Raw genomic sequence first — 50,755 nt, 5'->3', positions numbered from 1 at the left:
CAATGAAAATATGTTAATTTTATCATTTAATACATTTATCTTTATAAATAAAAGAAGATGAATGATTGCCATGAGACAACCCTCAAACAGAGAAATAATGACAAAGGTGCCTATCTGAAAATTTTCAGTTTGTCCTATCCTAGCTCAATTAACTTTAAAGTGCAATACCATATATAGTATAGGGATAAATTATTCAACTTTTAAAAACGTTCTTCTCACTGATTGTAATTCAAATATTTTACTCTGCTTACTACATGTACTAATTGTTTTTATGATATTTACTAAATATTAAATATTACTGTTGATAAACATTTGCTGTGTTGTATAATTGATTGAATTAAAAGAAGCAAGTCACCCAATCCTGACTTCACAGATCGATTTTCATTCAGTATAAGTGATAAGTTGTGACTATTTGGTTATAAGAGGTTTAGAGTAGTCACAAAGGTGTTACCTGACCATGTCTTAATATTTAATTGATTCTTTAAAAAAATGAGATTGACAATCGTCAATGAGACAACTTTTTATTAGAGTCCAAATGACATGGATGTAAATTGCTTTAGGTCACCATACGACTTTCAACAATGAGCAAAACCCATACCATGCTGTCAGCTATAAACTAGAGGCTCTAAAGAGCCTGTGTCACTCACCTTGGTCTTTGTGAATATTAAACAAAGGAAGCAGATGGATTCATGACAAAATTGTGTTTTGGTGATGGTGATGTGTTTAATTTGTACATCTTACTTTACTAAACAGTTTTGCTGCTTACAATTATCTCTATCTATAATGAACTTGGCCCAGTAGTTTCAGTGGAAAATGTTAATAAAAATTTACAAATTTTATGAAAATTGTTAAAAATTGACTATAAAGGACAATAACTCCTTAGGGGTCAATTGACCATTTCGGTCATGTTTGACTTATTTGTAAATCTTACTTTGCTGAACATTATTGCTGTTTACAGTTTATCTATCTATAATAATATTCAAGATAATAACCAAAAACAGCAAAATTTCCTCTAAATTACCGATTCAGGGGCAGCAACCCAACAACGGGTTGTCCGATTCATCTGAAAATTTCAGGGCAGATAGATCTTGACCTGATGAACAATTTTATCACAGTCAGATTTGCTCTAAATGCTTTGGTTTTTGAGTTATAAGCCAAAAACTGAATTTTACCCCTATGTTCTATTTTAAGCCGTGGCGGCCATCTTCATTTGATTGCCGGGTCATCGGACACATTTTTAAAACTAGATACCCTAAAGATGATTGTGGCCAAGTTTGGATTAATTTGGCCAAGTAGTTTCAGAGGAGAAGATTTTTGTAAAAGTTAACGACGGACGGAGGACGACGACGGACGCCGGACGCCAAGTGATGGGAAAAGCTCACTTGGCCCTGTGGGCTAGGTGAGCTAAAAAGGTAACATGACAAAACATATAACTATAACCAATGAAAAAACCGACAGGTTGATATATGACAAAACAATAAAAGAAATCAAATACAATGAACAGCAACCAAGGACAACCACTCAATTACAGGCTTTTAACTTGGGACTGGTCCATAAATAATGTAGAAGGTAAAAATATGACAATAGGTTTGTGAGTTCTAAATCCTCTCTTAACCTGTCACAGTAGTGTAACTGCACAAAATAAGAATAAACTAAGAATTTTTTGGAGTTAGCTTGACTCATCAGATTGGCACATGCACGAAGCAGCAAAAAAAAAAAAAAAAACCCAATGATTACGAAAGAAACCTTTCCCCAGATTAAGTTCCTCTCCTACTGTATAGATACAATAGCTATTTTTCACTGTGAAGTTTATTCAATGTAACCATTTTTCCTTTGAAAACAAATCATTCATTAATATAGCTGAAATTTTTATTTCATGAGTAGAGAAATTATATCATAACCATTTTTTAGCTCACCTGGCCCAAAGGGCCAAGTGAGCTTTTCCAATCACTTTGCGTCCGTCGTCCGTCGTCGTCCGTCGTCGTTAACTTTTACAAAAATCTTCTCCTCTGAAACTACTAGGCCAAATTAAAGCAAACTAGGCCACAATCATCATTGGGGTATCTAGTTTAAAAAATGTGTGGCGTGACTCGGCCAACCAACCAAGATGGCCGCCACAGCTAAAAATAGAACATAAGGGTAAAATTCAGTTTTAGGCTTATAACTCAAAAACCAAAGCATTTAGAGCAAATCTGACAGAAGTAAAATTGATTATTAGGTCAAGATCTATCTGCCCTGAAATTTTCAGATGAATCGGACAACCCGTTGTTGGGTTGCTGCCCCTGAATTGGTAATTTTAAGGAAATTTTGCTGTTTTTTGTTATTACCTTGAATATTATTATAGATAGAGATAAACTGTAAAAAGCAATAAATGTCGGCAAAGTAAGATCTACAAATAAGTCAACATAACCGAAATGGTCAGTTGACCCCTTTAGGAGTTATTGCCCTTTATAGTCAATTTTTAACCATTTTTCGTAAATCTTAGTTATCTTTTACAAAAATCTTCTCCTCTGAAACTACTGGGCCAAGTTCATTATAGATAGAGATAATTGTAAGCAGCAAGAATGTTCAGTAAAGTAAGATAGTAAGATGTACAAACACATCACCATCACCAAAACACAATTTTGTCATGAATCCATCTGCGTCCTTTGTTTAATATTCACATAGACCAAGGTGAGCGACACAGGCTCTTTAGAGCCTCTAGTTTAAGCTTTACATTGAAGTGCTGGGTGTTGGCTATGTTTGGCACGAAGTGATCATGGCTTTTAAAACAAGAGTGAACACACAGAAATGTCTATAGCTAGCCATTTTTACTAACCATTGACATTATATAGACAGTTCTAAATATAAAGCTTTACTACAACTATCACATTAACTTAACATGATCCAAGAAAAAGATGTCAAAGGTCAGATAAACCAAACTGGAAATACATGTACACCTTACAATCATTCCGTACACCAAATATGCCTTACACAGAGTTGACCTATTGCACATCTAAGAAACAAACGTAACCGCGAAAACTTACTATTGGTCTATTAACTATCATGGGAACATGAGGTCAAGGTCAGATGAACCACGTGAGATATACATATATACACCTTGCAATCATTTATACATCATAATGCTTTAAATATAGTTGACCTTTTGCATATAGTATCTAAGAAACAAGCTTAACCAGGAAAACTTAATACAGTGTAAGCAATAGTTGAATTAAATTTTGTGTGTGAAAATCAGACCAAAATAATAAAAAAACAAACCAAAAAAAACCTCAATTTTATCCACTGAACACTAAAAATATTAGGTCAAGGTCAGATTACACCTGCCTGTTGGACATGTACAATCTACAATCATTCCATTGATAGTAGATCTATTGTATAAAGTATTAGAAAAACAGACGAAAACACAAAAACTTAACTATAACAACTAAACCATGAAAATGAGGTCAAAGTCAGAAGACACCTGCCATTTGGACATGTACAACTTACAATCATCCCATACACCAAATATTGCATTGTATCTGAGATATGGACTTGACCACGCGAAACTTAATCTTGTTTACTGATCCGTGAAATTATGTCCTTGCAAGGTATATATGCACATGCTAAATATAGTTATCCTGTTGCTCCTAATAAAAGAGAAATAGACATTTCAAAAGATATTTACTTTTTTTCCAGTAATCCCTAAATCATGAAAATGAGGCCATGGAAAATGGACATATATGACATACGGAAACTTCATAACATAAGGCATCTATATACAAAGTATGAAGGATCCAGGTATTCTATCTTCTGAAATATTTAGCTTTTAAAAAAGTGAGTTAACGCAGCTGACGACGTCGGTTCACTATCCCGATGTCGAGCTTTCTGCGACAGAAGTTGCAAGAAGTCGAAGGCTCGACAGGGCCGTAACTAGCCTCTTTTAATAGTGAGGCAAAAAATTTTGGGCGAGGGGTCTGGGGGCCGCTTAAGGCTCTGAGAAAAATAACGCAAAATCGTGCATTCTGAGTGTTTCCCAGACTCTTTCTTGCATTGAAACGGCATAATTAATTTTTAAATATTTTTTTCGACAATCAGGTCTCAAAGCAAAAACAAAGATTCATTGTAATTTAAGACTTTTAGGTATTAAAGACAACATTAAAAGACCGATTTGTAGAATAAAGCAAAAATCGTAATTCTCATAATTATTAATACCGTATCTGTCTGTCTGTTCTTGTCTTGTATTGTGATTAGGCTTTGGTGATTTTTTATGACTTGATTTAAATATAGTGACATTGCAGTATTATACTTTAAGTCCGATAGTTCAGAGGACGAGTTTGAGGGATTTTCGGTGGGAGAAGTAGAACTTCTTGGTCAACGGTATGAAATGCATAAAGCCATTGACCTCAAAAATGATTTCATGATCACTTCTGAAGTGATGTTGAAAGAGAAAGGGTCAGCGAACTTTCAGACGAAAATAATGACAGCTGGCAGATATAAATAATGCCCCTGATGCCCCCCAACAATGACTGATGGCACCAAGAATTTTATATATATATTGAAATTTGAAAGAGGTCTTCCCCATTTATCCCAACCAAGAAGTGTTATACTGGTCCACAAAACTTATGAGGCCCAAAGAACGATATTTTTTCTAAATGTTTCTATCTGATAACCAAATAATTAATAGTTATAATTAGATAAGATAAGACATTTTTATTCCAGAGGTAAGATATTTTTATTCTAATTAAAGGGCCCATGAAGAGCAAAGTAATATTGCAATGATTTGATAATTGACATAAAACCGCTAATGTTTTTATAAATCATATATAAATGTGAATATAATCTCAATTCTAAGATGTTAAACCGCAGCCAGATCAGAGCCACACACATATAAAAAAGCCATAACAATTATATGTTTATATTAACAGGCAATTATTCTCATATTCAATATATATGTACATTGACGGAAAAAATAAAAATATATTTGTATGAGCTTTAGAAATTATACAAAATTTTTATATTTTCTGACAATGTACATTATATTGTTTTTATCCTGAAATTTAATCCCAACACTTGAAGGTTTTATCATGTTTATAGTTATTAAAAATATAAGTCATGGTCTCTAATTTTTCAAAGTAATGGACGAATTATGCAGATAATAAGGTATCTACACTTCACTGATACGCACCAGCGAGGTGAGCAAAGATGGGAGGCTAATTATGATGTATCTTACAAACTCAGATAAATTAAAGACCCCCTTAACAGACAAAAATGAGAGACCAACATGTCCCCAAACGATAGGTGACGATTCATGATACCTTACAAAGGGAGGGATGCATTCAAGCAATTCATGCCTCCTAAAACAAAGAAATGGGCCATCAAACTTTGGGTATTGGCAGCGTCTGACACGGTGTATGTCATATTGTGAAATCTACCAAGTCAAGACAGATCAAACACATGTAGGTTAACTCTGTTTGCCAGCAGACTTTGGGAAACAAGATATGTCACATATGCTGGGCTAGGGAAGCTATTAAAGGTGCACAGAAAAAAAGGCTTCAAAATATGGTTGTGTTGAATGTAGAAAACCCCTTTGCCTACCCCATTGCTTCACTGTCTCCCACTCAGTCAAAAATTACACTTCTTAAATTAAGTTACTTTGTTACAATTTAAGTTGAAAGGATATTATATACATAATTTGTTGAAAAGGTTTTCACAGATAAGTTGTTGAAAGGATATTCATAATTTATATTTGTTGTTACAGTTGACATTTTCATTTATTAATTTCTGTCATTTTTTTTTAATAAGGAACATTAAATTATCTTCATCATTGAACAATACAAAACCAAAGACAGTGGAAATTCTAGCATCCCATGGACACTTATAAAGATAATTTTTTAAATAAATTATAGACTTTTTCAAAGTAATTAAGTTCATGATTGTCTTTCAAGATTTAATTATGTCTCTCTTAATTTATCAATACATTATTAAAGTGTTAAATGTACATGGATTAGTGTGTCAGGTCATCTTCGATTTAATTAATATTTCCATGCAGTCAGTGGTTTGATACAAAAAAAAAAAACAGAAAGAAATATATTTGCACATTAAAAAAAAAGCACATATTAATCTCAAAAGTATTGATTTTACCAGAAAAAAATATCATAAGATATCTCCATTAAAATATTAAAAAATCCACAAAAGATCCCAATAGTCAATTTATATCTACATCAATGCAAAAATACAAAGAAAACATTGGACTAAGAAAGACAACTCCAACTTATCCAGGGCCACAACTTCCTATCTGGTGATTGCATTGTACAGGTAAAAAAAATGGCCGCCGCGGAATTTGACCTACCATTTTCATTCGTGTTTATTCAGACTAATAAGCTAGAATTTTGACTCTGGAGTTATTTTTTCCATAAAACTTTGATAAAGGAACACTCGAAATTGTTAATTTCCATTTGTATTGTTAATTTAGAAGATGGGAGGCAAAAATATAAACCGGTCACAAAAAAAAATAGATTTCGCAAATCAAACGTCATTTTCTTTCCACAAAAGGTTGAAAAATATCAAAAGAAGGTATTGTCATGTATTTTTTTTTACATTGCAACACTCCTTTCATACTTAAATGTAACAATATCGAGTTTGAAACCGATTTGATGAGAAACAACAAAGATACAAACGTTTTTTCTAAAACGTCATTTTTTCCCCATTCACACGTTAAATTAATTCAGGCCAGGCAAACTGCGCGCGGAAATTTGATCAGGTCACACAACGTCGCGGAAAAAAACAATTCAGTAAGGAAAGTGTTAAGTCCACACTAGGGAACATCTTCGCCTTGTTCAGTTTACGATCTTTTACGGTATTAATGATTCTTTAAAAGTATTGTTGAAGACCATTCGGCAACTATCAAGATGAAGAACAGGAACACAAACTTTGACCATTGATCATTTGTATTTTTTCTACGCATTGACTTTGTGAGTGATTATGTCCCCATACTCCTTTATTATCTGTTAAAGGGTCTCAGCACTACTTAACGAAGTTTAACCTTTCAATGTAAAAGGTCATACATGGCCGAATGTTTTTTTTCTTCAAATTATTTGATACCGGGAAATATGTGACCTTACTTTAATTCAAACCATGTCAGCTATCTAGTTTTATTTACAATAAAACAAACTGTTTTGTATTCTTCGATATCAATTTCAATTATCCATGCAGAAAGGACAATTTTTGTTGTGTCCACTGAGTAGCATCGCATGTTTTTAAAATATATTTCTCGCACAATTCTGGACATCAGTGGACATGCAACATTGCAAAACCAAGTTTACAAATGAAAATCAACCCTCAGACTATAGTCATAAAGTAGGACAATAAATGAACAAAAGACAAACCCGGAACACAGAAGTACAAACAATAGACCATCAACTCTGAAAACTAAAAGGAAAATGGAAACATAGATAATGAAAATATCCAGGGGATACACCAGAGAGTGAAGAGAACTTGCTTCTTGCAAGACACTTTCCGTGAAAACAATTTGATATGAGAGAATCAATGATATAGCCTTCCAAAAGCAAGAGACTGACATCAATCAAAATAAAAAATTGAACTTTTTTTAATATACTTTATAAACCAAATAAAAGACCCTCGTATGTTGATTAATGCAAATCCAAAAGTGATAGATCAACATTATGTAAATTGAGGTTAAGTGCTCATACTTTATCTATTGAAAGAGGGCGATATCTAAAAATACCAAAGCAGAGTAGGGTATGTCTTTGCTGCAACAATGGAGACATTGAAGATGAACTTCACTTTCTTTTAAAATGTTCCTCCTATAAATATGTGAGAGATAACCTTATTAAAGAATTAAATAATGTTCTACTGAACAACAAATTTCCTTCCTTATCATATAACTTGCTTCTATCAATTCTAAATAGTAATTCCCAAACAATATTAAAAATTGTTGTCAACTATTTGAATGAATGCTTGTTGGTGAGAAACTCATTATTAAAAGGTACTTGATTTCTGTAATAATGTATATGCTTCTCATTTATTTTTTATATATTTCTCTCATAATTATCCACTGTCACTCCTTCATTGTATATATGTTATTGTAGTTAGTCTTTAATTTGTTGCCATAACCATTTATTGTCAATGTGTTAGTGCTAATAAAGTTATCTTATCTTATCTATGAAAACAACCTTTTGTTTCATTTTTTTTTTTTTTTTTTTTTAAATTTTTTAAATGAGGCATTTGCCTCAATTGTCTCAATGTAGTTACGGCCCTGCTCGACAACAAAGAAAGGAAGATTAAAGTAAGTAAAAGTACTAAAACTTTGGTTTATATTTGTTAGCACCAAATAGTGTATTGTTATGATATTGTAATTATTATGTTTATTTATGTTGGCCTAATTTGTGTTGTATGGCCTGATAGTTGTTTACCAAATAATCTTATAACTGTGCAGTTTATGAATGATTGAAACTTTCTAGAATGATCCTGATAAAAGATGCGTAATTTAAACTTCTACGTTATTCCAGAAACTTCCGTTGTAACTTTCCAGGATTTTCCACAATGTTCCATTATAGAGTGTTCTAGAATTTTCCATGACAACACTATATATACAGACACTAAAGTTAAACTCTCATAATTAAACTTGGACATAGACATTGATAGACATTAGTATTCACAGCATTTGGATTGACATTTTTATTCTACAAACAACATCATACTGGATTGTGACATTAGTAGTGAACGTAATATTCAAATTGGATTCCGAAAGATTTCCGGATACAGATAAAGATAACAGATTGGACTCATATTTTGACAGTTAAGTTAACAGTAATATTTGTGTAATACCTTTTGTAAACATTTGTATAATAAATCTTGTTAATTTTTATAATTGATTTGTGTCTTTTGTTGGCTACAATTTAAAGGCGATTTCTGGCCGTAACAGAAATTGGGGGCTCGTCCGGGATAACGAAAATATCTTTTTCAAAATTTATTCAATATTTTTATTATAACTAGCCAACAAAATTCTACAAAATGGCATTTGATGCTGGTAAATTTTTGAAAACGCCAGACCTGGAGAATTTTGATAATTTAAAGAAAGAGGAATTAGTGTTGCTAGCTAAACAACTGAAATTAGTTTTTAAAGTATCTATGAGAAAACAAATTATAAAAAATTTGGTTATAGACAAACTAGTTGACGCAGAAATTTTAGGTGAAGAGGCTCTTGAACTTAAGGTCGAAAATGTTGACGCCTTTAAATTAAAACAGCTTGAATTAGAACATGAACTTAGATTAAAAGAACTGGAAATGAAGGAAAGATTGGAAATGGATAAACAAGAAAAAGAAAAAGAAGATGAATTCAAATTAAAACAAGATGAACTTAAATTAAAACAGGCAGAACTTGAAATGAGGGAAAGGCTAGAGATGGAAAAACTGAAAATTGAAATGGTCAAAGAAGAAAGCAACACTAAAGTCCAGTCAAAATCAGATTATTTTGATGCAGCAAAAAATATACGTTTGGTTCCAAAATTTTGTGAAAAAACAGTCGATAAATATTTTCCACAGTTTGAGAAAATTGCTAATAATTTGAAATGGCCAATGCCGTATTGGACTACCATGCTGCAAAGTGTTTTTGAGGGTAAGGCCGCTGAAATATACTCTGCACTTCCATCGGAAAAAAGTTCTGATTATGACACGGTAAAACAGGAAGTTTTGAAAGCTTATGAGCTAGTACCAGAAGCATATAGACAGAAATTTAGATCTTATAAAAAGTTTGATTCGCAAACCTATGTGGAATTTGCTCGGGAAAAAGAAGATCTATTTGATAAATGGCTTACTTCAAAGAAAACAGATAACAATTTTGATAACCTAAGACAATTGATGTTATTAGAAGAGTTCAAACAATGTGTTCATTTAGACTTAAAAACACATTTAGACGACAAAACTGTTGAGTCAATACATGATGCAGCTGTTATTTCAGATAATTATACTCTTTCACATAAAAGAAGTTTCAAGGGTCAAAATGTTAATACTTCAAGTGGAAATTACAAAAATCAAAGCACTGAGCGTACTGATAGTAAGCCTGTTGCACAGAATAAGAGTCAGTCCAGTTTTAATATGTCTAGTCCAAAATTTGATACTTTTGAGAAGAAGTCACTGATTTGTGCTTATTGTAAGAAGAATGGTCACCTGATGGCTGATTGTTTTAGACTCCAGAAGAAGAATGAACGAGATAATAAGCCGAAGTCCAGTGCTTGTACGACACCTTATATTTCCAGTACGTTGGAATGTCCTGCGAGTCAGGCTTTTAAGTCCAGTTTTTGTGATTACATGGAGGAATATAAACCCTTTATGTCTGATGGGTTTATTTCTATTGTTGATGATACCACTCTTCAGCCTATTAAGATTTTACGGGACACTGGAGCTTCTCAGTCTTTATTGTTAGAAGGTGTGTTGCCTTTGTCCGAGAAGACTTCTGTTGGTGCCTCCGTTTTGTTACAAGGTGTAGAGTTAGGTTGTATAGATGTTCCTCTCCATCGTATTTATCTGAAGTCAGATTTGATAACTGGACCAGTTATTGTAGGTGTTCGTCCTAATCTCCCTGTAGAGGGTGTTACATTATTGCTAGGAAATGATCTAGCTAGGAACAAAGTGGTTGCTGAACCAATTGTTACCAGTGAACCGGTGGTGGATGTTAAATTACCTGAAGATGATGCTGAATTGTATCCAGCTTGTGCTGTCACTAGGGCGATGGCTAGAAAACAACAAGATGAGGATTTGCAAGAAAACCAGTTTGATTATATGGACCTCTCTGACACTTTCCTAGCCGACATTGAAGGTCCTGGTAGCTCAGAAAAGGCCATAATAAAACCACCTAGTGTTAACAAGAATGTTATTATGCCATGGCCAGACGTTACCAGCCATTCATTAGACCGAAAGAATTTATTTGAAGAACAACATAAAGACCCTGAGGTTCTTCAGCTCAGCCAGAGAGCTCAACCACAGGAGGAAGCAGACAAAGTGGCCGAATGCTATTACCATCAGGACGGCATTTTAATGAGGAAGTGGAAGCCTCCTGATGCCACCCCAGAGGAGGAATGGAGAGTGGTATACCAAGTGGTGGTGCTAAAGTTTATAGGCAAGAAATTATTGGTCTTGCCCATGACACCCCCTTGGCTGGACACTTAGGTGTAAGGAAGACTTGCCTTAAGATCTTGCAGCATTTCTACTGGCCCATACTTCGAAATGATGTCGCAGAATACTGCAAATCATGCCATATATGCCAGGTTGTTAGTAAGCCTAACCAGAAAATACCACCAGCACCACTTCTGCCTATTCCAGCCTTTGACGAACCTTTCAGCAGAGTTCTAATTGACTGCGTTGGACCTTTGCCAAAAACCAAAACTGGCAATGCGTATTTATTGACAATCATGTGTACATCCACTCGCTTTCCTGAGGCTATTCCGCTAAGAAATATCAAGACACCTACTATCGTCAAAGCTTTGATCAAATTTTTCACATTAGTAGGACTTCCTAAGTCTATACAGTACGACCAGGGATCAAATTTCATGTCAGGTTTATTTCAGCAAGTCGTATACCAGTTAGGGATTGCTCAGTACAGATCAAGTGCTTATCATCCAGAATCTCAAGGTGCCTTAGAACGTTTTCATCAAACATTGAAGAACATGATTAGAACTTTTTGTCTTCAATTTGACAGAGACTGGGATGATGGAGTTCACTTTCTACTTTTTGCGGTTCGAGAGGCTGTTCAAGAATCCCTTGGATTTAGTCCCTTTGAGTTGGTATTTGGTCATACTGTAAGGGGACCGTTAAAATTGATTAAGGAAAAGTGGCTTACTGAACATACTGACTTGAATCTTTTAGACTATGTATCTAGATTTAAAGAAAAATTGTTTACTGCTTGTCAAATTGCTCAGAAAAACTTAAAAAATGTACAGAACAAGATGAAAATATGGTATGATAAAGATGCCAGGGACAGAATTTTTGAGCCTGGTGATAAGGTACTTGTATTTCTGCCAGTCCCTGGACATCCTTTACAGGCTAAATATTGTGGTCCTTATACAATAGAGAGTAAAATTAATGATTTGAATTATATTGTAAAAACTCCAGGTCGGCGCAAACAAAATAGAGTGTGTCATATTAATATGTTAAAACCATATTTTGAGCGTACTAATGTATGTGATAGTAAACCAGTTGCCACTTTAGGCATGGTTCAATTTGAGAACAATCATGACAAACCAGATGTTATTGAACAACCTTTTAGTTCTAAATCTATGGAAGAGACAGTTAGATTGAAAAATTCAGAAATTTTGTCAAATTTAGACTCAAAAGTTGCACATCTGTCTTTTGATCGTAGAGAAGAAATAAAAACTTTGGTATTTTCTTTTAAAAATCTTTTTCCAGATGTGCCAAACAAAACCACTTCTGTTTGTCATGATGTTGATGTAGGAGATGCTTCTCCAATTAAGCAACATCCTTACCGGCTCAATCCACTCAAACTTGAAGTTATGAGAAAAGAAATTAAATATATGCTTGACAATGATATTATTGAGCCGAGTAACAGTGAATGGAGCTCTCCTTGTCTCCTTGTGCCAAAACCAGATAAAACCTATCGTTTCGTGACTGATTTCAGAAAAGTAAATTCAGTCTCAAAATCTGATTCCTATCCGATTCCAAGGATAGACGATTGTATTGACAATATTGGTCAAGCCAAATTTGTGAGTAAATTTGATTTATTGAAAGGTTATTGGCAAGTTCCATTGACACAGAGAGCTCGTGAAATATCAGCTTTTGTTACACCAGATGGCTTATTTCAATATACTGTAATGCCGTTTGGTATGAAAAGTGCACCAGCTACATTTCAAAGAATGATCAATAATGTTATAAAAGATTTAAACTGTTGTTATGCTTATATTGATGATCTAATTGTATGTAGTGATAGCTGGGAACAGCATTTAACACATTTGTATGATACTTTTGATAGATTGTCACAATCAAATTTGACTGTTAATCTTGGTAAAAGTGAGTTTTGTCAGGCCACTGTTGATTATTTAGGGCATACAGTTGGCCAAGGTCAAGTGAAACCTATTATGGCTAAAGTGGAAGCTATTTCCAAATTTCCTCCTCCTACAAATAGAAAACAACTTATGAGACATTTAGGCATGACTGGATTTTACAGAAAATTTTGTTCAAATTTTGCTACTGTGGTTCAACCATTGACTCATCTTTTACGAAAAGATTCTAAATTTATCTGGAGTGAAAATTGTCAAAACGCTTTTGAAAATAGCAAATCACTTTTAATTAATAGTCCAGTTCTGATTACTCCAGACTTTGAAAAACAATTTAAACTTGCCGTTGATGCAAGCGATGTAGGAATTGGAGCTGTTTTATATCAAGAGACAGATGATAATGTTGAAAAACCTATATCATATTTTTCTAAGAAATTAGATAAACATCAGAAAAATTATTCAACTATTGAAAAAGAGTGTTTTGCAATGTTGTCAGCACTTCAACATTTTGATGTATATTTGAATCCCACTGTATATCCTATTCTTGTTTATACTGATCATAATCCTCTCACCTTCATGCATAAAATGAGAAACAAGAATCAGAGGTTGACTGGGTGGAGTTTATTGTTACAGGAATATGATGTAATTGTAAAACATATTAAGGGTAAAGATAATGTAATAGCTGATGCTTTATCTAGAGCTTATTAAATCACTTTGTATATATTATGTATTTTTGTTCATATTGTTCATGATAAGTTTTTGTTACACTAAAACTTCTTTTAAGGGGGAGGTGTTATGATATTGTAATTATTATGTTTATTTATGTTGGCCTAATTTGTGTTGTATGGCCTGATAGTTGTTTACCAAATAATCTTATAACTGTGCAGTTTATGAATGATTGAAACTTTCTAGAATGATCCTGATAAAAGATGCGTAATTTAAACTTCTACGTTATTCCAGAAACTTCCGTTGTAACTTTCCAGGATTTTCCACAATGTTCCATTATAGAGTGTTCTAGAATTTTCCATGACAACACTATATATACAGACACTAAAGTTAAACTCTCATAATTAAACTTGGACATAGACATTGATAGACATTAGTATTCACAGCATTTGGATTGACATTTTTATTCTACAAACAACATCATACTGGATTGTGACATTAGTAGTGAACGTAATATTCAAATTGGATTCCGAAAGATTTCCGGATACAGATAAAGATAACAGATTGGACTCATATTTTGACAGTTAAGTTAACAGTAATATTTGTGTAATACCTTTTGTAAACATTTGTATAATAAATCTTGTTAATTTTTATAATTGATTTGTGTCTTTTGTTGGCTACAATTTAAAGGCGATTTCTGGCCGTAACAGTATTCAATATAATAATTGCACGGGAGGTGCCGAGCCATAATTTATTTCCATCAAGCAGATGGTCACTGATTTGGAGACTTCAAATGCAAGTTCTGCATTAGAAAGATTTCTTTTCGGCGGCCTTTTTCTGAATATCTTTTTATTTTATATAGAAATGAATTCATATCATAGAATTAACTAATGCCATCTTCTCTGTCAAAATTTCAAGGTTTTAAAGTTATGTTTTTATCGAAATGTAATGTGGTGCACAGGATGGCATTGCTTTTCGTTCATTGTTTTTGCATATTTAAATCAAGCCGTTAGTTTTCTCGTTTGAATTAGCACATGTATTCTTCAGTATTGAAACCTTGTTGACCAAAGAAAGAAGAAAAATTAGTTTACAAAAATTTGTCATTTCGTGGTCTTTTATATCCAACCTTTCCAGGATGAAGTTTGCCTGTTTTGCTCATTGTTGAAGGACATACGGCGATCTTTACATTGAAGAAAAAAGCTAAACAACAAAAATAATATAGAGCATTGAAGTGCTTACATATAAACACTAGAGAAGAACGACCTTTGAAATTAAAGAATATAGAAATGATATACCCCATCCAGACTATTATTTCATGGTATACGAGTTCTGATTTCGATTTAAATTACGGGGAAACAGATCGATGTAAACGTGTAAGAAAAAGTCTTAAGTCTGTGAAATGTATTTACCAATAGATTTAACGGAGTAGTGGTGTTTGAAATAAACAGAGAATCAGTCCCCTCGGTTACATCTGCTTGCTTGTAATGGTGATGATTTAACCACTTTTGTGGTGCTAAAATTTATTTATACTAATTCTATAAATTTTTCAGTACTGAATTTTCAGTCATTCATTTTTCAGTCATTACCATGACTGGTTTGAAATATTATCATTTAATGTGCAAGGAATTTAATCAGAGAGGTTTAATATGAGATTTGCAATAACATTTTTTTGTGTCTATTATTTCAAATTCCATATTTTTTTTATAATAATTTCACAAAAACGTATTTAATATGTTAATATATAACTATAAACTTAGTTTTGTTTATTCTAAAAGGCAAATACAAATTTTGGTTAAAAGTAAACATTTCAGGGGAGATAACAAGGTTTCATTTAAATTAGTACAGTATAGATCGGTAGAAAGTTCCTGTGAGTATCTGAGGTTTATATAGAAAGCCGTCCCTGAGTGGTGATAAGGTGATAATATTTGTGATATGAATTCCCTGCTCCAGCCAGTGCAAAAATCATGAAAGAATTAAACGTGATTTTCGTATTAACAAAGAATTCCGTATCTAGAATAAAACTGAATATTTTTATTTCTCAAATTACAGGGCCCATAAAGGGCATAAAATCAGTCACAATTAATGGGCATACTCGATAATTTATACACTGAACAACAAACTATCACAGTGTACATGTAAATGTATATTTCGTATATACGAGGATTTGTATGGTAGCATACTATACAAATCCTTGGTGTTTCTTGTTTTTTGTTTTTTTTTCATATGTAGATTAGACCAGACTATTGGTTTTTCTGTTTGAATGGTTTTACACTCGTTTTTGGGGTCCTTTATAACTTGCTGTTTGGTGTAAGCAAAGGCTCCGCGTTGAAGGACGGTACTTTGACATATAATGTTTTACTTTTACAAATTGTGACTTAGATTGAGAGTTGTCTCATAAACATACCACATCTTCTTATATCTAATTAGTATTAATATTCATACCCGATCTCCTCAATTCAAAACACTCTCTAATATAACATGCCATTTTTTTCCATAAGAGATACATTTTTTGGGGTCAAGAGCCATACAAATTTCGAGTATTTACTTCGGTTTTTTAAAATTATTGTTGGAAATGTATTGAGAAACAAATCTTCTTTTGATATCGTAAATCGAATTTCTCATATACATATACATGTACTCACTTTTGTATATACGTAATTTGATGACGTATATATATACTTAAATCTATTTATTTCAAGTTATAAAATTACTAATTTTTTGGCAAATAAAAAAGGCAAGATTAAGGAACGAATCATTTGTCCATCCATACATTTTATGTACATTTTAAAGTAGTGATATGCTATCAATTTGAATGTTGATAAATACAAGTTTTATCAGAAGTTCAGAATATTGATACAGGTGTGCCTGATGATCTGATGTATAGTGTCATTCAGATTTAATCAGAGCAGTATATACCTTTTTCAAAAGGTTTTAAATTCGTACGTACAAGTTACTACAGTAAAATTCAAAATTCGTTATAATAAGAGCATTAAATTTTGTACAAATGCTAAGACTTCAACGCAATGATTTTAAAATCTGATTAAAATTCAGATCCATCTGTACTCACTGCATCATAAATGTAAATGTTCATCAAATTAAATGTTCATCAAAAATACAACTTCTCCTTAAAGCATTCTTATGAAACTAACAGCAATTATAGGCAAATTATTCAGTGTTTATTATGTTTCTTTGTCAACTTTTATGTTAAGGCATGTATATTATTAAGAAATCAAAACTGTAGCTCAATTCATACATGCAAGATTGCATACACAACCACTTATATTTATTTTGAATCATGTATGATGAGTTACAATGCTTATCTCTGTGCTTCTAAAGTTTGAGGTCTAAAAACAGGTACTTCTGACTTTAAAAGTGGTTTATTTCCCATGATAATGTCCGATGCTTTTTCCGCAATCATTATTGTGGGTCCATTTAAATTTCCGCTTATCATTGCAGGCATTATGGATGCATCTACTACTCGCAATCCCTCTAAACCAAATACTTTAGTTTGTGAATTAACCACAGCCATTTCGTCTGAGGAATGTCCCATTTTACAAGTACAGGATGGATGATAGTTGGTATCAGCCGTTCTTCTAACGTATTCGTCAATCTCAGCATCACTTTGAACATTTTTGCCAGGGTTAATTTCATCTCCGACGAATGGTTCAAATGCCTTCTGTTGGAATATCTCTCGAGATAGTCTTATAGATGCCCGCATGTCTTCAATATCTTCCTGAGTTGATAAATAATTTGCAACAATTTTAGGATGATCCATAAAGTTTTTTGTTTTCAATGAAACATGTCCTCGGCTAGTTGGTCTCATGGTTCCAACATGCATCTGACAGGCGTGTCTGTCCAACATTTTTCTACCATGATCATCCACACCCGTGGGAACGAAATGGAATTGAATATCTGGATGTGTTACACCTGGTTTACTGCGGATGAATCCACCAGATTCAAAATGAGCAGTAGCTGCGTCCCCGGAGTAAGTCGAAAACCATTGTAATCCCGCAGTTATCATGTTAATGGGATACTTCCATTGGTATTTATAAAGTGATATTGGCTGTGTCAATTCATATTGTACACGTACATCTAAGTGATCTTGGAGATTTTGTCCCACTCCTGGCAAATGTTGGACCACTGGTATATCAAGTTTTCTCAAATCATCTGCGTTTCCAACTCCAGAAAGCATTAACAACTGAGGCGAATTAATAGCTCCTGCGCTTAATATGACTTCTTTGTTCGCGTAAACCTTTCTCGATTCCCCATTATGTTCATATTCAATCCCAACTGCTCTTTGTTTTTCAAATAAAATCCTCTTTGTAAAAGCCTCGACTTCTGTCGTTAGGTTTCCCCGCCTAAGTACCGGTCTTAGATAAGCAGAAGCTGTACTCCAACGTTTACCGTAGTGAATTGTCATGTCCATCCAACCAACCCCTTCTTGCTGGTACCCATTCATATCATCAGTTAAAGGATATCCAGCCTGCATGCCTGCATCAATAAACGCTTGAAATAATGGATTTTTAGATGTACCACGACTCACATTCAGGGGTCCCTTCCCCCCTCTGTAATCATTCCCACCAAGTTGATGACATTGAGCCTTCCGGAAATAGGGCAAACAATCGGAATACGACCAGGATTCTGCTCCTAACGTTTCCCAATTATCATAATCTAATGCATTTCCTCTAATATAAACCATTGCATTGAGAGATGACGATCCGCCCCAAACTCTTCCTCTAGGCCAGTACATAACACGGTTATTAGTACCGGGCTCTGGTTCTGTGTTGTAGTACCAGTTATATTTGTCGTCATAAAGATTGTACATTAATGCAGCTGGCATATGTATTTTCCAAGAGTTATCTTTGGGACCAGCTTCTAAAAGCAGTACTGAATTATCTTTGTTTTCTGACAATCGGTTTGCTAGAACACATCCTGCAGATCCAGCCCCGACAATCACATAATCATATGTATTGCTACCAGAATGTGTACTGTACTTTTTACTCGATAATTTCGAAAAAGGATTTGAAAGACCTATTGGGTAATTTCGTGCATATGTAGAAAATTTTTGCTTTCTTATTACATTTGAATCACTGAAACGATTTTCTTTTACATGATGAACATATCGATTCTTGTCTTTCTCTGGAATATTCATAATTAAAGGGAATATTCCATCTATATCATCAATAACGTGGTCAGAACCGTGTAGATCCTCTTTTTTACCGACACCACTCAAAACACCTATCATCAAACCAAGATCAGCGTTCTGTGACATTTGTACATCAGCTTTCGTATCGCCTACCATCACAGTCTTAAGTGGATCAACATTAAGTTCCTTGCATATTCTAAGCGCATTGTCAGGCGCAGGTTTAGGCACACTGTCGTGGTCATTTCCACACATCAACCGGCTTATGTATCTATCGAGGTCAAGTTCTGTTAGAACCGCTTCGGTTCCTTCTCTGTTGTCAGAAGTGCATACTGCTACCTTGATCCCATGATCGATTAAAGTTTCAAATACCCATTTTGGGTTTCCAACAGCCTTCAAATATTTCTTGTGTTCACCTTCTGTCCAAATATTTTCGATTATTTTCATTGATTCTTGTTCTGGTACTCCATGGCTATTCAAAAGTTTGGCGAGTTCAATTTTAGAATGCAATGCTGTTCCTTCGGCGAACAATCCCGGGAGCATTTTGTCTGAAACGGGACAAAAACCAATGGTCTTATAAATTTTGTCATCTATGCTCAATCCAGTTGCTTTTTGTACTCTGAAAAAAAAAGAAAAAGAAAACAAACATTGAATAAAATGTATTCTAAATGCTTTTGTTATTTTTTATTACACACAAAAAAAAAACTACTAAAATATAGTATAGTAAATAATGGTATGAAACCTTTAGTTAACAAGACTCCAATACAACGCTTGGTGCAAGAGACCTGTAGCTATCTCTATCTATTAAGCACATATAAAAAAGGAAAAAGAAAAGGGAGAGGGTTGACTCAACACACAAGTACAACGCATCTTCACTTATCTGTTGAAATAATGATGTTTTATATGTTTTTTTTTAAAACTGTGGTTTTCAAATGGGCCAATTCAGATTTTTATGTATTAATGTGTGTGACTGCAACAATTTCAACGGGTTTTGTTGTTTTATTCGCAGCATGGAATACGAGTCGTATTTGATTTATAATAGATGTGTTGAATATGTTGAACACTTTAAACACTTTATCGGTTTAAATGTTAACCCGATCGCCATAACAAGACGGACATTTCCTCTAAAACCTATATATAAGATAAACAAATCGAACCTACTTTACAGCGAGTTCCCTCGACCATGGTGCCCACATTGTATGAAAACATATAATTGTTCCATCTTTGTCAAATATAACTAGTTCTGTATCTGTTAACCTTTTGCCAGTAGAAATGCCTCTGTGTGACTGTTTGTTGCACCATTCATTTAATAGCATACGAGGAATAACATTTTGACCTGCAAATATAATGCTTCATCATTATTACACAATATATAGAGAGACAGTTTCGGACATTGAGTACGTCATGAAAATTTGGGGAATTTACCTGTCTAACGAGGAATTTAAAAGCATTTTCTTATCAAAGATGAGTAAAACAAATGCATCAAAGTAAATTCAAACTTCAAGAATCAAGAAAATAAGTAACAGATCGCATGGCTTTTCCGAAATCATCAAGTACAAAATCAATTTTCATATAATTTTGTCGTAAAAATATCTTCAAAGTTATAAAAATATCTAAGACACGTAATAAGATATCTCAAGGTATACAATATATATTTCATTAATTTTAGAAGATTTCTCTCTTTTCTAATTTTAAGAGATATTTGAAGAATTATAAAAGACATCTCATAAAGTATATCAACTATCTTTAAACTGTATGAAACAGTCTGTAAAGGAACTTTTACTAGATATCTTATTATGAACAAGATATCCCACTAACTTGAGGGAATCATATCGAAAACCAAAATAACTATGAACGCTCTCTTCAACACGAATATAAAACGGCAGGTAAATCAATCATTTCTTAACTTATATTTGCATTAGAATCCGATAGTCATTTGAAACTATCCAAATTTTCTAAGTTATATGATATCTTCTTGTTCTAAAAGAAATCTTCTAACTTCACAAGATATCACAGAGAAGAATTAAGTATTTTACAAAGTTGTTCTGAACAAATTATTATACCTTAAATAAAGGCAACAGTAGTATATCGCTGTTCGAAAGTCATAAATTGATTGAGAGAAAACAAATCCGGGTTACACACTAAAACTGAAGTAAACACATCAATTATAAGAGGAAAAAAACCGAAGCAACAATGCAACACACACAGAAACGAGCTATAAGATAACAACTGCCATTTTCCTAACTTGGTACAGGACATTTTAAGAAAAAATGGTACGTTGAATCTGGTTTTAGGGCTAGCCAAACCTCGCGCTTTAATGGCAATGTTATATATAACACTAAAATGACAACATTCATGACAGGGCTACAGTAAAAATAAATGCAAGAACATTCAGGACAGAGAAATGCACAAATAAACTTTAAACTAGGACATTGTTATCAAAGGTACAAGGCTCATAATTTAATACACTATACGCGTTACTTGTGCACATAAGACTCACCAGTGACGCTCACACCAAAAAAGTACAAAGCCGAAGAACATTGATGACCCAAAAATTCCCAAAAAGCTGCGCCAAATACGGCTAACGTTATCTATGCCTGAGATAAAACATATTATACGATATACATATATTATCGCTATTTTGTGCATTTTTCTTTTGATATTTTTTTGTGATAATTTTCATATCATGCTTCTCGCTTGAGATGGAAAAATTATCGCTAGAAACTAAGGAAGCCACGTGGCGTTGCTAACGAAATTGACATTGAAATTGACAACGTCGTCATAGGTAAAATAGCGATAAACAGATTATCATTGGTCATCTCAACTCGATTGCTTTTCTCACTTTCGCTGTACCAGCTCAAGCGAGAAAATCAATCTCGTTGAGATGATCAACGATAATCTATAAATATCATATAATATCATATTATATCTCTTTTAAAGTTTATTTATATAAGATAACTGAACCATAAAAAGAAGAAGATCCATCAAAAAGATGTAAACCTCATGCTGCATAGACAACCATAAAAGACAAATTTAAAACATTTCAAACGAGAAAACTAAGGCCTGATGTATGTACAAAATAATGATAGAAAAACAAATATGATATGTACAGAAACAAACGAAAACCCTGAATTACTTATGAGCTACCTAATACTTCTAATCTATATGTAAACATATGTGAAATAAATTAAAGAAAGTAAATAAATAAAATAACTTTCTAATAATTTTAATTTTAGATATCGAATGAAATGTCAAAGATATCGCATACCGACGAAGGTTAATTTGAATATTTTAGGTTATAAAGTATAATCTTTTTTATCTTCAGTTAATAACTGTAACGAATGTCGCATTTTTCAAATGTCAAGATGATCACAACTTCACAAGTCAAGGTTAAATATTTGCATCTGGATGACTCATAAAAATGAATGATTTTTTTAAACAAGCGTACAATTTTCAAACGTTCAATTTCCTCAATGCCTTTCCATGATGTTTATAGATCGATGGAAATTAAACTTACCCCGGTTGCTGCATATGTCTTTTCTGATGCATTTACTGAAACCGAGAAGCCTTCTGTGGAACAACATGGATTTCAATAGTATGACACCTCAATCTGCAATAAAATTGAAGTTAATTTAATCAATATAACGTGAAATATATGATTGTACCTACATATCCAGTACTGAACTAAGCTTTTAAATGAAAGATGAAAATGAATCTCTGAAACCACAAGTACTACAGTTCCTAAACGAACTCGTATTTCTAAGGTGTACTATTTTTACAAAGCCTTTTATGTTTCATACGTGACAACTTAAAAATATCAACTGAATGAGAGTCTCAGTTTATGACTTTCTTTGTGTTCTTCGGGTTGTTACATTGAACGAGGTACTTATACTGAGAATACAATATCAAACTAGTAATGATAAGGTAACCTATTTGGTTAACCAATAGTCGTATACCTTAAAAACCGGAATAATTTTAATACAAATCGAGAAAACACAGGGGTTTGAACTTTTGCAAGTTTCCCGATTGAAAACTTGGTATAATAGGGGTTCGGATTAAGGTTATTTCATGCAATAATAATGATCTTAAGAACTTTTTTTAACAAAACATATTACCATATAGCTATATTTTGACGAAACTTTTAGGAATTTTAGTACACAATGCTTTTCAACTTGTTACTTTATTTGACCTTTTTGATTTTTTTTTTGTATTCGAGCGTCACTGAGGAGTCTTTTGTAAACGAAACGCGCGTCTGACGTAAATACGAAATTTAATTCTGGTATGTATGTTGAGTTTATATATTACCTCTTTAGTGTAAAATGATAGCATCAAAGGGTTCGCGTTTTTGAACTGAACAAAATATCATTTTACAATCACGTTCACATATATTGTTTCAAATACAAAACAACGACCCCTTTTTCACTGTGGTAGGATCACAGTGAGTATGGTCTCTAGTCAGGAGCCTCTGGCCTTTGTTAGTCTTGTATGATTTTTAATTTTAATTTCTTGTGTATAATTCGGAGTTAAGTATGACGTCCATTCTCACTGAACTCATAGATATTTGTTTAGGGGTCAGCCGAACTTGAGGACGCGGCCTCCGGGTGCGGAAGCTTCTCGCTGCATTGCAGACATATTGGTGACCTTCTGCTGTTGTCTGTTCTATGGTCGGGTACTTGTCTCTTTGACACATTCCCCATTTCCATTCTTAATTTTATCTTCCTATATGTAAAGGCATGTCCACATGCAGGCGTTTCGCTGGTATGGCTTGCATTGGTTACTATTTCAGAAGGTCAAATATTTATAAATGGAGTGCCATTTCACGGAGATCATAATAAGTGTATAGATCAAATTAATGCATAATTATGCCAATGGGTCATTAATGTTCATTTTCTGCAAAAATGTCTGTGAAAGTAAAAACTGTAACAATCATTTTTTTTTTTTTTATGTAATTGATATATATATATATGATCCCGTGTGGTTATGTACAGATTATATTTCTTTGAAAAAATATGAATGGAGAATGAATTTCTTACGGTAGAGATTTTTGTTAGAATGAACCCCAGCATGACGTCTGTACCCGTAAATGTGTGTTGAGATCCCACCCCTTCTTGAACGTACTCTTTATTTCTTTTTATTTTAAAAGGCCATAACTGACAGTTTTGATGTTATAGAATACTCTTTCATTACTTAAAACTAAGACAATCTAAATATTGATTAATGAATATGGGACCCTTTCATATGAATGATAAAGCGATTTTGGCCAATACATAACTATTATAGGTGGTAAAATTGTCCTCCATACAAAATTGTGATTGTGTAATATAAAGATCTAATTTCTTTGTGTATAATAAGTATAAACGCTAAAAAACTGCTACTATTTTTGATAAAATTTATAACTATTATATAGAAGAAAAAAACATTACCTGTTAATCGATGACCGTTATTACTAAACATAAAGTTGGTTTGTGTGTACTACTCGGAGGTGTTTTTATATAATAAAAAGTACGAAGGGCAAGATAGACAAATTTTATTCATATAGATAAAAGTTTTACATTATCATGAATTTGAAGGATATATTATGGAACGCCATCACTGCCTTATACATGTTTTTAGATGAAATTACTATGACATAATGCAAATGTTACTTACATGATGTGATTTCTTCTTTACATGATGCGAATTCTTCTTATCTGATGTGAATTCTTCATTACATGATGTGAATTCTTCTTTACATGATGTGAATTTTTCTTAACATGATGTAAAGTCTTCTTTACATGACGTGAAAACTTCTTTACCTGATGTGAAAGCTTCATTACATGATGTGAAAGCTTCATTACATGATGTCTAACTGTGCTTAAACGGCTGTGGGTAACTTAAGTTACCCCACAGCCCAAGATGGCTGACTCTAAACTCGTTGATATTTAATTCATACCAAATGTACCTTTTGCGACGTTGTTCATGCAGAATGTAAATATGTATAGGATTATTGAATAAAAAAATAACTAACAATTACCATAAAACTGTTAATATAGTGTTCACTAAAGCGCAAGACCAACTTTAAAAAATGCATAAGACGTCCGTAACTTTTTGATCGAACCTAAGCAGACTGTTCGTAACTTTATTTTCAGATGTGGGTAACTTTTGATTTAAAATTTTAAGAATTATAATTTCAACAATTAGAAGACAATTAAGATCATATTTGTAACCTTCACGGCCGTTTATACTACTCATTCACCACCAAATTTTATTTTATTAACGCATCATACTTACACCAGTGTCCACAGAGGTTTTATGTGGGGTTTGTGGTACTCGATCCTGGTTATGGTTTGAACTTTTATTAACTGATGTGCGTCCTATCGACGTTTTCGATTCCGTAGCTTTGTCATATTCTTTAAATTTTTAGTTTATTTATCTGTTTGCGGTTTATTTTCACCTCTGTTTCTTTTTATGTATATTTTGATGAATACTCTTTGACGCGGCTCGGTATTTATACATCCCAACAGTAAGTAAATTATAGTGTTATGTTTTTTTGAATACGTTTCCTAGTGTGTTTTTTTTTTATTTCTCTTTGTATGTTATCAGGGATTGTTAAACCATTAAATTACCCTGTTGTCTTAGTTATTTATATCTTATTATACTATTTCTAATTGTTACACTATGTTGATTGCTCTATTCCTTTTATGTCACTGAATTTTAACTATTATGTCTTTTAGTTTAGTTCAATTTAATGAAATTTAATGCAACTTGCATACAAGTGAAATATGCAACTAGCTCTAAAACTATGTTTTATTCATTTTCACAAAATGTCCTTTCTTCAAGTTTTCTCATTTACTGCAAATCTATAAAGTTCGAGCATCGAATGCAACAGGCTACTATAAATTCTAATCGAATCGTAATGTCATTGGCCTTAGAATTATGTGATTTTTTAAATCAATGGAAATGGAAGTCTTTTAAATATAATCGTTTATGGCTGAACCTTTGATAATTGTCATGTGATTGGGCAATTTTGGTCCCACCCCCCAAAAAAAATCCCGGATTTACGCATGGTCTATTCTTGTTGATCATTGCCGGCAGAAAATCAGTTGGTGCATTCACGCCACATGCATGTGCAAAAAATACTTGTGTATAGTCTACTTGTTCTAAAATAAAAATAAACAATGATGTTTCAACATATTATCTGCAATGGTAGGAAACCCCCCCCCCCCCCCACCCCGACCCCCCCCCCCCGAACTGGGCGATTTGGGTATCTCGACGTTATAAAAAATCAGACCGGAGTTTAACGGATTTATCGTTATTCTTTTCATATTATTACCAATTTTGTCTTCCATTCTAATTCAAATGAATTATATCATATTAGAGACCTACTTCATTTCTGATTATGTATTCGATGCAATCGCTATCATAAGTAAAACATTACATCCACGTATGTCGATTCTTTGAAAGTTACGGACATTCCTATTGGTATAATGAAAAAAGTTACGGACAAGTTGTTTTCAAGTTACGGACAGCCTAAGGGTTTTTTCAAATCGTGCTGTAAACGTTTATTTTGTAGAATTTAATCACCTGTTAAGTTTAGGGGTTTCCCTAAACGATTAATACAACTTTTTAATTCCGTGGTTTAATTGATGCATCCATGGTATTGTTATTGTATATAAGAGAAGTTCCTAACCGACACAAGGCGGCTCCATCTTGGGCTGTGGTTAAGTTACCAACAGCCGTTTAAGCATTACCCGTCATCTGAAAGTTTCATTACATGATGCGAAACTCTCTTTACGTTATGTTAAACTAGAGGCTCTAAAGAGCCTGTGTCGCTCACCTTGGTCTATGTGAATATCAAACAAAGGACACAGATGGATTCATGACAAAATTGTGTTTTGCTGATGGTGATGTGTTTGTAGATCTTACTTTACTGACATTCTTGCTGCTGACAATTATCTCTATCTATAATGAACTTGGCCCAGTAGTTACAATGGAAAATGTTAGCAAAAATTTACAAATTTTATGAAAATTATGAAAAACTGTTTATCTTTATCTATAATAAAATTCAAGATAATAACCAAAAACAGCAAAATTTCCTTAATATGACCAATTTAGGGGCAGCAACCTAACAACGGGTTGTCCGATTCATCTGAGAAATGCAGGGCAGATAGATCTTGACCTGATTAACAATTTTCCCCATGTCAGATTTGCTCTAAATGCTTTGATTTTTGAGATATAAGCCAAAAACTGCATTTAATCCCTATGTTCTATTTTTAGCCATGGCAGCCATCTTGGTTGGTATGCCCGGTCACCGGACACATTTTTTAAACTAGATACCCTAATGATGAATATGACCAAGTTTTGTTTAATTTGACCCAGCAGTTTCAGAGGAGAAGATTTTTGTAAAAGATTACTAAGATTTACGAAAAATGGTTAAAAATTGACTATAAAGGGCAATAACTCCTTAAGGGGTCAACTGACCATTTTGGTCATGTTGACTTATTTGTAAATCTTACTTTGCTGAACAGTATTACTGTTTACAGTTTATCTCTATCTACAATAATATTCAAGATAATAACCAAAAACAGCAAAAAATCCTTAAAATTACGAATTCAGGGGCAGCAACCTAACAACGGGTTGTCCGATTCATCTGAAAATTTCAGGGCAGATAGATCTTGACCTGATAAACAATAATATTTCTGTCAGATTTGCTCTAAATACTTTGGTTTTTGAGATATAAGCCAAAAACTGCAATTTACCCCTATGTTCTATTTCTAGCCATGGCAGCCATCTTGGTTGGTTGGTTGGGTCACCAGACACATTTTTTTAAACTAAATACCCTAATGATGATTGTGGCCAAGTTTGATTTAATTTGACTCAGTAGTTTCAGAGGAGAAGATTTTTGTAAAAGATTACTAAGATTTACGAACTAGAGGCTCTAAAGAGCCTGTGTCGCTCACCTTGGTATATATGAATATTAAACAAAAGAAGCAGATAGATTCATGACAAAATTGTGTTTGGTGATTGTGATGTGTTTGTACATCTTACTTTACTGAACATTCTTGCTGCTTACAATTATCTCTATCTATAATGAACTTGGCCTAGTAGTTTCAGTGGAAAATGTTAGTAAAAATTTACAAATTTTATGAAAATTGTTAAAAATTGACTATAAAGGAAAATAACTCCTTAGGGGGTCAATTGACCATTTCAGTCATGTTGACTTATTTGTAAATCTTACTTTGCTGAACATTATTGCTGTTTACAGTTTATCTCTATCTATAATAATATTCAAGATAATAACCCAAAACAGTAAAATTTCCATAAAATTACCAATTCAGGGGCAGCAACCCAACAACGGGTTGTCCGATATATCTGAAAATTTAAGGGCAAATACATCTTGACCTGATGAACAATTTTACCCGTATTAGATTTGCTCTAAATGCTTTGGTTTTTGAGTTATTAGCCAAAAACTGCATTTTACCCCTATGTTCTATTTTTAGCCATGGCGGCCATCTTGGTTGGTTGACCGGGGCACCGGATATATTTTTAGACTACATACCCCAATGATGATTGTGGCCAAGTTTGGATTAATTTGGCCAAGTAGTTTCAGAAGAGAAGATTTTTGTAAAAGATTACTAAGATTTACGAAAAATGGTTAAAAATTGACTATAAAGGGCAATAACTCCTTAAGGGGTCAACTGACCATTTTGGTCATGTTGACTTATTTGTAAATCTTACTTTGCTGAACAGTATTACTGTTTACAGTTTATCTCTATCTACAATAATATTCAAGATAATAACCAAAAACAGCAAAAAATCCTTAAAATTACGAGTTCAGGGGCAGCAACCTAACAACGGGTTGTCCGATTCATCTGAAAATTTCAGGGCAGATAGATCTTGACCTGATAAACAATAATATTTTCATGTCAGATTTGCTCTAAATACTTTGGTTTTTGAGATATAAGCCAAAAACTGCAATTTACCCCTATGTTCTATTTCTAGCCATGGCGGCCATCTTGGTTGGTTGGTTGGGTCACCGGACACATTTTGTTAAACTAAATACCCTAATGATGATTGTGGCCAAGTTTGATTTAATTTGACTCAGTAGTTTCAGAGGAGAAGATTTTTGTAAAAGATTACTAAGATTTACGAACTAGAGGCTCTAAAGAGCCTGTGTCGCTCACCTTGGTATATATGAATATTAAACAAAAGAAGCAGATAGATTCATGACAAAATTGTGTTTTGGTGATTGTGATGTGTTTGTACATCTTACTTTACTGAACATTCTTGCTGCTTACAATTATCTCTATTTATAATGAACTTGGCCTAGTAGTTTCAGTGGAAAATGTTAGTAAAAATTTACAAATTTTATGAAAATTGTTAAAAATTGACTATAAAAGAAAATAACTCCTTAGGGACCGGTCAAAATTTATCCACACATAGGACCGGTGCAAAGTGCAGTAGGACAGATACTTTTTTCCGGAATCGCTTTTGTTGGGACATCACTTTTTTCACAGATAATATCCATAGGACACAAGTTTTTTTTCAAATGATTACTTTGAAATAATTTTTATTAACATTTATAACAAAACTAGAAATAACAAGTATAATATACAATATGTAAAAATAAAAATTATTATATAAAAATTCAGATAGGCATCTTTAATTTTTTTTATAACTTTTTCAAATCAACTTGCATTTTCATCAAACTATGCAGCTATCTTAGATATATATCAAGCTTACTGAATCCCATTTCATTTAGTTTTTTGTTGTATTGCTGTAAAATTTAAAAAAGTAATCTTTTGTAAAAAAAAGCTAGGATTTGCAATTCGGACAAAATAGAGATAGTAAACTTTAATTTTTTTTATAACTTTTTCAAATTACCTTGGATTTTCATCAAACTATGCAGCTATCTTAGATATATATTAAGCTTAATAAATCCCAGGTCATTTTGTTTTTTTGTTGTATTGCTGTCAAATTCAAGAATTAAATTTAATCTAGGTAAAAAAAGCTAGAATTTGCAGTTCGAACAAAATAGAGATAATACACTTTAATTTTTTTTATAACTTTTTAAATTCAACTTGGATTTTCATCAAACTATGCAGCTATCTTAGATATATATCAAGCTTACTGAATCCCATGTCATTTAGTTTTTTGTTGTTTTGCTGTAAAATTTAATTTCACTTATATGGTGAAGTGCAACAAACATACATCATGTACATTACATCAACCAACAAAGTAGCAAAAATTATTCCGGGGTCACATCAGGTACATTTTCTGTAAATGGGAAAATGTTAAAGCAATTATTACCATTCCTAATAAAAAAAACACATTCCAAGGCAACCTATGGGTCTTCAGGTTAAAATATATATAGAGCATGTAGAGTAAGAGAGTTAAACCAAATGCTATTGAGTTTCATGTTTCTCCTGGAGCTTGTTTTTATAATTAATATTTAAAGGTATTGATAAAATTCTATATAAGATGCATGCAGCTTCATTAATTTTTCAGTTTAACAATCACCTATTTGTGTTTTGATTGCATTATGCAATGTCTTTGTTTTTTTCAATGCTATATTCATAGTATAATTTATGATAATGCCATGCCTGTAATTGTATGTGAATCAACAAAATAAAACATGAAACTGTTGCTTTTGATCATATTATAAAGACAACATATGTTAAATGCCTCTATTAAGTATACTTTTATTTACAATACATTTGAAAAGTAGGATAGGACACCAACTTTTTTATTACTAAGTTGGCATAGGACATCATTTTTTTTCAGTCAGAAAGCCATAGGGTTGAAACTTTTATTAAATGTTTTTATTTTTTGCACCGGTCCTATGTGACGATAAATTTTGACCGGTCCCTTAGGGGGTCAATTGACCATTTCAGTCATGTTGACTTATTTGTAAATCTTACTTTGCTGAACATTATTGCTGTTTACAGTTTATCTCTATCTATAATAATATTCAAGATAATAACCCAAAACAGTAAAATTTCCATAAAATTACCAATTCAGGGGCAGCAACCCAACAACGGGTTGTCCGATATATCTGAAAATTTAAGGGCAAATACATCTTGACCTGATGAACAATTTTACCCGTATTAGATTTGCTCTAAATGCTTTGGTTTTTGAGTTATAAGCCAAAAACTGCATTTTACCCCTATGTTCTATTTTTAGCCATGGCGGCCATCTTGGTTGGTTGACCGGGTCACCGGATATATTTTTAAACTACATACCCCAATGATGATTGTGGCCAAGTTTGGATTAATTTGGCCAAGTAGTTTCAGAGGAGAAGATTTTTGTAAAAGATTACTAAGATTTACGAAAAATGGTTAAAAATTGACTATAAAGGGCAATAACTCCTAAAGGGGTCAACTGACCATTTTGGTCATGTTGACTTTTTTGTAAATCTTACTTTGCTGAACATTATTGCTGTTTACAGTTTATCTCTATCTATAATAAAATTCAAGATAATAACCAAAAACAGCAAAATTTCCTTAATATGACCAATTTAGGGGCAGCAACCTAACAACGGGTTGTCCGATTTATCTGAGAAATGCAGGGCAGATAGATCTTGACCTGATTAACAATTTTACCCATGTCAGATTTGCTCTAAATGCTTTGGTTTTTGAGATATAAGCCAAAAACTGCATTTAATCCCTATGTTCTATTTTTAGCCATGGCAGCCATCTTGGTTGGTATGCCCGATCACCAGACACATTTTTTAAACTAGATACCCTAATGATGAATATGGCCAAGTTTTGTTTAATTTGGCCCAGCAGTTTCAGAGGAGAAGATTTTTGTAAAAGATTACTAAGATTTACGAAAAATGGTTAAAAATTGACTATAAAGGGCAATAACTCCTTAAGGGGTCAACTGACCATTTTGGTCATGTTGACTTATTTGTAAATCTTACTTTGCTGAACAGTATTACTGTTTACAGTTTATCTCTATCTACAATAATATTCAACATAATAACCAAAAACAGCAAAAAATCCTTAAAATTACGAATTCAGGGGCAGCAACCTAACAACGGGTTGTCCGATTCATCTGAAAATTTCAGGGCAGATAGATCTTGACCTGATAAACAATAATATTTTCATGTCAGATTTGCTCTAAATACTTTGGTTTTTGAGATATAAGCCAAAAACTGCAATTTACCCCTATGTTCTATTTCTAGCCATGGCGGCCATCTTGGTTGGTTGGTTGGGTCACCGGACACATTTTTTTAAACTAAATACCCTAATGATGATTGTGGCCAAGTTTGATTTAATTTGACTTAGTAGTTTCAGAGGAGAAGATTTTTGTAAAAGATTACTAAGATTTACGAACTAGAGGCTCTAAAGAGCCTGTGTCGCTCACCTTGGTATATATGAATATTAAACAAAAGAAGCAGATAGATTCATGACAAAATTGTGTTTTGGTGATTGTGATGTGTTTGTACATCTTACTTTACTGAACATTCTTGCTGCTTACAATTATCTCTATTTATAATGAACTTGGCCTAGTAGTTTCAGTGGAAAATGTTAGTAAAAATTTACAAATTTTATGAAAATTGTTAAAAATTGACTATAAAAGAAAATAACTCCTTAGGGGGTCAATTGACCATTTCAGTCATGTTGACTTATTTGTAAATCTTACTTTGCTGAACATTATTGCTGTTTACAGTTTATCTCTATCTATAATAATATTCAAGATAATAACCCAAAACAGTAAAATTTCCATAAAATTACCAATTCAGGGGCAGCAACCCAACAACGGGTTGTCCGATATATCTGAAAATTTAAGGGCAAATACATCTTGACCTGATGAACAATTTTACCCGTATTAGATTTGCTCTAAATGCTTTGGTTTTTGAGTTATAAGCCAAAAACTGCATTTTACCCCTATGTTCTATTTTTAGCCATGGCGGCCATCTTGGTTGGTTGACCGGGTCACCGGATATATTTTTAAACTACATACCCCAATGATGATTGTGGCCAAGTTTGGATTAATTTGGCCAAGTAGTTTCAGAGGAGAAGATTTTTGTAAAAGATTACTAAGATTTACGAAAAATGGTTAAAAATTGACTATAAAGGGCAATAACTCCTAAAGGGGTCAAATGACCATTTTGGTCATGTTGACTTATTTGTAAATCTTACTTTGCTGAACATTATTGCTGTTTACAGTTTATCTCTATCTATAATTATATTCAAGTTAATAAACCAAAACAGTAAAATTTCCATAAAATTACCAATTCAGGGGCAGCAACCCAACAACGGGTTGTTCGATTCATCTGAAAATTTCAGGGCAGATAGATCTTGGCCTGATAAACAATTTTATCCCTGTCAGATTTGCTCTAAATGCTTTGGTTTTTGAGTTATAAGCCAAAAACCGCATTTTACCCCCATGTTCTATTTTTAGCCATGGTGGCCATCTTGGTTGGTTGACCGGGTCACCGGACACATTTTTTAAACTAGATACCCCAATGATGATTGTGGATACGTTTGGTTAAATTTGGCCCAGTTGTTTCAGAGGAGATGATTTTTGTAAAAGTTAACGCCGGACGACGGACGACGGACGACAGACGACGGACGACGGACGCCGGACGCCAAGTGATGAGAAAAGCTCACTTGGCCCTTCGGGCCAGGTGAGCTAAAAATGGTTAAAAATTGACTATAAAGGGCAATAACTCCTTAAGGGGTCAACTGACCATGCATTTCGGTCATGTTGACTTATTTGTAAATCTTACTTTGCTGAACATTATTGCTGTTTACAGTTTATCTCTATCTATAATAATATTCAAGAAAATAACCAAAAACAGCAAAATTTCGTTAAAATTACGAATTCAGGGGCAACAACCCAACAACGGGTTGTCTGATTCATCTAAAAATTTCAGGGCAGATAGATCTTGACCTGATAAACAATTTTACCCCCATGTCAGATTTGCTCTAATTGCTTTGGTTTTTGAGTTATAAGCCAAAAACTGTATTTTACCCCTATGTTCTATGTTTAGCCATGGCGGCCATCTTGGATGGTTGGCCGGGTCACCGGACACATTTTTTAAACTAGATACCCATATGATGATTGTGGCCAAGTTTGGTTTAATTTGGCCCAGTAGTTTCAGAGAAGATTTTTGTAAAAGTTAACAACGACGACGGACGACGGACGCAAAGTGATGGGAAAAGATCACTTGGCCCTTCGGGCCAGCTGAGCTAAAAAATCATTATGTCGTAATTCTATTACATTGGGCCAAAAGATTTACATAGTATAAATGCCAATTGGGTATTACGAGGTAAGAAACAAATATAACGTTATGTGAACACTTCATTATTTTTTTTTGGGGGGGGGGGGGAGGGCTAACTTAAATTCCTTTAAATGGGTATACGATGAATTGGATGTGCCAAAAATATAGGTCATAATTTTGCTAGATTTAATATAGAAATCAAATGACCCTTCTTTTTATTTGATGAAATTCTATATTAAAATGCATTATGGTTTGATAACTGTTAAGGGTAATGGTATGTTCTACATATTTTATATCAATACGGTATTGAAAATCATATAGTAATGGCTTATTGTGGTATTTAAATGCATTTTAAAGGGAATTTTGTAAATTATGAGTGTACACTTAGAGACTATCAGTCACCGAGAGTATTATCAGCTCAGTAGTCAGTACTTCGGTAGTGACATGATTTATGCCCGCGTCACACTGTCCCGATTTTTATATACGATGGACTCCCGAATGCGAAAATTGTAAGTTCGTACGAAGTTGGTCCCGATCTCGTTAAAATACCAAAAAGTGACCGAAGCAAGTACGATGAATAACGAAGTTTATACGATGGTGCCAAAATTATATACGATAGCAAAAGATGGACATACGAAGGTTAACCGAAGACGGGTATTTAAACTTCATATCTCAGCCGAAGCCTACACGATGGATCACGAAGGCTACACGATGGATTACGAAGGCTACACGATGGATTACGATGATGGCGCGATGGCCATACGATGTATAAAAGATACGAACAGAATTTCGACAACATATCGTTTCTGTACAAGTCTGCCATGCATGGCGGGAACTCGATCTTTTGTCTAATTCTTATAAAACTTAGTTTATTATCCCCTCGCCTACTACATGTAAGTTGCGTGTAGATAAAATTGTTATCGACACTCTAGAACCAAAATGCTCAAAACTTGGTATGGTGTTACTCGTTAAGAATATCTTAAGCGCTTTTGACTTTAAAGTTCAAAGGTCAAGGTCACAGTGGCAGTTATTATACAAGGCAATATCACCCTTGTGGACACTCTAAAACCAATATGCTTCAAAAGATTTTAACCACATTTGGTATATTGTTCCTTCTTGTAATGATCTGACATTTTTTACGTTCAAGGCCAAAGGTCAAGGTCATGCAGACGGAGTTGTTTTTTTCTCTTTGAAATAGAATAATACACAGCAAATTGGTTGCTCATTTTTTTACCTGCTGGTTCTATAGACAATATTAAAGGTATTTCCAGTTACTGAATGTTTTGGTTGATTTCTAAAAAAATAGTTTATGTATCAAATATGCATATTCAATTTACCATTTTCTGCATGTGTCATATACAAATAGTGTCCATATTTGTCCCCAATATGTTACATACGAGGGGATGCCACGCTCGGCATTGCCTGGTTTGAACTGTAAAATGTGTGCACTAGTCTGAATAATCACCCATAATTATGCCAATGTTTACTGATCTATCTTAAAGGTAAGATGATGGGTTCGTTGATCCCTTTTATTCAAAATGAGCTCTTTCCAGGAGAATATCATAATAATATAGACAAAAGGAAGGATTTGGGGAAAGCAACAAATGCGGCAAAATATGACATAGAAAACAAAATGGTTATGGAGTAAACATTCGTGTGACAACAACTTAGACGATACATAAAAAATCAGAATAAAGTGGAAAAAGTTGGTTTCCCTATATACGTGTACCTGCAGTGTTTGTGTACGAGGCGCGTTTATGATTTTCATTATGTTTAAACTTGATATGAAAAATTGAAAAAAATAATATTTTACTTGCTCTTCTTGTTCCATTTGAATTAATAGAAACAACGCTGTCGCCTTTCTTGTTCTCATAGAATCATATGATATGAGCTCCATGTTTTGTGAACGTCTTTCTTAACTGTCGTATTAGACTGACCAGTGCATATCGCGCATGGCACTTTATATGTATTTTAGCGCGAAAATTAACTTACATTTAGCTGGATTTATTGCCGTCGTAGTTCCATCTTGTAGCCTTCGTACTTTTATAAGATGGCAACACGACGGGATTACGAGGTCTTCACGAAGTTGTGTGGCCATCGTAAGACCTTCGGGTATCTTCGTGATTCATTCGTGTAGACATCGTAATGTCAAAACTGCCCGATGGAAACGATGGAAACACGAATGCAATACGATGTGCAAAGATGCATTCCCGGTGTCATTTCGATGGTGAGGATGGTGATACGAACTCAATACGAACCCTCAACATCGGACGCACCTTCGGGGATTTTTTAACATGTTAAAAAATTTAGAACCCTTCCCGAAGTTGTCCCCGAAGGCTAGAAAAAGTGGCCGATGGTTCTACGATGGTTAAAGATGGCACTACGAATAGCCCGATCTGGATACGATCAGTCCCGATTTTGAACATTTCCATTATCGTGTTGCCATCGGTGTAAAAATCGGGACAGTGTGACGCGGGCATTAACAAACGTTTTTTGAAAATTGTCCGTTTATAATTTTTGAAATTATTAAGAAACTAAGGTTTCAACTCCCTCAGGCAAAGTTGACTTTAGATGAATTTGGCTGTTTATTTTAGGCATTTTTGTTATATAGCTCTTCAACCTTTTTGTTACTTATACATCTTCGGATATCAAATGTTCGGATCTGTGCGTTCCTAATGAAGGTAAATCCAGAAAAGCGCTTCGAACGCATGAAATTATTAAACGTGTTGTTCTCAATTTTTTAGAGCTTATATAAGTATGGCCGTGTCATATTTAAAAAAAAATTTTAAGTATAAAATAAGTAATTTTTTGAAAATATGTATATAAATATAAAACCTAATTTAAGTGAATTTTATATAAAAATAGAACTTTCAAAAAGCATTGTTGGCAAATTAACCCCTACCAAAAAATATTCTAAAATAATTCTCATACATCCAGAAGCTACTTACATGTATTATACAGTACATGTACAATTGTCTCACTTACTTTGTAAAGCCTCGGTCACACTTATCGGATAGCTCGAACGGACGCCTAACGGATAACTTTTTTTACAATCCGTTAATGTCCGTTTGACGTCCGTTCTTATCCATTAGGCGTCCGTCCATATCCGTTGCATGTCCGTTAAGCGTACGTTTTATCCGTCGGCGTCCGTTCTGTCTGGTGGAAAATTTTGAGCACATCCAATGGATAAAGTGTCCGTTTAACGACCGATAGGCGTCCGTTTTGTACGGTACTCGTCCTTTTCGTTTCCCTTATACAGCCGTTGGAGGTCTGGTATACAACTTCAAAAACGGAATTCTACCGGAGGTTTATCGGATAAAACGGATGTTGGGCGAATGTGAAACTGACTTCTACCGGACGTAATAACGGATGATGAACATATCTGAAACGGATAAATTGAAAATTTCGCGTCAGAAATGCCAATTATTGGTATGTTAGATTTCTTGAGTGTCATGAATTCTTAATAATTCATAATCGATCTAAGTAAGGACACGTCTTCACTATCAATAAGCTCTTACTCAGGCCAGACACTAACCTTTGGTGGCGTTTTGAAGAACAAACCAAACCAGTTACACAGAAAATTTTCGAATACATATACAATCTACATGTATTATTATTGTCGCCTTTAATTTTCCGTACATCATCTTGTTCATCCGTTTTATCCGCTGCGCTTCCGTTCGGTACATGTCCGTTTTATGCAGTACTGGTCTCGATTGGATGTACGTCCGACATCCCTTCTATCCGGTACGTTTCCGTTTCTCGTACGTTGCATCATATCCGTTGTGTGTCCTTTGTGCGTCCGTTTGGTCAGTACATCAACGGACTCCCAATGGATAACAATTTTGTCAACGGACAACTTTTATTTTCATCTATTAGACGTCCGTTCGTGCTATCCGGTTAGGTGTGACCGAGGTTTTAGGCGACGTTCACATCACGTAATGCAGTTCTAGCATCACGTACTGCAATATTTACATCATATACTAAAGTATTCGCATCATGTACAAGGGTTTTTATTTTAACAGCACGTTAGGAAAGTTTCGCATCATGTAATGAAACAACCACATCACGTAAAAAAGTTTTCACATCATGTAATGAAGTTTTTACATCATGTTAAGAAGTTTTTACATCATGTAAAGAAGTTTTCACATCATGTAAAGAAGAATTCACATCATTTAAAGGAGAATTCACATCATATAAGCAACATTTGCAACATGTAATAGTTTCTTCTTATAAGGCAGTGATGGCGTTCCATAATATATAATATTGTTTTAAGTCTATAATTAGGCATAATGTATAAATATAAAACGGGCAGTTTTTTCCTCATTTACATTGTTTCGCATTTTGTTAGTCTTTTATTTTTGTCTCTATACAGTGTGGATTTTGCTCATTGTTGAAGGCCGTACGGCGGCTATACTTGCTTACATCGACATTATTTGTATTTGGCTGGAAAGTTGTCTAATTAGCCGTGATACACCACAGCGCACTTTTTAAAACACATGTCACGTAATTGGCGACGATGTCGTTTCGTTTTTACCTGTGTCCGTGTGTGCGTCCGTCTGTACGTCCGTCCATACGTCGGCCGATATTGGTTTTCATCAGTTTGTCTCAACTAAATATTGTGAAGCAGGAACACATTTTCTCACTACCAAAAAACAGATATGAAGGCCGAGTTTGGGTGACGCCTTTTTTACTTTTCTCTTGTTAGGGAGCTACCATTTGATTTTTATGGGGGGGCTAGGATGAAAAATTTTGTCCTGCATTTTTTTTTAGTTGTAATCTCTGTCCTGCCTTTTTATTTTTAACTCTTTTCGGTCCTGCCTTTTTTTTTTTTATTAGTTTATCCTGACTTTTTTTACCTAAATTGTCATCCTGCCTTTTTTTTTTTGCAAAGTGTCTCATCCTGCCTTTTTTTTTTACTCAAAACTCCTGTCCTGCCTATTTTTTTCAAATTTCATCCTAGCCCCCCCATAAAAATCAAATGGTAGCTCCCTTATGTTCTTGTATTTGGAAACAATGCTGAATATGCCTTTTCAGCATTCTAACTTTACTTTGCCTCAATCAAGATATAAAAAGATTAGACACAATGCATATTACCACCAAACACAGATCATGTTCGTTTTTTTTTTTTTTTTGTGGCGTCACTTTTACTGTTTTCCTGTTATGTACCTGTATACGCGGAGTTGTTGTGGTAATTTGTGGAGGAAGCCGGAGAACCGTCGACCTTCAGTAGCAAAATTAAAATCCTAGTTAATTAATAAATGATATGACTTATATGTCATTACATCTTTCTTCAGGCAGGTCCAATCGTGTCGACCCTTTGTATAAATGCATAATTCCATTTTGACGTCTCATTCAGAAAAAAAATATGAAAAACAGAGATAACAAAAATATATAAAATTTAATATAATACAAAACACAGTGATGAAAATAAAGAAAAGTTTGGTATAATACAAAAACGATCGATTTATCAAACTACAGCCTCATGCTTTTCCTGACGTTTGTTGCATGAAAAGATTCGTAAAAATGCCTGAATGTTTGCTGAAACTGAGTTTTTCTTTCCGTCATTATCAATGTTTTCCATGGTTTGGGACTCTTTCTTCTTTTCATCTTTGTTTTTCTTTGCCTCTTTCTTTGTTTTGTTTTTCTTCATAGCCTTTACACCATCTTTATTGCGTGCCTCTTTCATCTCCTGACCCTTATTATTCTCTGTCTCTTTCTTTGTTTTGCTTTTCTTTGTATCATGTTTTTTGTCCTTTTCAACCATAATGGGGGTCTTTTTCTTCTTTTCATCTTTTGCCTCTACTTTCTTTATCCTCTTCATTTCTGTAAACACAAGTGTTAGTATATCATGCATTTTTAAAATCATAATATAAAACTAGGGAAAGTATTAAATGAGACCACTTATTGATTAAAGACTAATAAACAAAAATGTTTTTTTATTTATTTTTGCATTCAAATTTAGTTCAGTATTAACTTGGTATCAGCTATTTAATCCCGTTTTATTATACATAAAGTCATGTTTGATAAAGAAAAAGCTGCTATTCAAAGAACATGAAACAGTGCAATATATATTGCACTAAAAATGAAACTGGACAAGGAACTGAACTTTTAACAATCTAATGTGCTTTTGTTGTACTTTTTAAAATTTATTAGTGTACAATAGAAGAAAAAAAATACAGCATACCAATTTTTAATTCAATAACCGCTTTAGAAACTTGCACAATTTTATTAAAATAAGTTCGCATCACTCACTTGCTCCTCGATTTTTTTATACACACGGCGACATATAAAAAATCGAGGAGCAAGTGATGCGAACTTATTTTAATAAGATTGAAACATGCAAAGATGTGATTTTATATGATTATAATATTTCGTATTTACACATGTAAAACATGTTGGTTGAATTAAAAATAATAAAAAATTCTAGTTTGTACTTGTTTTTTTTCCAAATATCATTAGCATGTCCTGACATTTGAAAATACTACTCGTCCTGTCAAAGGCGTCCATATATAGAATCGTTTATAAAGGAAAAAAAAACCTGGAAGTTTACATTTCAATAAAATGAATACCTTTCTCCAACATCTTTTGAGCTTTTATCTCAATCTTGTCAATCTTCTTTCTCCTCTGTTCTTCTATTTTTCGTTGTACTTTGACGTCCTTGTTGTACCTTTTCATAATTTGATCTACCAACTTTAAGTGCAACTGTACAACTTTTTCCTCTTTTTTAGCAATTTTTTCTCTTAATTTCTCGTCTTTCTTAATATTTCTTTTTATCCTCTTTTTGTCCTTTTTTGATTGTTTGCTAATAGTTCCATTCTGTTTATAATTCTGGACAGTATCCTATGAAAATATCACAACATGTATATATAATTGTTATAATATAGTTGTACAACATGTTACACTTTCACATGTATTGTGTTTTGGGGAAAATATAGATATCTCATCAAACATTAAAAGCAAAACAAGAATTATACTAAACATATTGGACAGCATACAAGATCCCACCAACTATGCATTCTGACTACGCCGAAGAAATAAATTGATTGCTTGATGGTTGCTTAACGTCCAGTGGCAAATATGTCATGCATGTTCTGAACGAGAACAAGTTGACAATAAATACAATACTAGGTAGGTCTTGTAAAAGAGGCCATCCGGAATGATGGTCGGGGAAATTTGGATTGCCATTGGAATAGATGGTATTTGGATAGGGACAGAAATTTTGACGTGTAACAGGCCACCTACGGACCCTCAAACAGTTTTTGTTGTTGCAAGGGTTCTTAGCGTGCAGAGAGCATGTCACTTTCTTCACACAAGGCATCGGATTTAGCGTCCCCATTCTGATCGGATGTGGCTGTGTACTTGATACATCCCGTACAGCCAAACGGAAGCCCCACTTTAGCAAGCGATTTTACTGCCGGTCGGAAGAACAATAAGCGGCCATATTTATATTCCTCATTAACCCTTGTAGCCCGAAGAAGTAAAAGACACAAATCAATACAAACAATAGAGAACAGCAATGTCGCTCGTGGTAAAATATGAAGCAAAAAGTACAAAAATTAAACTAACGACAGATCAGAATAGCTCAAACCCCCAGGACTTATTTCTTAAATATTGTATTGTACCTGGAAAAGATATTCGGCATTCTTTGGCGATTTTTCTGTTGGTCCTAAAACATCTAAAAATAAAATACCCTCATGAATATAACTATATTGTAATTTTCATTTTCAACAAAAACCCTGACAAGATAACATAAGATTTACAGATCCAGCCAATGATGATAAGGATTTTCACTCTCTAACGAAAACACCGGAAACGGCTTAACAATTTTGTTAAATATACTAACAGAAAATATGCTACTATTCAGGTAAGAGTAAAAAAATCAACAAAAAAACACGGACATTTTAAGGTAGAACTGTCACGGAATAGAAGTTCCTTCATAATATAAGTTCCAAAAGGAATAAATATTCTTGAATATTATTTCCACAGGAATAAATATTACAGTATTATGTTCCTAACGGAATAAATGGTATAGAATATTTGTTCCAACAGGAATAGGTATTATGACATTGTTTATAACAAAGTTTGCAGTGGAACTTCTGTTAGGCGGAACAATATACGTTGACAGAACTGTTTATGAAGTTAAAGTGTAAAACAAATCAGAATTAAAACTATTAAAATAAAACAAGTGGCAATGGAATTAAAAAATTATGTCATTACCTGCTAATTTCATGTATGCCTCTTTTTGTTCTTCTACTCTCATAGATTCCTCTTGTTCTGCTGCACTCGCAGATGCCTCTAGCTGTTCTGGTGCACTCAAAGATTCCTCTTGATGTTCTGCTCTAATTAATACCTCTTGTTGCTCTGCTGCACTCATAGTTGCACCTTGACGTTCTGATCTTATAGATGCCATCTGCTGTTCTGCCACGTCTAATGCCTCGTCCAAGTCTTTCAATTCGTCAGATATATTACCGGTGTCGTCTTGAACTTTCAACCCATATTCTTCCCTTTCTAAATCTTCTTTTTCGGTTGTGCCATGTTCTTTTAATTTGTCTAAATAGAGCAACACGAGTATAATTTTAATTTTCTTGCACATTTAGCAGGTCGCCATTGCCGAGCAGCATACTATATTGATGAATACGACCATGTACATGCATAACAGACATTGTGGCGAATATACAACGATGAAGGTAGAGTTATTACATAAGAAAACATAGATTTCGATATATTAGGCAGCCAAATGTTATCAGTATAACGAAAAATACAAACTTGGGGGTTGTCTCAAAATACTCGCTACTGTTGAAAATCACTGCGGCTGAAACCTTGCACGGGCTCAATTTCTGTTCCATGTTTAATATTATAGATCGTTATAGCTGGTATCTTATTTATGTGTTTATTTTACCTTTTACAGACAAGTTGTAAACATGTCTGGCCAGTTTTGCAAAATATCCGTGTCCAAACGGCCGAAGAGGAAGGGATGACATCTACTGTCATTTTTACGCTACCGTTAGCAATGGTTAGTGTCAATGAATTAGTCTTTTTTAATCATCATTTTTAATAACTTATTTCGTAGCCAAGTTAGGTTCATATTAGTCCGAGATTAGCCCCAGCTTGTCTGGCAAAACAGCCGTTGGACGTCAGAGAAATCTCGGACTAGGGTCATATATGTATGTGGGGTACCCCATAACTTCCATCGGGACAGTTTCTACTCCTTGACCCCAACTATATTTCCCTTCCCATTTTACTCTAACCCCCCCCCCCCTCCTTTTTACTTCAATTCTTCCATCTCCTTGCCCCAAGACAAAATATATTTCAAAGATACCCCCTTTTCCCTGATCCCTCATTCCCCTGTCTCCTTACCCCTGTCCACCCGTCTATTAAGGTCTGGGGTTTGATTGACTTCTTTATTTTCTTGAGAATATGATATAATTGGCCTAATTTGTAAATGATAAATCCTACAGTAGGAGGCAAACGAAGTATTCATCTTTATCAATCACAATTTGTTTACCGTTAACCCCCCCCCCCCCCCATAATTCTGTTAGGTATACAAAAATGTCTTTCTTAAGGTCTAGTAATAAAAGTATCAGGGTTAAACATGTACAGAATGCGGCCATAAGTATTTGTCACTTGAGATTTTTAGCTGTTCATATATATTGTATATAATATAAAAAAGAAGATGTGGTACGATTGCCAATAAGACAACTATCCACAAAAGACCAAAATGACACAGACATTAAAACAACTATAGGTGTATAGGTCTACCAACGTTATGAAACTAATACACAATTAATGCATATATATATGCTTACTACATTGTACCAACAAACACACATGAAGTTTGAATTTTTGGTGGGGTCGCTTTTACTTTTCTAGAGTTATATGCCCTTTACAAATTAAAAAAATGCTGAAATATTGTTCCTTTCTTTAACACAAGTTTGCTTCATCCAAATGTTCTGAAACTTATATGCAATGCTTACTACAACAACACTCAGATCAAGTACAAATTTGGGTGGTGTCACCCTTTTCATCCTTTATATGCAAGCGGCTGCTCATCTGTGTCCCATGGACACATTACCATTATGAACTAGTCTACATCTATATGCTTTTGAATGTCAATAATTGTTGATTTTCTGACAGAATTACTCTGATATTTAATTTCAGGCTGCAAGTACATTTGTACATGTACATTGCAAATGGAAGGAGTGAGCTTGGAATGTTCAACTTTACTTGGAAACTATTGGCAAAGTACTGACAGAATTTCATGAGAAGCCAGTATCATATTCTAGTCTTGCAACCGGAAACTATGCGTAAAGTGCTGAAACTTAAGAACAACATTCTACATGTATATATGCAATATATGTTGCCACAATCCACTTAAGGAGCTAAGATCAACTATAAATTGGAACTACATGTATATGCTTTAGTGCTGTCAAAATCCTTTAAAAAAATCAAATCAAAAGGACCTACTTCACCTATATATATAGCTACCTGTCCCAATGATGAATACAGATCATATATATCAGTCTACTCTTATAAATAAAACAGTGAAGGAGAATAAAAATAAAGAAAATATAGAGCTGATCAGCTAATGATTGTACATGTACATGATGTATAAATGGCAACAATTCTTACATGTATACTAGTACATTGAAATTAATTATATTAATAGATGTTTTATAAATTTGATCTCATAGAAATTAGAGGAATAAAATCAATCACGTTTCAAAAATTTGATTTAGTTGAGCCTTTTTTTTAACACCAGTTTTCAGGACATATTATGGTATACCATTGACTGTCCGTCGTCAGCATGTCGGACATATACTCAAAAATAATAAATACTAATAGGTACATGTAGTAGTCAATATTGTGTAATCAATAGGTCATCTTCATGTATATTTGGTGTATGAAATGATTATTAAATGTCTTATCACAAATTAAAATATCAAATGAGAGGATGTAATATGATTGTAAATGAGACACAAGAGACCATATAACACAGAAATAACTATACCTGTAGGTCACCATATGGACTTCAACAATGAGTAAAACATATTCTGCATAGTTGGTTTTAAAGGTCCCAAAATGACAAATGAACAATTTAAAACATTTAAAATGAGAAAACTAATGGGTGATTTATGTACAAAATAATAAATGAATAACAAATATGTCTGTCTTGCAGGGTTTATCTGAACTTAACCTCATTTTCATGGACTTGTCTGTTTCTTGAATTCTAAATATGTTTCAAAATATTTGGTTGATGGGATGATTGTTACAGAGTCCGACATAGGGTGGGGGCTCATTGGTGGATTATATTGCAAATAACTGAAGCTAGCCCCGCTTTGGCAGTCAGTCCCCACATTGCCACTAGAGAAATAAAATAACTAAGAAAAAAAAATTAAATCACGATAATTTCCTGTCGATATGCACATCTACATAGTATGTCCTTATTATCTACAAAGTTTCATGAAATTCTGTTGTGTGGTTTCAGAGGAGTTTCGATGACAAGCTGTTTGCAGTTGTATACTGCAGCAAATAAGTTCAAAGGGGCATAACTCCTAGAAAAATAATTCGTAATTTCCTGTCGATATGCACATCTACATGGTATGTCCTTATTATCTAAAAAGGTTTTATGAAATTCTGTTGTGCGGTTTGAGAGGAGATGCAGTGACAAACTGTTGCAGTAGTATATTGAAGCAAATAGGTTCAAAGGGGCCTTACTCCTAGAAAAAAAATATGTATATCTAAATAGTATGTCCTTATCTAAAAAGGTTTCATAAAATTCTATTGTGCGGTTTGAGAGGAGATTCGATGACAAACTTGCAGTAGTATAATGAAGCAAATAAGTTCAAAGGGGCATAACTCCTAGAAAAAGTTTGAATCATAATTTCCTGTCGATATGCACATCTGCATAGTATGTCCTTATTATCTAAAAAGTTTTCCTGAAATTTTGTTGGGCGGTTTGAGAGGAGTTGTGATGACAAGAAACAGGACTGATAAACTGGCTGATGGACGGACGGACTGGTCAAAAATGTTATACCCTGCGCCACTTCCTTGTGTAGGGTATAAAAATAGGAAGATGGGGTGTCATTGTTTATGAGGCAACTCTTCACCAGAGACCAATTTACATAGAAAATAACAATTATGTCCCCGTACGGACTTCAACAATTACTATAAACTGATATACCACATAGTCAAACAAATAAAAGTCCCAGAAATTACGTTTTTTTTATATGACTGCACATAATGAAAATTAAAGTTGTGCATACTGAATGATCACTGGCAAGTATTTCAAGCATAATACGGATGAGAACATGCAGATAAGTATCAATTATGAAAGTTATGCAAAGTAAGACGGGAGCTAGATATATGGACTGCCATCCCTTACTGAAAAATCAGCCTTCTGGCGAACTGTTGCGGCAGATCTGCCGCAAACACTGCGGTTAGGTTGCTGCAAATAGTTTGCGGCAACTTCACCGCGACTTTTTACCATGCAAATGAAGGTTGCGGCAGACTTGCCGCAAAGTTTGATAGCCTTATATAGTTTGTGGTGAACTTCTGGCGAATATTTGTGGTGAACCTCTGGCGAACTCTGATAGCCTTACATAGTTTGTGGCGAACTTCTGGTAATTTTTGCGGTGAACTTCCGGCAAACTTTGAAAGCCTTATTTAGTTTGCGGTGATCTTCTGGCAAATCAAGTGATAATGATGCCCTATGACTACCTTTACATTTAATTTTTTTTCAAAACTGTACGTCTTATTCAAAATGATGCACATGTCATGCATGTGGATCAAAATTAATTATTATGACCAATAACTGATATTTATCTGCTCACCTTCTGATCAAATAACATTTTTGAAGAAATGTGAAAGAGAGAAATAAAAGTTGTGACCACAATAAAAACAATGTAGGTACATGTATATTTATTAATTTACTCCGTGCATAATTCAGAATGAGCTGATTAATTTCTTAACAGATTCATATGTATGAAAAAATCAAGAACAGATCTGTCTTTATAAGGCCAATTATAAAGAAACTGGGATTAACATGATTAAGGCATTACAACATTAAGCATAAAATATCATATCTAAAATATAAATCTGACAAATGTGATTAAACAATATAGAATTACAAATTGTTTTGAAGACCTTTCCTGCAAAACATCATTAATATCCACAAAGTTTAAGATTACAACTGTAATGATATTTCTCTAAGAGCAATAAGAGTGTAACACAATCGTTATTTCAAAATGGGGGTTCTTTGACATAATTTTTGTACCAATAAAAGCAAATTAACATGCAAAAACTGTCTAAATTAACTTACAAAGAGATGATCAATGATGCATGGCCTGTTCCAGGAACTAATTGAATCATATATAACTCAGACATCTATCATATAAAACATTCATTTACTTTTAACATGAAAACACCAACATTAAAAACTCCGTCCTATTTCAAATTCAAAGAAGCAGGAAGTCTGATTTTAGTGCAGGGAACATGCTCAGTATGCTATAAAGTTTGCGGTGAAGTTCCAGCAAACTTTAGGACTCCTTTAAAGTTTGTTTACAAAGTTCTTTCAAATTTAAGAAAGTTAAGAGTTTGCGGCAACCTTGCGGCAAACTTTTACATATGTTTGCCAAAAGGTCGCTGCTAGCGGCGAACACTGGTGAACAACTTTCAGGTCTTCTGGCGAACTAAAAAGATTGCCGCAAGGTTGCAGCAATGTTTCTCTTTTCATAAGGGATAAAAAAAAAAAAAAACGAATGGACAATTACGCTTGGTGCACGTGTAGGCAAAATTCCCCCTTTTTACCCTACGAGGCTTCGTATGTATACATCCAGCTGTTTGAACACCCTGTATAATCAAGGGGTCATCTGTCAGATTAGTCATATTTCTATGTTAACCATACGATATGAAAATAAGCAGATGTGGTATGATTGCCAATGAAACAACTATCCACCAAAGTTCATATTTAAAATTCAATATTATAAATAAAAAAAACATTATCTCCTTTTATCATCACGCATAGATCGATGATTAGTTATGCATTTCTTTGCCACGGTAAGATCAAATCAGTGTTCACAAACAAAATTGTCATTCACATTTTTTGCCGCATTGACATCACTCAACTATATTTGTGATCATTAATTTTGTTTTAATCAAGAACTTTCCTTATTAGCTTACCTTTTAAAAAAGCATTTCAAAAATTAAGATTAAAGTTAAAGTTTGCCAACATCACCGGCTAATATAGCGTTCTTCAGGGAGTAGCTTTTAAATTACAATCCAAACTTTTCCTGAACCTAGTAGTAGTATAGATTTTTTTTTATATATATAAAGTCTTTAGTAGTGTTTGAGACTGCCCGGCACGATGCGGGTGTATGTCCTAGCAAAATCCCGACATGGTGAAACCAAAAATTTTGCGGTTCTCCGCAAAGCATGCAGTATTTAGGAATTATATCATAGACCGATATATAAGGTCGGAATACTAGGCCAGTCCCGGTTACTTTTGACAGTGATGGATCCAGGGGGAGGGTTCCGGGTTCCCCCTTTTTTGGACGATCAATGCCTTTGAATGGGGAAATATAGTTGGAACACCCCCTTTTTGTCCTGAGTTGGGAACCCCCTTTTAAAATGGCTGGATCCGCCCGATTGATCGTTGCTGGATCCATTAGTCTATTTTAATAACATTCAGTGCTCTGATTCAATTATTTTAGTTTTAATGCTGATATTTCTTTTTTTTTTAATATGAACTCGGTTGATATATTGATAGATACAACAGAAAATTGCAAATCAACAAAATAACAATTCACAAAATAAGTAATAGAAAAGTATCATAAAAATAGAAAACATTGGTCCCGATGTCTTAGATTATAGGACTAAGTCTAGTGTTCCGGAAATCATGGAATTGTGATACGAGAAAAATTATCAGATGATTTTCGTGCAGGTAAACATATCTTTAAATGAAAATGTTAAGTATTAAGTCTGTTAGAAAATTGACATGTTCAAATTTGTTTTGGTATAACTATAATTATCAAAATTTTGCAGTGGAAAAATATATCGCATACTCGGGAATAAACTCCTAAAAATACTTGGAAATAAAGATATTTCAAGTTTTAAATATATTTATGACAGAAACAAACTGTTATAAAACGCCAAACGGATTATATATATCATGATAACAAACCCGCCCCGATGTTTTAAACCATACTATACGGGCAGAGACATATATACACATATATGTCTCTGATACGGGTCACAAGTTTACCTGTTTTTGAAAGCTGTACGATGACATGAAGTTGTTTACATCGCTATCATTTGTTTACAGTTAATCATTGCGTCATTGGCAAAACATTTTCAAAAATAAATATCCACGACATTATTTAATTCAACTGGTATTTAAGTGAATTCAAAATATGGTACGAACGGACCCAAGAGGCGACCGTGTAAGATGAGAATGCGTTTTGGGAGCGAAGCGGCACCAAATACCGTCGACGTCATACATGTGACTTTGTCAGTATTTATATATTCTTTTTTTTTTTAATGTTATGCTTAAATCATGTATATTTTTCTCCTTTTAAACTTTTATGCGAAAAATGAATTTCTGACCGTTCGTATTTCCTGTTTTGAAGAACGTTTAGCGTCACTTGTTTACATCGTCAAGGGTGCTTTCATACACGCCCGCGTTCCAAGGTCGTCAAAGCTATTTTTGAGAAGACCCCTTAAAGCGACCGTTTCCAAGGCACTCGTCGTAAGAAACATGCGTTAAAATATGCGCATTGGTAAAGGGCCGAGCCACCTTAAGGCGATACCAGGTACATTTCAATTAGACAACAACCTAACAACTCAAGAAAAGTATCTGAAAAATTAACAACTCGTATAAATACGATTTTGACAGGATTTGGTCGACGGTTACGAGAAATATAAGTAGTTCAAATGATTAAAAGAGACAATCTTGATTTTGCATTACATTCAGAAGTGTAAGAAATGACAGAGGAGGGAGATTACTGACATACCTAACTCCTTTATCAGGGCAGATTCCCTATCCTCAGCTGCTCTTATGTCTCCTTCTACATTTGCCCACTGTTCGTATGTGAATTCAAATGTCGCAACACAAATGATTGCTTCACTGAACCCAGCTACTACTTTATGTACTTTTTCTTCTTTTTCTGCTGTCCACTCCATACTGAAGTTGTCCCGTTGATTGTTGAGTCAACTGCAAATTAAAAAAAAGCATTATGAAATCCGTTTTAACCCCTTCCCTTTACCCCCTTTAAAAATTTGAACAACAAAACAAAGAACTTAAGAAAAATACTTTAAAGTAACTTACCACCCTTCGCTTATGAAGTCTATTTTCTTCAGAAATGCTGCACGAGATCAATTTAGACGTCTAAAAATTTATCCTTGTGCAATTTATCGACGATACATCGACGATAACGTTGTCAGAAGAGATGTTTATGACGTCGATGAATGGTATAGTCACTATAGGGAGCAACCAATATACTTTAAAAGGGGTGGAGCCTCACTCACTGGGTTTTGCTTTTTGTTTGAGTCAGGAAATTATATTTGTTTTTTAAACGCTATCAATCAAATTATTTGCTCAAAATTTAACACTATAAGGTATGGGGAAAATCTGGATTCAGATATTTTTTTGTCCTCTTTAATTTGGAAATACATAAAAGAATACCTTTTTCACTATCCCCTCCTTTTCGAAATAAAATGGTTCCTCAGAAGCGC

General features: G+C 33.8%; 2 protein-coding genes and 1 long non-coding RNA gene across 3 annotated transcripts; 1 reads left to right on the top strand and 2 right to left on the bottom strand.

The window, feature by feature from the left end:
• Positions 1–16,428: 16,428 nt before the first annotated feature.
• LOC143083273 (choline dehydrogenase, mitochondrial-like) lies at positions 16,429–24,331 on the bottom strand. Its single transcript, XM_076259547.1, has 4 exons — positions 24,240–24,331; positions 22,334–22,426; positions 19,978–20,152; positions 16,429–19,435 (listed from the first exon to the last, which is right to left on the bottom strand). Exons 2-4 carry the CDS (start codon positions 22,398–22,400, stop codon positions 16,990–16,992), a joined length of 2,688 nt encoding a protein of 895 aa, XP_076115662.1. The 5' UTR covers positions 22,401–22,426; positions 24,240–24,331; the 3' UTR covers positions 16,429–16,989.
• Positions 24,332–39,406: 15,075 nt separating this feature from the next.
• LOC143080379 (uncharacterized) lies at positions 39,407–50,471 on the bottom strand. The gene is made up of 6 exons (XM_076256596.1): positions 50,349–50,471; positions 50,035–50,234; positions 42,245–42,577; positions 41,650–41,702; positions 40,597–40,867; positions 39,407–39,850 (listed from the first exon to the last, which is right to left on the bottom strand). The coding sequence occupies exons 2-6, from the start codon at positions 50,201–50,203 to the stop codon at positions 39,495–39,497; spliced, it is 1,182 nt and encodes a 393-aa protein (XP_076112711.1). The 5' UTR covers positions 50,204–50,234; positions 50,349–50,471; the 3' UTR covers positions 39,407–39,494.
• On the top strand, positions 42,626–44,753 carry LOC143083268 (uncharacterized). Its single transcript, XR_012980608.1, has 2 exons — positions 42,626–42,714; positions 44,186–44,753. It is a non-coding gene; the product is annotated as an uncharacterized LOC143083268 (long non-coding RNA).
• Positions 50,472–50,755: the final 284 nt, after the last annotated feature.

Source organism: Mytilus galloprovincialis, chromosome 1, assembly GCF_965363235.1.
Source record: "Mytilus galloprovincialis chromosome 1, xbMytGall1.hap1.1, whole genome shotgun sequence".
NCBI lineage: Eukaryota > Metazoa > Mollusca > Bivalvia > Mytilida > Mytilidae > Mytilus > Mytilus galloprovincialis.
The sequence above is the reverse complement of the archived record's forward strand: the minus strand, read 5'-3'. Positions and strand labels throughout refer to the sequence as shown.

Coding starts and splice junctions, on each gene's coding strand:
- LOC143080379 (XM_076256596.1), bottom strand. CDS start 50,203: ATGGAGTGGACAGCAGAAAAAGAAGAAAAAGTACATAAAGTAGTAGCT. Junction 42,578..50,034: donor TGCCCTGATAAAGGAGTTAG/GTATGTCAGTAA, acceptor TGCTCTATTTAG/ACAAATTAAAAGAACATGGC. Junction 41,703..42,244: donor GGCATACATGAAATTAGCAG/GTAATGACATAA, acceptor TTTTATTTTTAG/ATGTTTTAGGACCAACAGAA.
- LOC143083273 (XM_076259547.1), bottom strand. CDS start 22,400: ATGTTGTTCCACAGAAGGCTTCTCGGTTTCAGTAAATGCATCAGAAAA. Junction 20,153..22,333: donor AGACATATGCAGCAACCGGG/GTAAGTTTAATT, acceptor TTATATTTGCAG/GTCAAAATGTTATTCCTCGT. Junction 19,436..19,977: donor TCGAGGGAACTCGCTGTAAA/GTAGGTTCGATT, acceptor TTTTTTTTTCAG/AGTACAAAAAGCAACTGGAT.